The sequence below is a fragment of the Somniosus microcephalus genome, chromosome 12, assembly GCF_052327205.1.
Source record: "Somniosus microcephalus isolate GS21.2 chromosome 12, FLI_Smic_1.0, whole genome shotgun sequence".
Taxonomy (NCBI): domain Eukaryota; kingdom Metazoa; phylum Chordata; class Chondrichthyes; order Squaliformes; family Somniosidae; genus Somniosus; species Somniosus microcephalus.
Window position 1 is genome coordinate 192,191,045 of NC_140998.1, and position 72,089 is coordinate 192,263,133.

At 46.3% G+C, this 72,089-nt stretch overlaps 1 pseudogene across 1 annotated transcript; it reads left to right on the forward strand.

Annotated features, from left to right (window-relative positions):
- The first annotated feature begins 1,712 nt into the window (after positions 1–1,712).
- On the forward strand, positions 1,713–40,163 carry LOC147109811 (histone-lysine N-methyltransferase PRDM9-like; annotated as a pseudogene). Its single transcript, XR_015080155.1, has 12 exons — positions 1,713–1,723; positions 3,109–3,143; positions 5,216–5,374; positions 10,983–11,105; positions 11,442–11,512; positions 17,440–17,617; positions 17,874–18,008; positions 19,075–19,346; positions 26,500–26,567; positions 28,544–28,734; positions 31,972–31,974; positions 38,454–40,163. The product of XR_015080155.1 is annotated as a histone-lysine N-methyltransferase PRDM9-like (transcript).
- The last annotated feature ends 31,926 nt before the right edge of the window (positions 40,164–72,089 follow it).

The following is a 72,089-nucleotide window of genomic DNA, read 5'->3' on the forward strand; positions in this document are numbered from 1 at the left end:
CAAACACGAGGCTCCGTGGGGTCTTATTCCCGCCCTTTGTCTTTGGGCCTTGGTTCAAAGGGCGCGCGTGAGGCGGGCTGTCTCATCACGCCGGCGCTCGCGCCCTGCTCAACACTCAGCCGCAGCGCTCTGATTGGCCGTAGCGCCGCCCACGTGTCGCCCTTCTGCCGGCCCCGCCCCCGGGGGAGGCGGGGCTATAAATAGAGGCGGCGGCGCCGGGCAACGGGGAGAAAGCGGGAGGCTGCAGGAGGTGTGTGGCAGGGCGGGGAAAGCACATTCTCACTCATTGCACACTTTAGGGCAAATGCTGAGGGATTGCAGCTAAAAAAAAATCGGATCACAAATTATTTCTGTAGGAGGAAAGGAACAAAAATATCCTGAGGGGAAACCAGGAGCTGGCAGTGTTACTTTTAGTCAGAAAGAGACTCAGGGCGTGTTAGTCTGAGGGAAAGTCAGAAGAAAAGACCGCTTCAGATATTAGTGCCACATAAACTAAACACTGCTGCTGACAGGAAAGTCTTTCACTCAGATTCGACTTCATTTTAGCCCCGTGAGGTGACAGAAAAAAGGAAGAAATAATCGTCCCGGGGGCAAAACCATTGAAAAGACTGAGGGATCGAGAAGGGCACAAAAATTGGAGGGAAAAGTTGAGTAAATAAGGTGGCCAACCTCAGGAAGGGATGGGCAAAACTCAGAGTGACAGGGAAGATACTGAAGAGGGCAAGGCCATGTCTGAGAAGAGCAAATCGGAGGTGAGATGAGGGCAGATTTCAAATGGAAACCAGAAAGAAAATGCTGGAGAAATGTATTGTTTGCAACTTGAGATGGGGAAGATTCAGCTGCTCAGTCCCAAAAGATACCAATCACATTAATACTGTCAGTAGGGAGTGGCTGAGTTCCCCAGTGTTTAGATTGGATCACTAACATTAGTATTGAGCAGTGAGACCATTTGGCCCATCGAACTTATCCTTCCAGTAGAAACTTAAGATTCCCTTATCACAATATCTAACTGCTTAAATTAATTCATTTTTGTTTTTTGCCTTTACTACTCTCCCCAGGCGACCATTTCAGGTACTGATAATTCCTGCTGTGACCTTCGTTCTGAACTTCTCTTTTACCAGGTTTATCCTAGTCTTCTAGTTACAATTTAACTGAAAGTACTGCTGTGGATTTGTCTTTCCTGTTCCATTTAGTACCTTAGGTCTGATCAGAGACTGAGCAAATCTTCCGAAACACGAGGAGTGATCTGATCGAGGTGTTTCAAAAGAAGGTCCACCACCAGCTCCTCAAGGCTACTGGGGATGGACATTAAAGATGGTTTTGTCAGCATTGACCACATCCTGTGTAATAATTATAAAGGGAATTGACAAGATAGATGATTTCCAAAAGTAATTTTACTGATCGTGAAATCTGTAAGAAAGGGACATAAATTTAAAACTAAAACTAAGCTATTGAAAAGTTAATCCAGGAAAATATTCTTAAAGCAAAATGTTATGGGAATGTGAAATGCACTACCACAGGAGGCCATTGATGCAGATTTAATTCACGTATTTAAAAGGTGATAGATTCTTGGGTTGTCAGGATATTAAGTGAATGGTGATAGTGGCAAAACATGAATGAGGTTAAAGGGTTGGATCGAACATACTTAACAACATGCTCAGTGGACTATTCCTGTTCCTGTATTCCTTGAAGTTACGAGAGTGATCTCGACCATGACGTTCAGGTGAGTGTGAATAATGTCGCACTGAGCTGAGAGGAATCTGAGGCATTCACTATGGGTGTCCTTAAATTGCTCAAAAACAAGTACCAAAATCCTGCTGTAGGTTATTTGGTTACAATTGGCTGTGGAATGTGCGTGTGCGCTTAAAGAAAGAGAGGAAGAATAATTTTTAAAAGTGGTGGTGAGTGGAAGCATTTTTAGCCATTTTGTTTTGCCTCTGGCGCATGTTAACACCACAATTGGTTGTAGAAGGCCTTGTGAGACAACCCTTCAAGACATTTCAACATCATGATGCCATAATAATGATTACTCTGCTCCTAATAAAGATTGCCTGTGCCCTTGGAAAAAATGTCATTGTCTTCACTGGACAAAAAGGATGCCAGTGGATTTGTTAATTATGTCTTCAAGAACCAGGCTCAAAGAATGATAGAATTGTACAAAGACTTTGACCCCAGCAGATCGTCCATCAAGACAGTGCCCTTAAATAGACAATCACTCTTTTGGTCTCATCCTGAGGAGGTCATATCTGCAAATCTTGACTGTAAATGACTCTCCCCAGTGCCATAGATATTCAAGGCTGTGCCTTTGCTTGCCCCCAGAGAGCTCCACTTTGGTCAGTTTGACAATGTTGGGCCATTGGATCCCAGCAGAAGCTTGTGACTTGGGAACACATCCCATTCAACTCTCAGGTCCTACTGAGTGGTTTCTTCTACTGAATGGTGACCTCTGCACTGTTGGTGAAGTGCAAGATCCTCACAAGCTTACTTCCTTTCTGTGTCTTGTATTGCCATTTCATGGGCACCTTTTGTTAGTCTGCTCTTTACAACTCCTGAGGGGCATCTGTGCTTTCATGATCCAGAGTCTGGGGAGGGGATTGAGTGCTCTCATAGTACATTCTGAATGACGGGAGCTGATTTTGGTGGGTGTGGGAGTTATTCTATCGACACCTTTATTTATGAGCGTGCAGCAAGCACTGTTAACCTGGTTCCTACTCTGATCTCATTTCAAACATCTCTGAGGCAGCATTCGCTATGACAATACTGGTGGCCAAGATACAGTCTTCTGTCAACTGTGATAATTGAGGAGGTTTGCTCCATCAAGAAGCAAATGGTCTCTACTCAGTTGCACACCCTCCCTGCCAAAAAAAAATCCCAGAACGTTTCAGCCCAATCTTAGATCTTAAACTTATGAAAAAGTTTATTACAGAGCAAGTTTACAATGCAGGCTGGGCACAGTTGACCTAAACGATACTTATTTTGAATAACATTTAGCTTTGCCACTTACAAATCCCTCGGGTTTAGTTTCGAGAGTCCTAGATACCAGCACACAATGGTGTTTTTTGACCTTTATTTAGCTATGCTTATGTGAAATGCCTGTCTATCTTGTAGTCCTTATAAAGCTGTAACTAGCACCATGTCAACAGGTGAACAAGTTCCTGGAATTTCAGATTCTCTATTAATTGAGACATCGTCGAACTAATACAGAGCCCTAATGATTGCAGCTGCCTTGTATCAGACAGCCCCAGGAAAGTTCTAGTCTCCATAACTACGCAATTACTTAGATACTGATGTAGCTTTTGTGTGAAGAGACTCAGATTACACCAGGGCTTCCTTTGTGTTCTTGGACTGAAGATGTTCTGTTTGTCATTCTAAGTACTTTATTATTTGTGACATCATATGTGACTGTGACAAAAGTATACTATCTCACCTCGTCCTTCTCGACCTGTCTCCAGCCTTTGACACGGTTGACCATGGCATCCTCCTCCAGCGCCTCTCCACCGTCATCCAGCTGGGTGGGTCTGCACTCGCCTAGTTCCATTCTTATCTATCTAATCATAGCCAGAGAAGCACCTGCAGTGGCTTTGCTTCCCGCTGCCACACTTACCTCTGGTGGCCCCCCAAAGATCTATCCTTGGCCCCCTCCTATTTCTCATCGACAAGCTGCCCCTCGGCAACATCATCCGAAAACATAGTGTCAGTTTCCAAATGTACACTGACGACACCCAGCTCTACCTCACCACCACCTCTCTCGACCCCACCACAGCCTTTGAATTGTCAGACTGCTCGTCCAATATCCAGTACTGGATGAGCAGAATTTTCCTCCCACTAAATAATGGAAAGACCAAAGCCGTTGCCTTCAGTCCATGAAACAAACTCCATTCCCTAGCTACTGACTCCATCCCTCTCCCTGGCAATTGTCTGAGGCTGAATCAGACTGTTCGCAATCTTGGTTTCATTTTTGACCCCAAGATGACCATCTGACCACATATCTGCACCATCACTAAGGCCGCCTATTTCCACCTCTGGAACATCGCCCGACTCTACCCCTGCCTCAGCTCATCTGCTGCTGAAACCCTCATCCATGCCTTTGTTATCTCGAATTGATTATTCAACGTACGCCTGGCCAGCCTTGCACTTTCCACTCTCATCAAAGTTGAGGTCATCCAAAACTCTGCTGCCTGTGTCCTAACTTGGACCAAGTCCCGGTGACCCATCACCCCTGTGTTCGCTGATCTACATTAGCTCCCTGTTAAGCAATGCTATGACTTAATAAATTCTCATGCTTATTTTCAAATCCCTACATGGCCTCACCCCTCCCTATCTCTGTATTCTCCTCCAGCCCCACAAACTTCCGAGACATCTACACTCCTCTAATTCTGGCCATCCCCAATTTTAATTGCTCCACCGTTGGTGGCTGTGCATTCAGCTACCAAAGTTTTAAGCTCTTGATTTCCCTCCCTAAACCCCTCCGCTTCTCTACCTCTCTTTCCACCTTTAAGAAGCTCCTTAAAACCTACCTCTTTGACCAAGCTCTGCCCTCATATCTGCTTATGTGGCTTGGTGTCAAATTTTGATTAACAATGCTCCTGTGAAGCACCTTGGGATGTTTTACTGCATTAAATGAGCTGTATAAATACAATTTTGTTGTTGTGATACCTCTTCAGCAGAACTTGTGTTGTCCATGGTCTCTTCATCCATCTCCATTGGGCCAGCTGGTAGAGGTGGGCTGGTGGCCTCTGCTCTGGAATTGAAGATGATTGGAGCATCAAAACCTCTAAAGGTTTCTGCTGTAGTCACTTCCTTCTCAAATATAGCTGGTGACAGATGCTTCCCTTTCGAAGATGACTACTGAAGATTCATCCTGGCATATGAGCTGGTTACTACTCTGTTCCCTCAGAGCCTTGCATGAATGAAGTGTATAATATCGTTCTCTACCAGGCAGGCTTTTTGGGTAAAATGAACTGATAATTGGGCTTGTCCAGCTTTATTTTTAGTGTACCATAGTACAAAGATCATATGGACAACAACCACACCATCATGACATTGACGTGTTTTGTAGGGAGGCTGCCCTTTATCTGATATTCTACCAGCGATTAGTGCCAGCACACTCTAGTGATGTGCAGGATATTCTTGTAAAGAATGGCAGATCTGACTGGGCAGCTAATCCCACATTTGTAAACTTTAGTTTGTGGAGATTACAGATTTTGATGCCTAGATGTATCAGGAATCACATTCATTTTATGTTTTCAGATTATAGACAAGTTTAAAGAAATTGCCGTTCATTTTTCCAAAGATGAATGGGCAGAGCTGAGTGAATGGGAAAAGATCCGTTATAAGAATGTGAAGCGGAACTATGAAGCCATGCTTGCAATAGGTTTGTACTGAATCCATTTTTTTTCTTCCTTTCTACATTTCTCCCTTCCTCTCCTGAACACTTTCATATGTACTGGCATACGTTCCTTCCAATATTGCTGAAACAAAAAATCCTGTCTGAGAGTTGGTGGACAGCAAAGCTGATCCTGAACCTGCCTTCATCTGACTAGCACACATGTATTTTTCATCAGAAAAACTGGATAGTGACCAAGAGTGAAACTCCTGACTGATATTTTCACCCCTTCCTAACCTGAAGTGAGGCCACTTTTAACATTTCTGTTGTCACTGTGGCTGAGATGAGCTAACTGCACAGGTCAGGCATCAAACCTGGGCCTTTCTGACCCTGTTCCATTATTAAATGGTACATTTTACCAAATAAGCTATTTGGAGAGCCTGATAGTATTCAGCTTCTGGGATTCCTTCCAGTCCCACTAACCCTCCCAGGCAAGCAATGAATGTCGCTAAAATGGCGATTGAGTGCCATTCTATGCACCAGTCATTGCTGTTTTGAACCAGGCGATAGAATACGTACACTTTTCCCTTTCATTTTCCCTTCCCTGAGAGAACAGTTTCCAAACCAACCCTGCAACAGAATCTCCATTAACTGATAGATATTGGAGATTTCACACTGCAATCAAAAGCAATGATTTATCTCAATGAGATGATGGTGTTCATGGATAGCACAAAGCCATATTCAGTGGCCCCCGGTTACCCCTTATTACCATGAGTTTAAACTTTAGAACTAGTTGCTAGACACAGCCTGGCAACATATTTGTGTGGAAATTGCCCTGAATGGAGAATGTGCCCACAACTCAATGCTCCTATTCATAAAGAGAGGGATTGCCTTGGTTAGGGTTACGGTTGCATAGTGGTTCTGTTACTGGACTAGTAATCCAGAGGCCTGGACTAATGACCCAGCGACATGAATTCAAATCACACGATGGCAGCTGGAGAATTTAAATTCAGTTAATTAAATAAATCTGGAATAAAAAGCTGGTGTCAGTAATGGTGACCATGAAACTACCGGATTGTCACAAAAACCTATCTGGTTCACTAATGTCCTTTAGGGAAGGAAATCTGCCATCCTTACCCGGTCTGGCCTATATGTGACTGCAGACCCACAACAATGTGGTTGACTCTTAACTGCCCTCTGAAATGACAGCTCACCACCACCTTCTGAAGGGCCATTCGGGATGGGCTCAACATGCGGGCCTTGCCAGCGACGCCCACATCCCGTGAATCAATTAAAAAAAGGTTGCTATATGTAGTGGCATCATAAGGACATTGATGTTCAATGCATTATCGCTGGAGTTAGCAAAAGCAGAGTTATTGTGTGAAACCAGTAGCAGTGGAGAGAAGTGTACTGTTCTGTTTTACTTTATGTAGAAATGAGTGAAACTGGAAGGAAAATAAGGATTGCATTTTTGTTCCCTTTAAAAAAAATGTGACTGGTCTCCATCCAGCGTGGCTTTTCCCCCATTCTTTGTGCTAAACCATTAAATTATTATCATTAAATACTAAACCAAGAATAAAATCAATAAATATTGGAATAAAGGACATGAACTCTGCATCTCAGATGCCATCACTGCCCTGCCTTTCCCTTGGTCCTGTGAGTGACCATCAGCTGTCACAAATGTAAAGCTCCTTCCTTCGGACTCTCCAATGGGTGCAATAGGGATCAGTGACATACTACTAAAGAAGAACTGTGAAAAGAAGGCTCTTAGAGGTCCAGGGTCTGAGTGCTGTGCTCCCAGCACCCCAGCATAACATAAAAGCTCCTTTTCATCTGATCAGTCCGAGTTGGATTTAAATCCAGATGCCATCACAGATATACCGCTTTGGATACTGTTGGGGGGGATGGCTTATCAGAGGAAGGCAGCAGCAGCCAACTTCCTGGCAACAGGGGTGGTTCTGCTGCACAGGACGGGAGGAAAAAGAAGGGTAGAGCTATAGTGATAGGTGATTCTATTGTAAGGGGAATAGATAGGCGTTTCTGCGGCCGCAAACGAGACTCCAGGATGGTGTGTTGCCTCCCTGTTGCAAGGGTCAAGGATGTCTCAGAGCTGCTGCAGAACATTTTGGAAGGGGAGGGTGAACAGCCAGTTGTCGTGGTGCATATAGGTACCAACGATATAGGTAAAAAATGGGATGCGGTCCTAAAAGCTGAATATAGGGAGTTAGGAGGTAAATTAAAAAATAGGACCTCAAACGTAGTAATCTCAGGATTTCTACCAGTGCCACGTGCTAGTCAGAGTAGAAATAGAAGGATATTTCAGATGAATACGTGGCTAGAGGAATGGTGCAAGGTGGAGGGATTCAAATTCCTGGGACATTGGAACCGGTTCTGGGGGAGTTGGGACCAGTACAAACCTGATGGTCTGCACCTGAGAAGGACCGGGACCAATGCCCTTGGGGGAGTGTTTGCTAGTGCTCTGGGGGAGGGTTTAAACTAAAATGGCAGGGGGTTGGGAACCTGAGCAGGGAGACAGAGGAAAGGGAAACAAGGATAGAAGCAAAAGACAGGAAGGAGAATAACAAAGGTGGCAGTCAGTAAATAATCATTCTAAAAGGTCTAAGAACATTAAAAAAACAAGCCTGAAGGCTTTGTGTCTTAATGCAAGGAGCATTCGTAATAAGGTGGATGAATTAGCTGCGCAAATAGAGGTAAACAAATATGATATGATTGGGATTACGGAAACATGGCTCCAGGGTGGCCAAGGCTGGGAACTCAACATACAGGGGTATTCAATATTCAGGAAAGATAGGCAAAAAGGAAAAGGAGGTGGGGTGGCATTGCTGGTTAAAGAAGGGATTAACACAATTGTAAGGAAAGATATTGGCTCCGATGATGTGGAATCTGTATGGGTAGAACTGAGAAATACCAAGGGGCAGAAAACATTAGTGGGAGTGGTATATAGACCCCCAAACAGTAATGTGGTGGTTGGGGATGGCATTAAAAGGGAAATTAAAGATGCGTGCAATAAGGGCACAGCAGTTATCATGGGTGACTTTAATCTACATATAGATTGGGCTAACCAAATTAGTAACAATACTGTGGAGGAGGAATTCCTGGAGTGTATAAGGGATGGTTTCCTGGCCCAATATGTCGAGGAACCAACTGGAGATCAGACCATCTTAGACTGGGTATTATGTAATGAGAAAGGATTAATTAGCAATCTTGTTGTGCGAGGCCCCTTGGGTCGGAGCGATCATAATATGATAGAATTCTTCATTAAGAAGGAGAGTGAAGTAGTTGACTCAGAGACTAGGGTCCTGAATTTAAATAAAGGAAACTATGATGGTATGAGGCGAGAGTTGGGTAGGATTGATTGGGGAATGTCACTCAAAGGGTTGACGTTGGATAAGCAATGGCAAACATTCAAAGATCGCATGAATGAACTACAGAATCTGTTCATCCCAGTTTGGCATAAAAATAAAACAAAAATGGTGACTCAACCATGGCTAACACTAAGATCCAAGGAGAGGACATATAAATTGGCCAGAAAAAGCAGTAAACCTGAGGATTGGGAGCAGTTTAGGATTCAGCAAAGGAGGACAAAGGGATTAATTAAGAGGGGGAAAATAGAGTATGAGAGTAAGCTTGCAGGGAACATAAAAACTGACTGTAAAAGCTTTTATAGATATGTGAAGAGAAAAAGATTGGTGAAGTCAAGCTTAGGTCCCTTGCAGTCAGAATCAGGGGAATTTATCATGGGGAACAAAGAAATGGCAGACCAATTAAATACATACTTTGGTTCTGTCTTCACAAAGGAGGACACAAATAACCTCCCAGAGATGTCGGGGAACATAGGGTCTAATGAGAGGGAGGAACTGAAAGAAATCAGTATTGGTAGGGAAATGGTGTTAGAGAAATTGACGGGATTGAAGGCCGATAAATTCCCAGGGCCTGATAATCTACATCCTAGGGTACTTAAGGAAGTGGCCCTAGAAATAGTAGATGCATTGCTGGTCATCTTCCAAAATTCGATAGACTCAGGAACTGTACCCATGGATTGGAGGGTAGCTAATGTTACCCCACTGTTCAAAAAAGGTGGTAGAGAGAAAGTGGGGAATTATAGACCGGTAAGCCTGACATCGGTAGTGGGGAAAATGCTAGAGTCCATTTTAAAAGATGTAATAGCAGAGCACTTGGAAAACAGTGACAGGATCGGACAAAGTCAACATGGATTTACAAAAGGTAAATCGTGCTTGACTAATCTACTGGAATTTTTTGAGGATGTAACTGGTAAAATTGATAAGGGAGAACCAGTGGATGTGGTGTATTTGGACTTTCAGAAGGCTTTCGATAAGGTCCTGCATAAGAGATTAGCGTGTAAAGTTAAGGCACGTGGGACTGGGGGCAAGGTATTGACTTGGATAGAGAACTGGTTGGCAGACAGAAAGCAAAGAGTTGGAATAAACGGGTCTTTTTCCGAGTGGCGGGCAGTGACTAGTGGGGTACCGCAAGGATCGGTCCTAGGACCCCAGCTATTCATAATATATATTAAAGATCTAGACGAGGGAATCGGATGTAATATCTCCAAGTTTGCAGATGACACAAAGCTAGGTGGGAGTGTGTACTGAAAGGAGGATGCCGAGAAACTCCAGTATGATTTGGACAGGTTGGATGATTGGGCAGAAGCATGGCAGATGCAATATAACGTGGATAAATGTGAGGTTATCCACTTTGGTGTCAAAAACAGGAAGGCAGATTATTATCTGAATGGCAATAGAGTGGGAGAAGGGGAAGTGCAATGAGACCTGGGTGTCCTTGTGCACCAGTCGCTGAAGGTAAGCATGCAGGTGCAGCAGGCGGTTAAGAAGGCAAATGGTATTTTGGCCTTCGTAGCGAGAGGGTTTGAGTACAGGATCAAGGATGTATTGTTGCAGTTGTACAGGGCCTTGGTGAGACCACACCTTGAGTATTGTGTGCAGTTTTGGTCGCTTTATCTGAGGAAGGATGTTCTTGCCATGGAGGGAGTTCAGCGAAGATTCACCAGGCTGATACCTAGGATGGCAGGAATGACGTATGAGGAGAGATTGGGTCGATTGGGTTTATACTCGCTGGAGTTTAGAAGAATGAGAGGGGATCTCATTGAAACTTATAAAATACTAACAGGACTAGATAGACTGGATGCAGGAAGGATGTTCCTGATGGCCGGGGAGTCCAGAACCAGGGGTCACAGTCTAAGGATAAGGGGTAGGCCATTTAGGACTGAGATGAGGAGGAATTTCTTCACCCAGAGAGTGGTGAACCTGTGGAATTCTCTACCACAGAAGGCAGTAGAGGCCAATTCATTAAATATATTCAAGAAGGAGTTAGATATATTTTTTAAGGCTAAAGGGATCAAGGGATATGTAGAGAAAGCAGGGACAGGGTACTGAATTTGGATGATCAGCCATGATCTCATTAAATGGCGGAGCAGGCTCGAGGGGCCGAATGGCCTACTCCTGCTCCTATCTTCTATGTTTCTATAAAAGGAAAGCCTCTGTACTGCTCTTACCTGATATTATTCTAAAGTGGTTAGATTCAACAGATGCCTTACATCAGTAAATTAAATACAAGCAATTACCAACTGTAGATGATTGGAATATTTTAATTTTCACAGGATTGAATGTACCAAAGCCAGCATTCATGTCAAGACGTAGCAGGGGGTGCCAACCTCGTGTGTATGAATCGAGTGACTCGGATGAGGATTGGACGCCTAAACCTCTTGTGAAAAACCCACCACGTAAATTGAATGTGTTTTCTTCGTTAAAATATTAAAAGTGTTTATTTTTTAAACCTGATTGCAACCAGTTTGGCCAGGAGCTCGTACAAATTTGTTGTCAGGAGGCAGTTACTTTTAGGTTTTGCCTAACTGGAAAGATAAGTAAATTGACTTATATTTTTCCTGGCTGAAATATATACTTAATGCAAGTTTTCTTTTTCTAATTTTTATCTGCATAATGTGTTGATTCTTCTTTGGGCTGGAATACACTAGATATTTTTAGAATTACCATGCTGTTAACATAAATAACCTAAATTCTGAGATTATCCAAATCACTGACATTACTTTTTTTTTAAGAGGTGAGAATCTTTAAGCCTCCCTTTAGGAATGAAGATACCAAGAAGACTAAGAAAGAGAGCACCAGAAAGGTAATTCAGTGTGAACAGAAATTCTTATCAGACTAATGTGTCAAGGTGGAAACAAACTGCTAGAAATTCACAGCAGGCCTGTCAGCATCTGAAAGATGTATTGATACAGGGTCCTCCTCAAACATTAACCAGTCTTTCTCCTTCAGACATGAATTGACCTGCTACACACTTCCAGCATTTTCTGTCTTTATCTCTCATTTCCAGCAATTAATTTTCTTTTTAATTCTGTTGGATGAGTGCCCAATCTGCAGCCGATGACCTTGGCAACTTGACTCTATTGGTAATTATATTTCTTACTTTCTTACTTGTCCTATTTGAATTTCATGACTTGGAGATTTGGAAATGAACTATCCTTAACACTGCTTGTGGATAAATCCTCCATCAGCATCTCAAAATATGTGAACAGCAGCAGCTTGAAATATTGGCAAATTAATTGGAACATGGATTAAACTTTATATGTTAGTCACGAGGCTCCATAGTATGGATCTAACTGGTTCACAAGGACAAACTTCTTTGGTCCCTGCTGCAGCACTAAGATCTCAAGGTTCCTAGTTGTAGCCAGGATCCTTGCTCTTGATTATTATGTTTTGAGCTCTGCTGGAAAAGTACTTGTGCGTAGTGATGCCTCCTGATACTTGAGTTCCCTGTCAATACTTGCCGTTTAGACACTTGGACAAGGCACTGGAGGACAATTAGCACCTATAGAACTGTACTTCAGTTTCTTCAGGCGAGCAGGGAGAAAACAGGAAAAGCAAATATGGTTGCTGATAGGTATTTATTCATACAGTTAATTCCTTATCTCTGATTTTGTTTTTGTATTCTAAATTCCTGTGTACAGCCTTCACAAAAACACTTGGTGGAGTGGATGTGCTAAAGTTTGGAAAGATAATTCCATTTTCTACAGAATGAAGATCTTTGTTACATAGAAACATAGAAGATAGGAGCAGGAGTAGGCCATTTGGTCCCTCGAGCCTGCTCCGCCATTCAATGAGATCATGGCTGATCATCCAAATTCAGTACCCTGTCCCTGCTTTCTCCATATATCCCTTGATCCCTTTAGCCTTAAGAAATATATCCAACTCCTTCTTGAATATATTTAATGAATTGGCCTCAACTGCCTTCTGTGGTAAAGAATTCCACAGGTTCACCACTCTCTGGGTGAAGAAATTCCTCCTCATCTCTGTCCTACCTGTTAACAAGCAGTTAAGTGGCTGTAATCCTCTTCCCGCCGCTAGGAGTCGGGTCCCTGCGCAAATCGGGGACCTGAGCACCGGGAAGATTGATTGGAGGCGGGTTGGAAGCGGGTTCAGGACCTGCTTCCAATATTTTTGATTTTGCCAGCAGTTCCCCCTCCAAACCCGCCTCCTCGAGGCTGGTAAAATCGAGCCCCTTGTTTCTGAATTCAAGGGTTCTTGTCAGACTACTTGCTCCCAGTCATGGGTGCTCTAGTTGTCATCCCCCTTGGCCTGCAACATGTCAGGGACTTGGAGCAGAGGCAGCAAAGAAGAGGACAAGCTGCTCACAGAGGGAGGGCTCTCAGCAGGTGGCCTTACCCACCTAGGGTCTTCCGAGAGCAATTCTCTTACCTCAACCTGAGCCAGGAGCAGTGTCTGAGGCATCTGCGATTTATGAAGGAGGTGTTCACAGAAGTCTGCCACCTCTTGCAGCCAGACCTGCAGCCTCACTCCAGGGCAAGGACAGCGCCAGCAGTGGCTGTGCAGGTGACCGTGACTTTCTGAGCGTCAGGATCCTGCCAGGCTGGAGCAGGCGACATCTGTAACATCTCACAGTTCACTGTCCACTGCTGCACAAGTGAGGTGACAGGAGCTCTTTACACCAGGAAAGAGGACTTCATTGTCTTCTCCCTGACCAGAGAGAAGCAAATGGAGCATGCACTTGACTTTGCCATGATAGCGATTTCCCCATGGCGCAGGGTGCATTGCGGGCACCATATATAAATGCTTAGGAATATAGCAGTAAGCCATTGAGCCCCTCGAGCCTGTTCCACCATTCAATGAGATCATGGCTGATCTGTGACATAACTCCGTATACCCACCTTTGGCCCATATCCCTTAATACCTTTAATTAACCAAAAGCTATCAATCTCTGATTTAAAATTAACAATTGATCTAGCACCAATTGCCGTTTGTGGAAGAGAGTTCCAGACTTCTCTAACCCTTTGTGCGTAGGAGTGTTTCCTAATTTCACTCCTGAAAGGCCTGGCTCTAATTTTTGGACTATACCCCCTAGTTCTACAATTCCCAACCAACAGAAATAGTTTCTCTCTATCTACCCTATCTGTTCCCCTTAATACCTTGAAAACTTCGATCAGATCACCCCTTAACCTTCTAAATTCTAGGGAATACAATTTGTGTAATCTCTCCTCGTAACTTAACCCTTGAAGTCCGGCTATCATTCTGGTAAACCTATGCTGCCCTCCTTCCAAGGCCAATATATCCTTCCTAAGATGTGGTGCCCAGAACTGCTCACAGTACTCCAGGTGTGGTCTAACCAGGGTTTTGTATCGCTGCAGCATGACTTCTACCCCCTGTACTCTAGCCCTCTAGATATAAAGGCCAGCATTCCATAAGTCTTTTTCATTATTTTCTGTACCTGTTCATGACATTTTAATGATGTTTGTACCTGGACCCCCAAGTCTCTTTGGACCGCCACTGTTTTTAGCTTTTCATCATTTAGAAAGTATCCTGTTCTACCCTTTTTAGGTCCAAAGAGGATAACCTCTCACTTGTCTACATTGAAATCCATTTGCCACAGTTTTGGCCGTTAACTTAATCTGTATAATGCTGAGTTATACCACAACCGCAGAGGTTACCACTCGCTAAATGTGCAGTTGGTGTGTGACCATGCTCAGCATATCATGATGGTGAATGCCCAGTATCCTGGCAGCAGTCATGATGCTTTTGTTCTGCGCCAGTCCGCTACTCCCTCAGTCTTTGAGACACCAAGACAAACCAGTGGGTGGCTACTGGGCGACCAGGGCTATCTCTTGACCACCTGGCTCGTGACTCCACTCCGCAACCCAACCACCCGTTTTTGGGGGCGACCGAATTTCGAGCCCTACCTGTCTTTTAGGGATTGTAGGGGGTTTTGTTCCAGGGGCTTATTGTAGGTCAGCCAGTTATGTTTTCCTGAGCTGCCCTGCCCGCTGTGCGGTAGCGAATCACTTTCCCCTTCCTGATTCTGAGCTCAGGACTTATCGAGTGGTAACAAGGACAAACGAACAGACCAGTGGATTGGTGCAAGGAAAACCAATGTTTATTAATTAGAAAAGCTAACACTACAAGAAAACAGTATTATACAGAAGATAAAATAAATCGCTATGGATGCAATACAGTTTTACACTTAACGGGAGAAGAAACAGACACAACGAGGGAAAAATTCTAAAATCACAATTTTGTAATACCCCTTTAACTCCCACCCTTACACCTAGCTAGGTTGTCTTGTGACGGCCAGAAAGATAATGCTCACCGGTGAAACAGATGAAAAGGCCTGGCCCTTGTGCCCCGCTGCTGCCGTCGAAATGTGCTTGCGATGCTTTCTACATGGTTTTCCTTCTTGGTTGCTAGCAGACAAACAGGACACTGGGCCGAGGTGAAGAGAGAGAGAGAGAGGTGCTGGGCCGCCCCAGTTATATCCTCTCGGCAGTGGGTCATTATCGCGCCTCATCAGTCTGTTCCATTGTCCGATTTGGGCTCGAAAACGTAAGACAAGAGGACCTTGATTTTGGCCCATTTACGTTGATGGCACCGATCAGGACCACAACTGCCTTTCCATTGTTTTCTGAATGTCCTTAATTGTTCTGAATGTTCCTCAATTGTTCTGAATGTTCCTCAAGCAACTGGGACTATCTCCGCCCGAACTTAGATTGTGTAGGCAAACAATTGATAACCTGCCTCAGGGCGTGAATACAACTGAGCTTGCCTCACTGCATTGTTCAAATTAAACATGCAGTCTGTGAAGCTATCAGAAAATCCATATGGATGCCGCAGGCCCTTTGGCCATGTGTCTGACCGCAGCCATTTTGAGAGGCCCTGGATTTTTAAAACACAGTCACTCCAAGGTTTCTTTAACAACTCCAATTAATCTTCGGGGGGGGAACATATGAAATTTTGCGAATCCCTTCAGGATTGTGGGTGGTTTGTGAAGACCAAAGGTGAAGTAGTAAAGCTATGCATCTAATCTCTCCTATTTTCCTGAATGCACTGATTCATGCTTCCTAAGTCTAGGCTGACTTAATGTGCAGCCCTGTTGGCATTTCCTAAATGGCTGTTCTTCATGTGTTAGACTCATCATTGTTGGAGAAGATCTGTCCCTTTTTTTGTATACACGCAGAGACCCTTTCCACAACTGATGATTAGTTAGTATTTAGTGGGAATCCTGGCTAATTTTATTCCCTCCCTTGCAAAAGGGTGCTGAGGTAAATTGTAATTAGACTTGGTTATACAGGGCACAATTTGCAGATGACACAGAACTTGGAAGTATACTGAACAGTAAGGAGGCTAGTGATAGACTTCAAGACGATAGACAGCCTGGTGGAATGGGCGGACACGTGGCAGATGAAATTTAATGCAGAAAAGTGTGAAGTGATACATTTTGGAAGGAAGAACAAGGAGAGGCAATATAATGTAAAGGGTACCATTCTAAAGGGGGTGCATGAACAGAGACCTGGGGGTATATGTACACAAATCGTTGAAGGTGGCAGGGCAGGTTGAGAACGTGGTTAAAAAAGCATACGGGATCCTGGGCTTCATAAATAGAGGCATAGAGAACAAAAGCAAGGAAGTTATGATGAACCTTTATAAAACACTGGTTCGGCCTTGATGTGCCTTCAATAACCACAAAACTAGAAGTTATAGACTTTAACAAGTTGGCTTTTAATCACTAAGATCAGAGCTAACATCTCAACACACTGACTGGCTCGCAGGAATGAGTCATGCAGGTTAGTCAGGAAAGAGGAAGTGAAACTATACACCGTGTGGGGGAGGGTAATATACATGAGTGCAAAACGAATACAGGCAAGAACGAATACAGGCAAGAACAAACAGATTTCATTACAGGCCTCAACTGGAGTATTGAGTCCAATTCTGGGCACCGCACTTTAGGAAGGATGCGAAAGCCTTAGAGAATGGTTCCAGGGATGAAGGGCTTCAGTTATGTGGATAGACTGGAGAAGCTGGGGTTGTTCTTCTTAGAGCAGAAATGGTTGAGATGAGATTTGATAGAAGAGTTCAAAATCATGAGGGGTTTAAACAGAGTAGATAGAGAGAAACATAGAAACATAGAAGATAGAAACTGTTCCCATTGGTGGAAGGGTCGAGAATCAGAGGACACAGATGTAAGGTGATTGGCAAAAGAACCAAAGGCGACATGAGGAAAACTGTTTTACGCAGCGAGTGGTTAGGATCTGGAATTCACTGCCTGAAAGGGTGGTGGAGGCAGATTCATTGTGGCTTTCAATAGGGAATAGGATAAGTACCTGATGGAAATAAATGTGCAGGGCTATGGGGAAAGGGCAGGGAGTGGGACTAGCTGAAGTGCTCTTGCAGAGAGCCAGCATGGGCTCGACAGGCCAAATCGCCTACCTCTGTGCTGTAACCATTCTATGATTCTATTAAGTTTACCACATTTGCTGAGATCAGCAAACTTAACACAGGAGTACAGTATCAAACATGGGAACTTTCTGATATGTGTGGCCCAGTGCTACACTGGGGAGCAACTGCATTTATCTAACGGGTAGTTGGGTAGGTTTGTTTATTAAATATTCGAAAACAACTAACGAACAGGAAAAATAGACAAACACTTTGACTTGTACACAATCTCTTTAGTAATACAGGCAGTCTTGAGGCAGCTATTCTTTAATTCAGGAGCGGTGAGATACTGTTTTACCGTCACATTCTGCATTTCAGAACCAAAAAGCCCCATCACAGATGGCATCCCATTCAGGAGAGGATAAAGCTGAAGTTTCCAGGAGCTTCACTCAGGACAATGCCTCAGCGATGGAAGAGACAGCTCCAGTTAAAAAGATCAAAAGAGAAACGAGCACCTTGCTTTGTGAAAATTAATCTTGTAGTGAATCCAATAAAGGTATTTGTCCTGGAATAAAGGATTTCAGTAAAGTATTACTATTTTGAACAATTATTTTTTTTAATGAGGAAGAGATGCTCTATGTTGATAATGTGACCACTACCGTAGTCATTCAAATCAGATTAACACAATGTCTTGCATTATTATGTAAATGTCTACAGCATCTTCTGTGCAACCAGAAACAAACCTTACATGCAAGAATATTAAAATTAATTGGTTCAATTTTTCTTCATGATATTTTTGATTTATTCCATAGTTGTCTATACTGGAAAGATCTTGGGGTCAGCAAATGAAACAACCAAAACGACTGAAAGCAGAAGATACAGTTTCAGAAATAGAGAGAGAAAAGTTTATACGGAAGAAAGGGAACTTTGTGACGATGATTACCTGTGTATGTGCAAATTAACCTATCCATTTCCTCAGGGCAGGAATAATTTATTGGGCGTTTTGGTGTGATGACACATGGCCTTGGTAGGCCAGGGGATTGGTGGAGCAATACAGCATGTCAGAGTGGTGGGACAGGAGTGCAGGCCTGTGTTTGCCCACAAACAGGCACCGATTGTTCTTTTTCACTGAGGAAAAACAATCACAAATATGATCCCCAAACTATTGATAATAATTCTGGAATCTTGTAATAAAATAGAATAGGACTTTCAGTAATTATAAACTAATGGCCCCTGATTACAGGGAATAGCAGCTCCTTGTCTAAGATATTGAAGCATCCTATGCCAGCCTGCAGCAGGACCTGGACAACATCCAGGCTTGGGCTGACAAGCGGCAGCTAGCATTCAAACTTATGAACAGGAAACAATGACCATCTCCGAAGAATTGACGGTGCAGCCAGAATTAAGTTAGGAGTCAGCATGGTTTGGGAAGGGGTGTGGGGAGAAGATGATGGCCTAACTGAAAGGGCAAATTTGAGAAGTGACACTGTCCCCTAGTGTGATTTGCCTGATAGTTTAGAGGGACTTATGTTACTGGATATGCAGGTTGAACTTCATTCAAAGAATGAGGAAGCTATAGGAGGTAATTCAGCCTCCTTGTGCAAAATTCCCTTGCTGCCCACGCCTAATCTTATCTGGTGCGGCACAGCCTGGAGATACTGTTGACAGTTTTTGCAATGCTGTTGTTAATTGTGGTCAGTACTCCCTTCTTGGAGTAAAGAACCGAACATGTCGCCCAGAACAAGCCCTTGTATACAACAGAGTGGGGGAAGATCTGACTGGCACTGGGTGTCATTTTCATAGAGGGAAGATGCCCCAAGTGTTTTCCCCAGCTGATAGACCATGGAAATATTGTACTTGTGTGTGGAGACTGAATTGCAATCAAACAATGAGGAAAATCAAATCTACGACAGATAATCTATCCTTTCTCAGTACTAGCACCTTTCACCTTCATGAACACTGACTAATGAATTGAGATCCTGATCCATCTTTAATTTGTATTTTATGTGTTAGTTTGTGAAGACTGCGAGACATTTTTTATTGAAGAATGCCCTGTGCATGGTCCTCCAGTGTTCATAAAGGACACGGTGGTGGAATTCAGTCAGCCAGACAGAGCACGTTTAACCCTTCCGGAGGGTCTCAGCATAACGACTTCAAAAATTCGAAAAGCTGGTCTTGGTGTATGGAATGAAGGGCAGGTTATTCCCAAAGGCATTCACTTTGGACCCTATGAAGGAGTAGTATCAAATGAAGAAGCAGAGGCTGTCAGTGGGTATTCATGGGCGGTAAGTGACTACTGTCGTTATCAAGTTCCTTATTTTGTAAAAAAGTTCAGGACTTATTGGAATTTATTTTCTATAAATTATCCAAGGTTCCCATTCCTGGTTGCTACTCAGTGAGTCCTACTGGTAGACAGCGAGTGAAGACAGAATTAATCTTTGCTGTGAGGCCTCTTGTGTTCACTTAGCCTGTCAACACATGGAAATGTTCACAAATGAAGAATGGATTACTGGGTGTGTTTATTGTAGGGCTGGGAGCAGCCACGGAACTACCCGAACATGACTCACCACCATCAGGAAGCAAGAAAGCAAACATGCTCCTATCTGACTGAAACCCACCAAACACCACCACAGAGGAAACAATTGCAATTCACCCCACTGAGACGAAAGGTGTATCAAAGTTCACAGCACCTTCCCCACAGCTGATAGTGTCAGTGCTGAGAGAAAAATCCTCTCACCCCACTGAGGCCATAGCAGACTCCCAACTATTTATAAAAACTCTGCCACCTGCCCCGCCCCCAGCTGAGGCAGCATGTTCACACTCTGAAACAAAATCCCTCACTAGAATTCCTCCCCACCCCCCTGCCAGCTGAGGCAATTATTGAACTCCGTGACCGCGAATTCTGAAGTTTCAGCACTGGCTAGTCAGGCTGGTTTTGCTGAGAAATGGTGGCTGCCTTGCTTTCGGTGGGTCCTGCGGTGGCTGCCATTTTGCGAGGTCGGTAGTGCTGCCGTTGCCTGCGCATGCCCCAGATAGTTAGATGAGACAATTCGTCACATCAATGGGCTGGATTTTCTCAATGGAGACAAGTTGGAGGCGGGACTGTTGCTTGTGTCAATGTCCCATCTCTACCCTCGTCTGACCAACCAGAAGGATTTTCCCCTGATTGACCTTGTTAAGCCCGCCCTGCTGGCTCAGCAGGCCAATTAGGGAGGAAGTCACTGACAGAGCACGTCAACGTCAGACGTGCTATCTGTCAAGACTTCTTGAAAGAAAAAATATCAGCGTTTGACAGCTCTGTGAAGCTGTCAAACACTGACATTCTCTGTAGTTTGATGAGTACTTATGTCCAGGACTCATCAAACCTTTCAATTTGTGGATTTCACATGGCTGTTTGTTCGGAGGATCCAACAGCCAGTTTGTGAAATCGACACGGAGAATGTCGGGTCTCCCAATCCAGAGAGGATGAAGGCTGTAGGAAGAAAACAAGGTAAGTGACCATTTTTTTACACTTGTCACTCACCTTACATACTTACCACTCCACACTTGCACCCATCACTCACCTCTACATCTTACTTCCAGGTACCTCCGACCGCCGAAGACCTCCTCCATGTCACCTCCAACCTGGCGTGGTTCTCCGAGGTCGGGAAGCCTTCAGCTGTGAAGGTAAAATGGCACTAATCCTTTTTTCTGCCTGTTAACAGGCAGTTAAAAGTATTTAATGCCTTTCCCGCCTCCAGGAGACGGGACCTGAAGCAGCACATCTTCCCGCCTCCTGGCATTTCTGCTACTTTACCGGCTGTCCTGCCTCCATGCCTGCCTCCTCGGGGCTTGGAAAATCCAGCCCAATGAGAGTCGAATGCTGGTTTGACACAATATCTGCCATTTTTGACATGCTACTCCATTTTGCATCCTCTCCCTATCACAACCAGCTGACTATACGTTCAGCAGCAGGAAGGACCTCCCAGGTCTGCTATTTAAAGGTATCATCAACAACTTACAGCTGACTTGCTTTTTGATCTGTCCTGGCTCTGGCACAATTTGTGCGGCTGTTTGGAGCTTTCTATAGTTATTTAATGTTGAGGTGACAGGGACCTTGCTACTCATTTAAAGGCTTCTGCTCACACCACTTGCTCCAAGTCATGGGGTCTCTACTTGCAGTCCCCCTCGTGCTCGAGTATGACGGAGATGGAGCGGAGGTCTTCCAAGAGCACTTCTTCTAACTGTGCTTAAGCCAGGAGCAGTGTATTAGGAGGCTCCGCTTCACCAAGGAGGCAGTCACAGAACTCTGCCTCCTCCTGCAGCTGAACATGCAGTCTTAGAGCTCAGCGGCTCTCCCAGTGGCCCTGAAGTCACCGTGGCCCTAAATTTTTTCGCCAGTCTGGACCAGGAGACTTAGCTAACATCTCCCAGTTTGCTGTCCATCGCTGCAACCAGGAAGTCACAAAGCTGTCTACTCCAGGAGAAGGGACTTCATTGTCTTCTCTCCAAACAGAGAGAAGTAGGAGGAGCGTGCATGTGGCTTTGCCAGGCTAGCGGGCTTCCTCATGGTGCAGTGTGGCATCGACTGCACACTTGTGGCTTTGCGGGCACCACATACCAATCCTGAGATACTCTGTAACTGCAAGGGCTACAACTCACTTAATGTGCACTTGTGGGACCATGTCCAGCACATCATGATGGTGAATGCCCGGTATCGTGGCAGCAGCCATGATGCCTTCATCCTGCACCAGACCGCTTTGCCAGCAGTCTTTGAACCACCACGTCAAACCCGAGGGTGGCTGCTTAGGGACAAGGGCTATCCACTCTGCTCCTGGCTGATGAGTTCCCTCCACAACCATACCAATCATGGCCAACACTCATATAACGACAGCCATGCTGCTATGAGGAGTCTCATCGAGCAGACCATTGAGGTTCTCAAGCAACAGTTCCACTGCCTTGACCGCTCAGGAGGAGCCCTCCAGTACAGGCCGGAGCGGGTTTCCCATTTCGCGGTGGTCTGCTGCATGCTCCACAACTTGTCCACATGAGGGCACAGCCCATGCCACCACGGGTCCATCAAGCCTGTCCCATACAATTGCGATGCCTTGTGTATCACAATATATACACTCCATCCCACCCAAAACCATAAATTACCAAGGCTAATTTGGGAAAGAAAAATCTGGGAAATTCCTTTCCAACCTAACTAGGTGATTGAAACTAGTCCAGGAGGTCACTCTGGTCCTGAATTCCCTGCAGTATCTACCGTCTGTAAGAGGTGATCTCTGCCCCAGCCAGAAACAAGTCCAGCTCTCACTTGAAAGAATTCAGCGAGTCCGTGTCCACCACACGAGACGGCAGCCTGTTCCTGAGGTCCACTATTCTATGGGAAAAGAACCTCGTCCTGACATCTAACCTAGATCTAGCCTTATACAACTTAAATTTGTGACCCCTAGTCCTTCCTAACCTATTTAATTTAAACAAACTATCAGCTGGAACACAATCATTCCCTTCACCCCTTCATTATCTTCTGAACCTCAATCAAATTCCCCTTAAGTCTACGCTTCCCTAAAGTGTAGAGTCCCAACTCTTTTAGCCTATCTTGATAACAAAGATGCTATCCTGATAAATAAGAGAGGAGGAGGAGGAGGAAGTGAGCAGGCAGGCAGCACATCCCCGATCCAGATGGGCTGTCCATGAGCACCTCAAGAGACTCTGGTTGCAGTGAGTGAAACCCCAGATCCCCGTTGCTCACCACTTCCCCATCTTACCATCCCTCTGTCACAGAACATCACAGCGTCCTCCTGGGCACAAAGCTGAAATGAGAGCCAGCACAAAACACACATTTCAAACATAATTTATAAATTTATCAAATTCAAATCAAAAGAACAAAGTCAACTAATCACCCTTGTGCATTACCTTAGTGTCTGTCTTAAGTGTGCCTTTTCCTACTCTAGTGCTCCTACAAAGTGCTCCCCCAGTGGCTGCAGCAGCTGGTGGAAAGCTGCTGACTTTCAGTGGGGAGACTACAGATGGGCCTGCAGGACGACCTTGAGCAGCTCTGGCCCTAGAAAGCCCGGCTATAGACTGCGCCACTTTGGTATGGGCGGCAGAAGTCTGGGCTGGCTGGTGCAAGTGCACTGGCAGGGTGGCAGTGGTGGGAGTACGAATGCTGTCTTCTTGCGAGAGGACAGCAGGTTCTTGCTCCACGGGGCCACTGCCACTCCCTCGGGATGGGGCCTCAGCACTATTAGCCACCTGTTGGAGCACAGATTGCTGGACTGCTGTGACAATCTGCAAGCACTTTTCCACACTCGTAAACCCAGCCACAATGGCATCAGTCTGAGCTTGCGGGGCAACAAGTTGAGACTGCAGGAGAGCAGTCTGCGCTTCCACTGCAGCAGTGAGACGTTGGGTCGCTTCTGTTGTGCTACAATGGAAATGTGAGTTCGCCCATCACACCCAGCATCACGGTTGGGTCAACAAGTTATCTAATTGAGTTGCCCATTATTTCCACCCTGGAAATCATGGGCTCCAAACCCAACACAAAAACCCATAATATTGGAGCCGGACTCCTCCATGCTGCTTGACACTGACCAGAGGCTCTCTGGCAGGCTTGCCATTACACCAAGCATTTCTGTGTGCATGCCCATCACCCTTCTTCTGAAGGCTACCCCATCGAGAATATCATCTGAGTCCTGTGCAGCAGAACTCGTGCATAATCTCATCCTGCGGGGAGCTGGCACCCGAGCTACACTTTCCCCCTGGCTTGGCTGCAGCCCACTCATGCCTGGTGATTCACCACGTGCAGATCCTGCCTCTATACTACCACCTAAAGTACGGGCAGTGCCATTTGCTGAGCTGGTGTCTGCGAGTGTCAGTTCCAGTGCTGCTGTGTCTTCTTCTCCTCCATCACTCTCCTCCTCCAGAACTTCAGAGACAGGCTGGGCTACTGACAGTGCTTGGGTATCTGAAAGGAGAAATGTACAAGGGTTGGGTTGTGTTGAAGTAGGAGGGAAATCCAGATATCCATGCATACACCATCAGCAGCATGCAAGTGAAAAGAGATTGTGGGATGAGGGATAGTGGGCTGTGAGAAGAAGGATTAGGTATAAGCATACCGTCATCATCAGCAATGTTTTTCACTTCCGCGCTCACCACGGACTCTGTCACTGCCCCAACAATTATTGCGAGCTCTACTTCCTTCAAGTCCATGAGGTTCTCAATTCTGACTTACCCTTCTTCTTACTTCTTAGGCGGAACCGAGGATGACTTGCTTCCACATTAAACATGAGTTCTCAGGTGACTGATGAGTCCAATGCAGGACCTACAGTCTCTGTCACAGGTGGGGCAGACGGTGTTTGCAGGGACGGGTGGCTGGGGTGCTTGGGTTGACGTGCACTCCTTGTGCTGCCTGCGCTTGATTGCCGCTTCCTCCCGGCGAAGAGACTCTAGGTGTTCAGTGCCTTCCCGGATGCTTCTCCTCCATTTTGTGTGGTCTTGGGCCAGGGATTCCCAGGTGTTGGTGGGGACGTTGCACTTTTTCAAGGAAGCTTTGAGGGTGTCCTTGAAGCATTTCCTCTGCCCACCTGGGGCCCTCTTGCCGTGTCAGAGCTCCGAGCAGAGTGCTTGTTTTGGGAGTCTCGTATCGGGCATGTGGAAGATGTGACCTGTCCATTGGAGCTGATCGAGCGTGGTCAAAGCTTCGAGGCTGGGAATGTTGGCCTGAGCGAGAACACTGATGTTGGTGCGCCTATCCTGCCAATGGATTTGCAGGATCTTGCGGAGGCAGCATTGGTGTTACCTCTCCAGTGCTTTGAGGTGCCTGCTGTAAATGGTCCATGTCTCTGAGGCATACAGGAGGGCGGGTATCACTGCTGCTCTGTAGACCATGAGCTTGGTGCCGGGTTTGAGGTCCTGGTCTTCAAACACTCTCTTCCTGAGGCGACCGAAGGCTGCACTGGCACACTGAAGGCGGTGCTGGACTTCGTCATCGCCGTTTGCCATTGTTGACAGTACTGCCAACCGATGAACCTTCACCCATCTGCTGGTGCTGCCGGAGGTTGTGCGCCAACTTGGCCTGCAAGAGATCAGGAAGTGTCAGTGAGTGTGGTACAATATGTTTGGGTGATGTGCCTGCCATGGTTGAATAGCTGGCAATTTGTGCAAGGTGTGAGATGTGGGTGTAAGTCTTGCAGCAGTGGTAAGTGTGTGAGGTATGAGTGGTGCTGGCTAGAGATTGTTGGTGGGGGTGTGGTGCATTGAACAGTGTGTGCGATTAATGGCACAGATGGTGGGATATGGTATTTGAAGATGCATTTACTCACCGTGACCAGTCGTGTGAGGTCACTAAACATTTTGCAGCACTGGATCCAACACTCATCATACTGACGGCTTCAGCAGTCTCCACCCACAGCCTTCTTGTGTCCGCGGGCCTCCTGCCCCCTGTTGGTAGAGGACCTGAGGATGTCATAGAACCTCCAGGATCAAGGCCCCCAGTGCCACATCAGAAAATCTCCTTGCCCTTTTTCTTGGCTATTGGGCCATGGTTTTCTCCACAATGACAATGAGGTGTTTGTGCAAAAAAGCACTTCCCCTGTATTAGAGCCTTGAACAAACTTTATTGGCCACTAGACTCCACCCAATATTGGCCCCTGAATCAGCACTAAGACAATCAGCAGCACATTTCAGTGCTACAATCATTATAATGAGCAGGCAGCATGAATTTTATGTGCTGCCTGCACTACTTTGAACGGGCGTGGGCACATCGTGCTGCCCGCACCTGTTTTTGGGCCTTATCCAATTTCTAGGCCTCTGTCTATTGATTCCCCACTCCTGTTTTTGAGGAATAGAGTCTGTTGGAAATGGATGGCCTTGTAGCTGTTATCATTTTAATCCAATGGCTTTGTACTGGAGCCAAGGTCAACTAAGAATGAGCCTACGTTCCAGTCCCTTGTACTTTGTTCATCTTCTGATTAATTTAGTCCTGCTGCTCTAATTCAGGTATTATCCTATTAAAGCAGTTCCAGGAGATTCCCAGAGCCTGCTGTCATTGTATTTATGGACAGAGGTGAGTCAGGTGTCACCTCAACCAACTCTCATCATTCCTAGTTTCAGAATGCATTGAACAGCAGTTGCCAAATCCTTGGCGCTCTGACAATGCAGTAATTCAGGGACCTTTCCCGACTTTACAAAGCTTCCTGAAACTGTTCAGCACCATTATACTATTTTTTGAGCTCCTATGCTACATCATTTCAGTCCCAGCCATCATGCTGATCTGGGCACTCGGATGAAAAGGTATAATCACAGGACACAGGTAAGAGGAAGGTCAATTTTTACTCAAAGAATTGGGAGGCTATGTACTAGAATCTTGCAATACGTGTTAAGCCTAATATAAAGATAAAGTTGCTTTTAAAATTTTTATTAATTCAGTCTTTTTATCAAAACACCTTTCTGCAGATTAGCAAATCCAACAGGGATTTTGAATACATTGATGCGAAGGATGAATCTACATCAAATTGGATGAGGTGAGGGAAGACTGATACCATATAGTGAGGATCACAAGATAGTAACGGATGAAGAAGATCATTTGTCCCATTTCATTTGATCCATCCAGTACAATATCCCACCCAACAGCCAGTCAGCCTCATTCTGGGTGGCTGTGGCCGAGAAAACGAGCCAAAATTCTCAATCAGCTCGAGGCGTTAATTTCAGCAGGAACTCCGGGAAACCCATATTTCTGGATCGCTGCACCTCCCCCACCCCCTGTCAGACACTCCCTCCTTGGAAATATTGGGGCCATTGGGGGAACAATTCAGTTGTTTGCGCCTCCCGTTAGTGCCTTAAGAGGGCGCTAATGGGGCGCAAAGCAACTAGCGCCCGGGTGCGACGATGTTTGCGCCGCTCGCTAAATTAAGCAGACATTTTGCAGCAGCGCTAAACACTACCGCCACGATCTCCTGCGCCGGCAGATAGTGACGTCAGTCGAGTGCGCAACGCCACGTTAGTGCCCTGGACTGGATATTGAGTGGCGCCCCCTGCTTTACCACCTGCCGCTAGCAACGACAGGTTGAGGGGAGCGTTATGCTGTCAGAAGGGGACTAGGGGAGCGCTATTTAAAGGCGACCGCTTGCTGCCTTTTTTTGTCTGACATTTTTGCACCACGCATTCTGAGAGAGAGAGAGAGAGACTTCTGGGGAGATTCAACGCTGTGTGAAGGAGTTTTGAGTACTGAGCAGCACTTTGCAGGTTTATTTTGATTTGCCCTTCCTTGCTTCGCCAGCACTCTGAGGTAGCGCCTCGCTCCTCGGCCTTTGCGCCTTAAGACAGGTGTGAAGTGCCTGATTTAGCGCTCCAATCACCTCCAGGGGCGATGAAAGCCAAGTTTGCTGTCGGAGGCGATGATTAGCACCAGGCGCTAAACTTTGCTCACGGCCAATAATGGCGCCCCAAACGGGGCGATACTGAATTTTTTCCCATTATCTTTCGTATCTACACTGAGGGCTAGATTTTCGGGGAGCCGTCAGGCGGGGTTTCAGGCATGTGTGGGGGGGGGGGAAATCCCAAATTTGGGGGCCCCGACACCAACCCGCCCAATACCCAGCCCCATGTAAGTTTCAGGGGCGGCGGGTACCCGCCCAGCACTGGGACCCGCCGAAACCAGGCGGGAAGGGATTAGTGCCAATTAACTGCCTATTAACAGGTAGTTAACAGGCATTTTTTAGCCTAATCCCTATTTTGAGGGGTTTCGTGTGGGTTTCCTGACGGCTCCAAATCACGCCAGGTTAGTGAGGCGGGCCGTCGGGTTGAAGTAGTTGGAGGGGTCGCGATATCGGCGCTCAGGTAAGTGATGGGTGCATGAGTGCGAAGGTAAGTGTGTTTGGTGTGTCTAAAGTGTGTAAAGAACTTTTACCTGTACTTATCTTAACAGCCTTTCTTCCTGTAGCCATCGGGAGTCCATCACTCAGCCGGAACTGAAAGCTGAACGGCTGCGATCTGTCAAAAGTGACAGTCTTCAGCTTTGAGTGCTGGTGACAGTTTTAACTGAGTCTGCATAGAAGGACTCCGCTTAGAACTCAGAGTGTCAGTGTTTCACAGCTTCAAACAGCTGTAAAACACTGATATTTCATCTGTCAAGAACTCCTGACAGATGAAATTTCAGTCTGTTACGTCACCTGTTGCCGGGTGGCCCTTAATTGGCCTGCTGAGCCCGCTGGGCGGGCTCAACAAGGTCAATCAAGGGAAAATTGCGTCGATTGGCCGGACGTCGAAGTAGGCGGGTCAAAAACCCGAAAGGGGAAGTCCCGCCTTCTTCCCAACAGGTTCGGCAAAATCTACCCTTGAGTGTCCTCTCCTGACAGTATGTTTGAATTTGAAATTTGCCCATGGCTGGGGACATGTTCTCTCATTCTAACTCACTATACTAATATGCTTTACATTCTGTATTCATTTCACAATTTTAACTTATTTTTGGCCACTTAAATATTTGTATGTTATGTTCCAGGTTTGTTAACTGTGCCAGAAAGGAGGAGGAGCAGAAGCTTGTAGCCTTTCAGCACTGCGGCAAAATTTATTACAGGACCTGCAAGACTGTTCCTCCTCGGTGCGAGCTGCTGGTCTGGTATGGTGATGAATATGCCAAGGAACTCGGTATCAAATGGACCACAATGTCGGTGGCAAAACAAGAACCAAAATGTAAGGATTCTGACCAAAATTGGGAACTGTAGCCAAAGTATCATTTGTTTTCTGTTACAGTCTCAAAGGTGTTTGATAAAGTGCGATGTAATAGACTTGTTAGCAAAATTGAAGCCCATGGGACCATGGGATCAAAGGGGGAATGTTAGCGTTGATTCAAAATTGGCCATGAGACAGAAAGCAAAGAGTAGTGCTGAATGGTTGTTTATGAGACTGGAGGGAAGTATACAGTGGTATCCCCCAGGGGTCAGTATTAGGACCCCTGCTCTTTATGATCTGGACTTTGACAATTGGGGGCATAATTTCAATGTTTGCAGATGGCACGAAGCTTGGAAACGTAATAAACAGTGAAAAGGATAGTAGAAGTTTTCAGGAAGATGTAGATAGACTAATGAAATGGGAAGTCACATGGCAGATGAAATTTAATGCAGAACAGTGTGAAGTGATGCATTTTGGAAGGAAAACTGAGGAGAGGCAACAGACACCTTGGGATTCACATACTCAAATCTTTGAAGGTGGCAGGGCATATTGTTAAGTCTATTAATAAATTATTTGGGACCCTAGGCTTTAGCAATAGAGGCATGGAGTACCAACGCAAGGAAATTATGGTAAACCTTTATAAATCACTGTTTAGGCCTCAGCTAGCGTATTGTGCCCAAATCTGTGCACTACACTTTAGAAGGAATGTCAAAGCCTTAGAGAGGTTGCAAAGGAGATTTACCAGAATCATACCAGGGATGGGAGGCTTCAGTTATCTCATAGTAAAGGATCCTCTGGGAAAGAGTGATCATAATATGATAGAATATCACATTGGGCTTGAGAGTGAAATACTTATGTCTGAACTAGTGTCTTAAACTTAAATAAAGCCAATTATATAGGTATGAGTGGTGTGTTGGCTATGGTAGATTGGGAAATTAGATTAGAAGAACTGATGGTAGATAAGCAGTGGCAAACATTTAAAAACATATTCCAATATTATCAGTGAATATACATTCCGTTGAGAATTAAAAGAGGCTTATAATGTTGCAAAGAATAGTAATAAGCTTTAGAGACCATCAAAGAATGACTAAAACATTGATAAAAAGGGACAAAATAGAATAGGAGAGTAAAGTAGCAAGAACTATAAGAACAGATTGTAAGAGTATCTACAAGTATGTAGAACAGAAGAGAGTAGCAAAAGTAAGCATTGATCTCTTAGGAGCTGAGACAGGAGAAATTATAATGGGGAATAAGGAAATGGCAGAGACCGTAAACAAATATTTTGTATCTGTTTTCACAGTAGAAGACACAAAAAACATACCAAAAATAGTGGGGCACCAAGGGGCAAATGAAAGGAAGGGAAATGATTAAGAACAGTAGAGAAAAAGTACTTGAGAAAATAATGGGACTAAAAGCCACCACATCCCCTGGACCCCTACATCCTCGGGTTCTACAAGAGATAACTGCAGAGATAGTGGGTGCATTGGTTGTGATTTTCCAAAATTCCCTAGATTCTAGAACAGTCCCAGCGGATTGGAAGGTAGCAAATGTAACACCGCTATTCAAGAAAGGAGGGAGAGAGAAAACATCGAACTACCGTCCAATTAGCTTGACATTAATTGTCGAGAAAATGCTGGAATCCATTATTAAGGAAGTGGTAACAGGGCATTTAGAAAATTGTAATATCATTAGGCAGAGTCAACATGGTTTTATGAAAGAGCAATCGAGTTTAACAAATTTATTAGAGTTTTTTGAGGATGTAACTCGCAGGGTAGATAGTAAATTTGGATTTCCAAAAGGCATTCGATAAGGTGCTACATAAAAGGTTGTTATGCAAGATAAGGGCTCATGGGGTTGAGGGTAATTTATCAGCATGGATAGAGGATTGGTTGACGGACAGAAAACAGAGAGTAGGGATAAACGCATCATTTTCGGGTTGGCGGGCTGTAACTAGTGGGGTGCCGCAAGGATCAATATTTGGGCCTCAGTTATTCACAATTTATATTAATAACTTAGATGAAGGGACCGAGTGTAATGTATCCAAGTTTGCTGACGTTACAAAACTAGGTGGGAAAGTAAGCTGTGAGGAGGGCACAAAGAGCCTGCAAAGGGGTATAGACAGGTTAAGTGAATGGGCAATAAGGTGGCAGATGGAGTATAATGTGAGGAAATCTGAGGTTATTCAGTTTGGTAGGAAGAATAGAAAAACAGAATATATTTTAAATGGTGAGGAACTATTAAATGTTGGTGTTCAGAAAGATTTAGGTGTCCTCATACAGGAAGCAGAGTTAGCAAGCAGGTACAGCAAGCCATTAGGATGGCAAATGGCAAGACGGTCTTTATTGCAAGAGGGCTGTAGTACAAGATTAAGGAAGTCTCGCTACAATTGTGCAGGACTTTGGTGAGACCACACCTGGAGTACTGTGCACAGTTTTGGTCACCTTATCTGAGGAAGGATATACTTGCCTTAGAGGCGGTGCAACAAAGGTTCACTGGATTGATTCCTGGGATGAGCGGGTTATCCTATGAGGAGAGATTGAGTAGATTGTGCCCATACACTGGAGTTTAGAAGAATGAGGGGTGATCTCATTGAAACATATAAGATTCTGAGGGCGATTGTAGGGTAGACTGAGAGGCTGTTTCCCCTGGCTGGACAGTCGAGAACGAGGGGGCATAGTCTCAGGATAAGGGGTCGGCCATTTAAGACTGAGATGAGGAGGAATTTCTTCACTCAGGGAGTTGTGAATCTTTAGAATTCTCTGCCCCAAAGGGCTATGGATGCTGAGTCATTGAGTATATTCAATGCTGAGATAGATAGACTTTTGGAATCTAGGGGAATCAAGGGATATGGAGATCGGGCGGAAAGTGGAGTTGAGGTCGAAGATCAGTCATGATCTTATTGAATGGTGGAGAAGGCTCGAGGGGCCGTATGGCCGACTCCTGCTCCTAATTCTTATTGTTCTTATATAATATAACATAAAAACAGAAAATGCTGGCAATACTCAGCAGGTCAGACAGCATCTGTGGAGAGAGAAACAGAGTTAACGTTTCAGGTCGATGACCCTTCGTCAGAACTCTTATGTTCTTATGTTATGTATAGAGACTAAAGAAGCTGGGGTTGTTCTCCTTATAATACTCCTGTGAAGTGCCTTGTGACGTTTTACTACATTAAAGGCACTATATAAATGTAAGTTGTTGTTGTTATTTATAAAGATACAGTGAGCTTCATTGCACTGTTGGGGCCTCTGCAACTCCCAGCCAGTTCCCCTGCTCTTTTATTCAACACTTGCTGTTTAATTTTCTGTCCTGTTTTAAGAAAACTGATTTTCACACTGGTTTATAAAAGTTATTGAAAGAGTATTGATATCTACCTTGTTCCTTGGAGGATTTCAAAGACTGAATGTATGAACCTTGAAATCTTTGGTAGTATTTGTAAAGTCTGTGGGTTGTGCAGTTAATAAATACACAGACTTCAGAAGTAACAAACAAACAGGTCTTTACTATTTGGAGGTCCGGGCGAATCTGCCCCAGCAATCATGCCACAACACTTATATACTGGTGTGGTCACTATCGGTATTACAGTATACAGAAGCCAAACAAATAGTGCCACACCTAAAGTAGTTCCCTTAAAGGTGAACGGTTACATTCAATAGTTCCCTTAAAGATAGACGGGTACATACACTACAATCCTCCCTTTTTAGCTTATTACTTACAGAGTCCCCATTAAACATACATATCTTCAAATTCCTATAAAACAAATTACAGATATAATCTCGGTGGAGTCAATGTCATATAAAACAATTTACAAATATAATCTCGGTGGAAACAGTTCACAGGTTCAGTCTCTGCGGAAACAGTTCATAGATTCAGTCTCTGATCTTGACTCATTCCGAACAACATTTCTTTGGTGTAGCCGGTTCACCTGGCTAGCGTGACTCCTCCATAGCTTTTTTCTTGACGTAACAGCTTGAACTTTCGTCCTGTTGAACCAGCAGTGCGGACTTTTACAACCAACTGGCTGTCTTGACATTTTCCAGTTTTTCAACTAATTTAGCTCCTTTCGTAATGTCCCGCCTGGACTGGTAGAAGTGCTAATATTTTAGACAGTTATTATCTTCTGCTTCTTCTTTTTCTTTTCTGCCTTTTTGAAACTCTCGGAGCTCCTTTCTCGGCTGCCAGCTGTAGTGCCACCAACTCTCTATGTTCCTTAGACCTTAAGTGCTTCATCCGGATTTCAGCACTTTGAGAGTTTTCATCACAAGCTGGGCAGACCACATCCTCGTAATATTCAGTGTCACTCAACAGGTCATGGTAATATTCAGGTTCGTCCTGAGTTAGGCCAGCGAGAGAGACTTCTTCTTCCTCCTCACCCGTCTGGACGTTAGCTGACGGTGGTTCCTTCCCTAAACATCTTTCTTGAAAAGCCTTCTTCATGCATTCATATTCATCCCGCTCTTCCTGGGTTATCTGCCATTCCTTCACGACGGACCTCATTTGTGAGTTCAATACCTTCCTTCCCATCGGTAATTGCGTTATCAGGCTATTTAACCCTTCTACTGAAATAACGGTTTCCACATTCTTCTGTTCACCTTGACGTGATTCAATGTACTTTTGGCATCCTTGTAAAATTTGTGTTGCCACCTCAGCTATCTCTGTGACTTTTGAGAGCTCCGAACTCGTTCCCCCTGAAGATTGAAGCTCGTGTTCAGATTGTTCCCCTTGCCGAGTCTTGTCCTTCAGCATATGAAGGAGTTGGCCGACCGTTAACTCTTCCCTGGGAACACGGTGGATCAGAGTCTTCTCCATTTCATCCACCTCTTTCTCCAATACTTCCACCTTACGTTCCTCTTGAACTTTGGCTTTCAGCGCTCGGCAAAGTTGCGCCCTGATGCTCTCTAGTTCATGTTCAGGGACCATTCTTACAGTGTCCTGTTCTTCCACTGAAAGGATTCCCAGTTGAATCTGTTCTTCAAGTTGTTGAACCTCGGTCATTGCCGCCTCATACTTGTCTTGGGTGTCCTTCAATGTTTTTATAAGTTCTTGGACATCCTGTCTTTCATGCTCTGCCATGATTTTCACCTCCAATTGCTCATCTATGGATGGAGCTTCTATCGATGAGTCTGTCTTGGCCTTGAGTTCATCAAGAATTTCCTGCAGCCTTTGGACTTCTTGCTCATGTTCAACCTTTAGTTGTTCATATGCTTCTACTGAAACTAGCTTTTCGGAGGCTGCCGAGTTAACCCCCTCCAGAATTGTAGCCTGGGCCTGTTCATACTGTTCTTTCAACTTCTCACACTCTGCTTGTAAGGAGTCGTAGAGAAGAACTGGAATAAAATCCTGGCTCCCTGAAGATTCCTCTTCCTTTGGTTCATTCTGTAAATATTCTAGTTCCTGAACAGCCTCAGGGGAATGTGATTGGTATTTGACCACGATGGCTCTATGGTCGCTCTCTGCTTGAGCTAGCTGTCTCTGTAGTCTTTCCAGGTTCCCCCATTCGGTGTCCCAGAACTTTTCCATATTTTTCATCTCCTGTACGAGACGGTCACTCAACTGTTCTAATTGTTGTCGTACTTTGACATAAGTTTGCGTCCGAGCTCGGTGTTCTTCCGTCATGGATGAATCCTTTGCTTGAACAGGCTCAGAATTCTCTGTCAACCTGGAGTTCTGCTCTGCAGCTTTATTCTTCTTGGTCACATAAGTCCTTCTGCATGTCTTCGTTTTCTTTCCCATCGTCGGCAAGTCCCTTTTAGCCTTGTCTTCCATTTCCGACTTGGTCTTATCATCATCCATTCCAGAATCTGAGCTAATAGCTTGCACCGAGTCCTCCCTCATTATGGCTTTTAGGTAATGCCATTCCATGTCTATTTTCTTAATCCACTCCCGTCCTAGAAGTGGTGGTCCTCCCTCAGATAATACGTACAAGTTCATTCTTGGGTGTTCTTTACCCCTATCTCTCACCTTGACTCTTATTTTCCCCACGGGGTATACGTTATGCCCCGTGTATGTCTGTAATACGAACTTGGTATTTCTTAAAGGTATGCGAGAGAATAGCCGGTGGTAGTCCCTTTGGTTGATGACTGATAGAGCTGATCCAGTGTCCAGCTCCATTCTTACTTGGACTCCAGCTATTTTTAGTATGGCCCAGATGGCCTGTAGATCCGTTTCTTTACCCACATTGTGGATTCTCAGACTACCCAGCTCCTGGTTGTTTGGGTCTGAGTCTGAATTCTGTTCGTCTGAACTCTTCTCAGCCACCTTGTGTACCTTGTTGTACTTTTCTGGTGGTGGCTTCCTTTGATTATTGGTCTTTTTCCCGGACCGGCATACCTTCGCGATGTGACCCAGTTTGCCACACTTCCTACACTCTTGGTTCTTAAACCAGCATTGATTCTGGTCATGCGTTGTCTTCCCACAACGGTAGCATTTTGTTGTGCTTGAAGTAATTTGGTCCACCCCGAGTGCCGCCGCCTTTAGTTGCATTTCCGCCGTTCCTTTTGCTGTGGCTTCGTGCGATGCAGCTATAAGGACAGCCCTGTCCAGTGTGAGGTCGTTCTCTTCCAGTAGTCGCTTCTGCGTCCCTTCTTTGGACAATCCGCATACGAACTTGTCCCGCAGCGCTTCTGTCAGATTCCCTCCGAACTGGCAGTATTTCGCTAGCCTACGCAGTTCGACCAAGTATTCCGCATTGCTTTCGTCTTTCTTCTGCGTTCTTGCGTAGAATTTGAATCGTTCAGCCAGCATCAGCGGTGTGGGGTTCAAGTGGTCCTTCAGCACAGCCACAATCTCTTCGAAGGTCTGATCCGCTGGTTTATTTGGTGCTATTAGATGCTTCAAGAGCCCGTATGTTTTTGCCCCCATCGAGTTTAGCAATGTTATCGCCTTGTCGTCTTCCTCTATTTTGTTGGCTTCACAATAGATCTCTATGCGTTCCACGTACGTGGCCCAGTCTTCTATTTCAGAATTAAAGTCGTTAATATTCCCTCGCTTAGGCATCTTTCTTCCCTTGGGAGCAGCACCAGTATTTCTTTAAGTATTCTTATTTATTTGTTTGTTTCTAAGATGGTGGTTTTCCCACGAAATCGGCGGTTTCCCGCTCTTTCCTTCTCTCCCCGCCCACTTCAATGGCGGTATGTCAATCAAGATGGCGGTTTTCCCGCGAAAATGGCGGTTCCCCGCTCTTCCTTTCTCGCCCCGCCCACTTCAATGGCGGTTTCCCGCTTCTGGCGTCTTCTCCGCCTAATGGCGGCTTCCCGCGTTTCTTCCCGGTGGAAGGGGTACGCTTCCCCCACAGCGGACAGGTTCAGCCGCTGGCTGGCTACCGCACAGCTCCCCTTACTCGGCTATGTCTTTTCCTCCTGCCCGCACGGCTCTACCGGCGCTGGGTACACCCCGTTAACGGAGGACAGTTCAGCCGCTGGACTGGCTCTCGCGCAGTCTCTCTCTCCGTACCCGGCTCTGTCGCTCTCTCACCCGCACGTTCGGTGCTACCGGCCCTGGGTACCCCGTTGGTGGAGAACAGCTCAGCCGCTGGACTGGCTCTCGCGCAGTCTCTCACCCCGTTTTCGGCTGTGTCTCTCACCCACTCCCGCACGTTCGGTTTTGCCGGCTCTGAGTACCCCGTTGGTGGAGAACAGCTCAGCCGCTGGACTGGCTCCTCGCAGGCTCTCACCCGCACGGTTCCCGTTCGCCTCCCCAGCCCTCTCGCAGACCGGTGTTTCCCTCCCCGGCTGCGGCTGGGTTTCTCTTCCCGCGCCTACTCGCAGGCTCAGCGCTTCGTGGCTGCGGTCGCTGCCCGGATTTTTCCCGCCGATCGCTGTCCGGCTGTCACCCGACGCCGTTGGACCCGACTTTTGGCCGGCACAGCTCCCCCTCGACCGAGGTCGAGTGCTCTGCCCTTATCCTCCGGATACTTCCACACCTTCCCCTATTCACAGTCTCTTCGGCCGCCTTGTTTCTTGCTGGTCGGCTCACTCCGCACCGTGGCAGAAGGGTAGTCAGTGCCTGTTGCTGATACGCTTTTGTTGTTAGTCTTCCTGCTTTCTGATGTTGCAGCCTCGTGTTTTCTTTTGGTAGCACGACGAGGGCGGTTGTCTCTCTTCGACGCTCTTCGTTGCTTTTGGTAGTCTTGCCGCAGGGTACGATCGGACTCGTCGCCACTGTAAAGTCTGTGGGTTGTGCAGTTAATAAATACACAGACTTCAGAAGTAACAAACAAACAGGTCTTTACTATCGGAGGTTAGGGCGAATCTGCCCCAGCAATCATGCCACAACACTTATATACTGGTGTGGTCACTATCGGTATTACAGTACACAGAAGCCAAACAAATAGTGCCACACCTAAAGTAGTTCCCTTAAAGGTGAACGGTTACATTCAATAGTTCCCTTAAAGATAGATGGGTACATACACTACAGTATTCTTTAAAGGATGTGTTTATTTGCAACACCTAAAGCTCTGATTGGTTCCTTTGGATCACAAGTCCTGATTGCTGATTGGTCCCTTTGGAGGACAAGACACACCCAGCAGTTTCTCTGGAATGTGTAATTAGATCCTCCCAGCCTCCGTAATCAGTGACTTTGCAAAGTGTAATTCGAGCCATTCTGACTGCGTACTCCAGACAGAACAGAGCTCACTTGGAACAGACAGGGATCACCCTCGTGGGTTAAGACCATCTCCCACCCCCCAAACAACTTCCTGACCTCCTCCCCGCCCAACATCCTGACCCCCTCCCCACCCCACCCAACTTCCTGACCTCCTCCCCGCCCCACCCAACTTCCTGACCCCCCTCCCCACCCCACCCAACTTCATGACCTCCTCCTTACCCGACCCAACTTCCTGACCTCCACCCCTCCCTCTCTCTCTCCCCTCCCTCGCTCTCTCCCCCTCCAATCTCTGCTTTCTTTCGGCCTCCCCCCTCTCTCGATGCCTGCTCCCTCTCTGCCTTTCTCTCTGCCCGAATCTCTCTCCCTCTCTCTCCACGCCCCCAGCTTCCTCTGCCCCACTCTCTCTCTCTCTCTCCCACTCTCTCTCTCTCTCTCTGCCCCACTCTCTCTCTCTCCCACTCTCTCTCTCTGCCCCACTCTCTCTCTCTCTCTCTGCCCCACTCTCTCTCTCTCTCTCTGCCCCACTCTCTCTCTCTCTCTGCCCCACTCTCTCGCTCTCTGCCCCACTCTCTCTCTCTCTGCCCCACTCTCTCTCTCTCTCTCTGCCCCACTCTCTCTCTCTCCCACTCTCTCTCTCTCTGTCCCACTCTCTCTCTCTCTCTGCCCCACTCTCTCTCTCTCTGCCTCACTCTCTCTCTCTGTCCCACTCTCTCTCTCTGCCTCGCTGTCTCTCTCTGCCCCACTCTCTCTCTCTCTCTGTCTCTGCCCCTCTCTCTCTCTGGGACTGGGGTGTGGGGTCTGGGACTGGGGGCGGGGCTGTGACTGTGGGCTGGGGGCGGGGCTGTGACTGGACTGGGGGCGGGGCTGTTACTGTGGACTGGGGGCAGGACTGTGGCAGGACTGGGGGGCGGGGCTGTGTCTGGGGGCTGTGAGCAGGGCTGGGACTGCCCTTTAAATCTCCACACACTATTGATGATTCCCCCCTCACCACTTCATTCACTGGAGGAGGCTCTAAATTCACTATATTAACATCTAAAGAGCCCTGCGTTTACACTGAAATAACCACAAATTGTACTACCAAAAGATACTTCTAGATGATTCATTGCACTGACAATTTCTCTTTCTTCCTTCTCCAACAGGGCAACAAGTGCACCGAGATGAGTGCCATCCTTGCCCACATTGCAATGTTGCTTTCACCACTGCAGATTTTCTTCAGAAACACATCAGAAGACATCCAGAATCCAGTGGACAAATTTCAGCAGGGCAATCTCCTCCTTCCAGCATAAAGTATCTTGCACAACGCAAAAATGGGCAGGGATCGTTCACACAAACTGTCCACAGGAGAGAATGTATAAAATCAGGAGATTTTCACCTAGACCAGCAGATCCACACAGGAGAGAGGCCACATAAATGTAGTGAATGTGGAAAGAGTTTCACACGGGCAGGGGACCTCCATAATCACGAGCGGATCCACACAGGAGAGAGGCCGTATAAATGTGCTGAATGTGGAGAGAGTTTCGCACAGGCAGGGCACCTCCATAATCACCAGCGGATCCACACAGGAGAGAGGCCATATAAATGTAGTGAATGTGGAAAGAGTTTCACACAGGCAGGGAGCCTCCACAAACACCAGCGGATCCACACAGGAGAGAGGCCGTATAAATGTGCTGAATGTGGAGAGAGTTTCACACGGGCAGGGCACCTCCATAGTCACCAGCGGATCCACACAGGAGAGAGGCCGCATAAATGTGCTGAATGTGGAGAGAGTTTCACAGAGTCAGGGGCCCTCCATAGACACCAGCGGATCCACACAGGAGAGAGGCCGTATAAATGTGCTGAATGTGGAAAGAGTTTCACACAGACAGGGGACCTCCACAAACACCAGCGGATCCACACAGGAGAGAGGCCGTATAAATGTGCTGAATGTGGAGAGAGTTTTGTTTACATCTATCAGTTGAAAGCTCACACGTGCTTTTAAACCTGCCGTCATTGTGGGGAATTCTTCAAGGATTCAACAGCTTTCAAAATTCACCTGAGAAAATGTTCCGAAACATAATGAAGAGAACGGTAACCAATTTATAATTTGACTAAGTTTAAATATTTCTTTCTATTTGAATGGCCTTCAATAACCACTAGTTATCTCAAATATTACTCATATTTATAATTCTTACCTTTCACTCTTTATGATAATATTTGTGTGTGGATTAAGATGGAATATAAGGGTAAATTCCACAATTCCTCGCTCCCAGTGAGGATTGGAGATTTGGGGCTCTGTTGCTGTAGCCTAATGTCTGATCCTCTCGTTCTGAAATTGTATCTTCTGACTGGGATTTCAAAATGTTCCCTCTGATATAAACTGCAGCATCTGCAGAATGTGTTTAATCTCCGTGAGTCTTTGTCCCACCGAGCTGTCACAGCCCCTTTATTCTGATGGTGAGAGATCGTTGGGATCGATGCTGTCTTTATGCAGTCTGATTAAATCTGTGTTGGTAAAGGTGCCTATCACAAAATATACTGTGTTAATAAATATAGTGACTGAAAAATTGTTGCCCATGAGATTTCGTGAACAGATGTTCAGTAAAATGTTGTTATTGTAGTTTTCAAAGTTTAAGAAAGTGTCGGCAAGAGTTTAAGCAGAAGCTGAATTTGAAAATTGTAAAGTTGGTTGAAATGTGTAATTTATTTGACACAGGCTCGACAGGCCGAAATGTGATTTAATTTGTATTATTGTGTATTGTATTTAAAATATTTCCATGCAAACTGGTTGATGTGTCTACATTGTCCAAGTAAAATCTATGTTGGTGTACAGAGTTATTCAAACATTATTAAACAAGCAAATTGTGATCTGATTCATTGTCATTGAGCAGTTTATTTAATGCTAATATATTTTAGCCTCCAGCCGGTTATAGATAGCGGTCGAGGGCACAAAATTGTGAAAGATCAATTGTTTTACAAGATGGCTCCTGGGCTGGCAGCTCCCGAGGGAGCTCCTTGGCCATCCGTTGCCATCCTTTGCTCTTTCTCCCCCAGTCTCCTCTCTTCTGCTGTTTAAGTTCCCCATGCTCTAATAGTGGGTGCAACAAAAACACATGATCTGGTCATTATCACATTGCTGTTTGTGGGAGCTTGCTGTGCACAAATTGGCTGCTGCGTTTCCCACATTACAACAGTGACTACACTTCAAAAGTACTTCATTGGCTGAAAAGCGCTTTGAGACGTCCGGTGGACGTGAAAGGCGCTATATAAATGCAAGTCTTTCTTTTTATTCTGAAAATGACTGAATTGCCTCTGATCCGAGGGGAGTCAGGCGGAAGGTTTGTTGGCGGGGCGAGGTGCGCCGGCCGGTGGGTTTAGCGCGGGGACACGGGGCCGGAGGGAAGATGGCGGCGCCCATGTGAGGGGGAAAAGCGGCTTCTTGTTGTTTAAAAGAGGAAGAAAACCGGGTTTAAAAAACCCGCCGGAGACGCGGAGAAAGAGCCGCCCTGGGAGTGGGCACCTGCTAGTCGCCGATAAGGCCCCGGAGTTGGGGTAAGTGGGGCCGGAGAGGCGCCGGGAGCGGGAATGAGTGGGCGGGCTGGGCCCTGGAGACTAGGCCCAGGTCCCCTTCCTCTCCCCTCCCCCAGCCTCAGGCCCAGGACCCACATTCAGCCCAGTTCAACCTGAGCAGCACTTTCACATTCCACTCAAACTTCTCATTCACTTCAACCTCTTACACTTAGTCACACTTAAAAACATTAGCTCATTTTAACCCCTCTTTAATTTTATTGTAATCTATTTGATTTAAAAAAACATGATCTTAATTTCTTAAATATAAATTTATTTTCTATTTTTTTAAATCTAACCTTATTCAAAGAAAGAAAGGCTTGCATTTATATAGCGCTTATCCCTCAACCAACATCACTAGAAAACAGATTATCTGGTCATCATCACATTGCAGTTTGTGGGAGCTTGCTGTGTACAAATTGGCTGCCGCGTTTCCTACATTACAACAGTGACCACACTTCAAAATACTTCATTGGCGTAAAGCACTTTGGGATGTCTGGTGGTAGTGAAAGGTGCTATATAAATGCAAGTCTTTCTTTTAAATGTACTGGGTCCAGTCCGTGTGGTGAAGGTGCTCCCACAGTGCTGTTAGGAAGGGAGTTCCAGGATTTTGACCCAGCGACGATGGAGGATCGGCCGATGTATCTCCAAGTCAGGATGGTGTGTGACTTCGAGGGAAACTTGGAGGTGATGGTGTTCCAATGTGCCTGCTGCCCTTGCCCTTCTGGGCGGAAGGAGCCGTGTCCCGGAGCAGAGACGCACCCAGGGCCCAGTGCAGGAGTGTCCTGCAGGATCCCTGCAGGAGTGTCCAGGGACTGACCAGGGATGGGACGCTATTGTTCCATAGACAAGAAAGAGATTCGCATTTATATAGCGCCTTTCACATCCTCGGGACATCCCAAAGCTCTTCACAGCCAATGATGTACTTTTTGAAGTGTGGTCACTGTTGTAATGTAGACAACACAGCAGCCAGTTTGCGCACAGCAAGCTCCCACAAACAGTGATGTGATGGGAACACCACCACCTCCAAGTTTCCCTCCAAGTCACACACCATCCTGACTTGTAGATATATTGCCGTTCCTTCATCGTCGCTGGGTCAAAATCCTGGAACTCCCTCCCTAACAGCACTGTGGGAGGAGTACCTTCACCACACGGACTGCAGCGGTTCAAGAAGGCGGCTCACCACCACCTTCTCAAGGGGCAACTAGGGATGGGCAATAAATGCCGGCCTTACCAGCGACGCTCACATCCCATAAATCCATGAATAGATTAAAAATAAGACCAGACCATCTGTTTTTAGTGATTATTGGTTGAGTGATAAATATTAACCCAGGACACCTGGGATAACTTCACCTGCTCTTGTTCCAATAGAGGCTGCAGAGTCTTTTACGTCCACCTGAGGGGGCAGACGGGGCCTCAGTTTAACGTCTCATCCGAAAGACGGCAGCTCCGACAGTGCGGCACTCCCTCAGCACTGCCCCTCCGACAGTGCGGCACTCCCTCAGTACTGTCCCTCTGACAGTGTGGCACTCCCTCAGTACTGCCCCACCGACAGTGCGGCGCTCCCTCAGTACTGCCCCTCCGACAGTGCGGCGCTCCCTCAGTACTGCCCCTCCGACAGTGCGGCGCTCCCTCAGTACTGCCCCTCCGACAGTACGCGTTCCCTCAGTACTGCCCCTCCGACAGTGCGGCGCTCCCTCAGCACTGCCCCTCCAACAGTGCGGCGCTCCCTCAGTACTGCCCCTCCGACAGTGCGGCGCTCCCTCAGTACTGCCCCTCCGACAGTGCGGCGCTCCCTCATTACTGCCCCTCCGACAGTGCGGCGCTCCCTCAGCACTGCCCCTCCGACAGTGCGGCGCTCCCTCAGTATTGCCCCTCCGACAGTGCGGCGCTCCCTCAGTACTGCCCCTCCGACAGTGCGGCGCTCCCTCAGCACTGCCCCTCCGACAGTGCGGCGCTCCGACAGTGCAGAGCTCCCTCAGTACTGCCCCTCCGACAGTGCGGCGCTCCCTCAGTACTGCCGCTCCAACAGTGCAGCGCTCCCTCAGCACTGGCCCTCCGACAGTGCGGTACTCCCTCAGTACTGCCCCTCCGACAGTGCAGCGCTCCCTCATTACTGCCCCTCCGACAGTGCAGCGCTCCCTCAGCACTGCCCCTCCGACAGTGCGGTGCTCCCTCAGTACTGCCCCTCCGACAGTGCAGAGCTCCCTCAGTACTGCCCCTCCGACAGTGCGGCGCTCCCTCAGTACTGCCCCTCCGACAGTGCGGCGCTCCCTCAGTACTGCCCCTCCGACAGTGCGGCGCTCCCTCAGTACTGCCCCTCCGACAGTGCGGCGCTCCCTCAGTACTGCCCCTCCGACAGTGCGGCGCTCCCTCAGCACTGCCCCTCCGACAGTGCGGCGCTCCCTCAGTACTGCCCCTCCGACAGTGCGGCGCTCCCTCAGTATTGCGCTGGGAGTGTCGGCCTGGATTATGTACTGAAGTTTGTGGAGTGAGACTCGAATTTTTCCTGCCTCAGCCTCTAAGTGAGCAACGTTTACTTTTGCTACTCTCTTCCTTCCTACATACTTGTAGATGCTCTTTCAATCTGTTTTTATATTTCTTGCTACTTTACTCTCATATTCTATTTTCTCCCTTTTTATCAATTTTTGGTCATCTTTTGCTGGTTTCTAAATCTCTCCCAATCCTCAGACATACTACGATTCTTCACAAGATTATAAGCCTCTTCTTTTAATGTAATAATCTCCTTAACATCTTCAGTTGGCCTCGGATGGACCACTTTTCCTGTGGCGTGTTTAACTCTCCATGGAATGTACATTCGTTGAGAATATACCTCGAACTCCCTCGCTAACGGCACTGTGGGAGCACCTTCACCACACGGACTGCAGCGGTTCAAGAAGGCCCACCACCACCTTCTCAAGGGGCAACTAGGGATGGGCAATAAATGCTGGCCTTGGCAGCGACGCCCACATCCCATGAATGAATAAATAATACATTAAAATGGTGGGTTGGCAATGTGTCAGCCAGTGGCTCAGTAAGTAGCACCCTCGCCTCTGAGTCAGAAGGTTGTGGGAAGTCCCACTCCAGAGACTTGAGCACAAAAATCTAGGCGGACACTCCAGTGCAGTGACAGGGTCGGACAAAGTCAACATGGATTTACAAAAGGTAAATCGTGTTTGAATAATTTACTGGAATTTTTTGAGGATGTAACTGGTAGAATAGGTAAGGGAGCTGTGGGTCAGTGATCAGTGTGGGACGGGGTTGATTCGGAGGAAAGCAGAGTAACAGCAGCCTGGGCACACGGCAGGAAGGAACAAGATAAACGGGGTGTTCGAAGGGAGGAAGTGATTACCTTCTCAGCGTAAAACGAGAGACACCAGCAGAGGGAGATAGAGAGAGGTGTGACTGAGTACAGTGAGTGATACAGAGAGACACCAGCAGAGGGAGATAGAGAGAGGTGTGACTGAGTACAGTGAGTGATACAGAGAGACACCAACAGAGGGAGATAGAGAGAGGTGTGACTGAGTACAGTGAGTGATACAGAGAGACACCAGCAGAGGGAGATAGAGAGAGGTGTGACTGAGTACAGTGAGTGATACAGAGAGACACCAGCAGAGGGAGATAGTGAGAGGTGTGATTGTGAGTGATACAGAGAGACACCAGCAGAGGGAGATAGAGAGAGGTGTGACTGAGTACAGTGAGTGATACAGAGAGACACCAGCAGAGGGAGATAGTGAGAGGTGTGACTGAGTACAGTGAGTGATACAGAGAGACACCAACAGAGGGAGATAGTGAGAGGTGTGACTGAGTACAGTGATACAGAGAGACACCAACAGAGGGAGATAGTGAGAGGTGTGACTGAGTACAGTGAGTGATACAGAGAGACACCAACAGAGGGAGAGGCCATAAAAGATAACCAAAACCCGCTAGACGCCATAATAACAGAAAAAGAACTTCTTGAAAAACTCAAGGACCTGCGACCAGGAAAAGCTTGCGGGACAGACGGCATACTAAACGAGATGATTAAACACGCAGACGACAAACTGAAACTGGCTATCCTAAAACTCTTCAACTTGGTTCTGAGTGTCGGTTATTTCCCTGACATCTGGAACAAAGGACTCATAACGCCCATATACAAAAGTGGGGACAAAATCGACCCAAACAACTATCGAGGCATCTGTGTAAACAGTAACCTGGGGAAGGTATTCTGTAGCATCATAAACAAAAGACTTATAAACTTCCTTGAAGAGCACAATGTCTTGAGTAAAAGCCAAATTGGATTCCTGCCAAACTATAGAACATCCGATCATATCTTCACCCTACAGACCCTAATTGACAAACACGTTCACCATAACGAAAGCAAAATCTACGCATGCTTTGTAGATTTCCAGAAGGCTTTCGACTCCACCTGGCATGACGGTTTATTCCTGAAACTTATCGAAAGCGGGGTAGGAGGGAAAACATATGATGTAATTAAATCAATGTATACAAAAAATAAATGTGCAGTTAAAATTGGAGACAAACAAACAAAATACTTCCCACAGGGGCGGGGGGTGACGCAGGGCTCGCCAATCTCACCGACACTCTTTAATATTTACATTAATGGATTGGCAAAACTACTTGAACAATCTACAGCACCCGGCCTCACCCTATATGAATCCAAGGTTAAATTCCTCCTCTATGCCGATGACCTGGTTCTGCTGTCACCAACTAAGGAGGGTCTACAGCAGAACCTGGACCTGCTGGAGTCGTACTGCCAGACTTGGGCCCTGACAATAAATCCCCAAAAAACCAAAGTCCTTGTGTTCCAGCAAAGATCCAAACAACATGGACCCACAATAAATTTCACAGTAGGAACAACCAAAATTGAACAAACCACTCACTAAACATACTTGGGCTTAAAAATCAGTTCTACGGGGAACTTCAAACTGGCTGTGAATGAACTGAAAGAGAAAGCAAGAAGGGCTTTCTATGCCATCAAAAAATCAATCCAAATAGAAATCCCAATTAGCATTTGGCTCAAAATTTTCAAATCAGTAATTGAACCAATTGCACTCTATGGCAGTGAGGTATGGGGACCGCTAACACAACAAGATTTTGCAAAATGGGACAAACACCCAATTGAGATCCTACATGCGGAATTCTGTAAAAGTATCCTCCGGACTCAAAGGAAAACAGTAAACAACGCATGCAGGGCAGAACTAGGCCAATACCCATTAATAATCACTATCCAAAAAAGAGCCACCAAATTTTGGAATCACCTACAAATGAGCAACCCCCAATGCTATCACTACGACGCCCTGAAATGCCAAGAGCTGACCATAAAGAAGAATACCCTCAGTCAACTAGTCCTGGGACTCAATAAAGTAACTAATAACAATACTAACAATAACCAGTCCCAGGACAGTGACAGGGTAACACAAAGAATTCGACCCAACACAATCGTCGCTAAGCAAAAGGAAAAATATCTGTCATATTGGGCAGAAACAACAAAAACCCAAAGCAAACTCAATTGCTACTTGGCCCTAAACAGACAATACAACATAGCTGATTACCTGACCATGGTAAAGGATAACAAACTGAGAAGAACCTTGACAAGGTACAGACTTAGCGAACATAGCCTAGCGATCGAAAAAGGCAGACACAGGCAGACCAGGCTGCCAAGAGAAGACAGGATATGCTCTCACTGCAGTCAGGGAGTAGTTGAGACAGAGATGCACTTCCTCACAGCCTGTGGAAAATATCAGGGCATCAGAGAGAATTTCTACCAAAAATTCTCACAAATATGCCCTGAATTCAGAAATCTGACTGACAACCAAAAACTCCCATTCCTACTGGGGGAGGAGAGAAGCTGTGTAACACTGGCGGCACACTATGTTACAGCTTGCCATGAACAGAGGGACAACCAGTAAACTAAGACAAGAGTATATATAAACAAGGCGAATGTATATTTATAAACTCAGTGATATACCTGTTTATACACTGTGTGAATGGAACCGCGTTTATGTGTTCAACCATAAATGTATTTTGATGCTTTGGCAACATAAGATGTACCTTATCATGCCAATAAAGCGATTTGTATTGTATTGTATAGTGAGAGGTGTGACTGAGTACAGTGATGCAGAGAGACACCAACAGAGGGAGATAGTGAGAGTGTCTGAGAGAGCCAGACAGAGTGAATACACACGCTGAAGATGGGCTGCTGAATTTTTAGTGTTTTTAGTGTTTAAAGTGGGGAAAAAAAGGTTCATTTCAAGTTTAAAAAGGTTTTAAAGTTAAATTTAGTTCTAGTTAAGTTAGTTTAGTTTTGTTTAGTTAAGTTTAAGTTTAGTTTAGTCTAGATTAAGTAAGGAAGGAAAAGACCGCCAAAGAGACCACCAAAGGAAAAAAAAACCAGAGGAAATTAGAAAAAAAAAGCCAAAGCAATAAAGAAATAAGGGAAGAAATATACAAACCAAAGAACAGCGGCCGCACGGGGCCACAGCAGCAGCAGAAGCGAGGTGACTCGGCCACATCGGGAACCGAGGTGAGGTGACTCGACGAAGGCCGCACGGCGACGCAGCGGCAGCCGGAGCGAGGTGACTCGGGGAGGCCGCTTCGGGAAATGAGGCGAGGCGAATCGGGGAGGCCGCACGGAGACGCAGCGGCAGCCGGAGCGAGGTGACTCGGGGAGCCCGAGCGGCAAAAGAGACACGGCCCGATCGGCGGCCGCAGTCCAGCACCCGAGCGACGGCCGCAGTCCAGCACCCGAGCGACGGCCGCAGTCCAGCACCCGAGCGACGGCCGCAGTCCAGCACCCGAGCGACGGCCGCAGTCCAGCACCCGAGCGACGGCCGCAGTCCAGCACCCGAGCGACGGCCGCAGTCCAGCACCCGAGCGACGGCCGCAGTCCAGCACCCGAGCGACGGCCGCAGTCCAGCACCCGAGCGACGGCCGCAGTCCAGCACCCGAACGGCGAACGAGGCACAGCCCGAGCGGCGGCTGGGATAGAAAGCCCGGAAAAGGCCCGAGGAGCCAGGCCCAGAGACATCGGAGGAGAAGGGGAGCAACCAGAAGGCTCCCAGAAGCAATCCAAGACTGTGAGTACAGGGCCCAGGGAGGGAGACTGAAGCCAGGGAAAGGCCCGAGGAGCCAGGCTGAGACAGAGGCCCAGAGACCTCTGAGGGGGAGGGGAACAGCCCGAAAGCACCGGGAAACAGCGGCTCACAGACTCAGACCTGAGAAGGGTGAACTCAGGAGCCGAGGCTCAGGGACCACGGGGTCGGAGAGGGGGACCGGGAAAGTTCGCGAACTGGGAGAGGGAAACACCAAACCCGGGCCCCAGAAAAGCTTATTCTAAGATCAACAATACTTTACCAAAAATGAGCGAATCAGAAGATCCACAACAGCCCCGCTTCCAGATTCCCCCCAACACCGCAAAAAAAGCTATAAAAGCGATCAAGCATGATCAGATGAGAGAAAAGCCAGAAACTCTTTTTGCTGACTGTTACAACAATGGGACAAAAAGTAACCTCATTTTCTACTCACATCAGCCAGCGGCTTGGATCACAGCAATAAAATCACACTATACCAATGTTAAGCTAGAAAATACCGCAAATGGGTCCATAATGAAAATTAACACACCAGGAGACAGTTCAACCACGACGGTCAACGCGTACAATACCGGAACAATATTAGTGCAAGGCAACCTCGACAGATTTGCAACGACCTTCAGGACACTGAAAAGATTAACTAAGGGGGGAAGGAACAGCCCCAGAGTGGCCCGCACTCCCCCCAACATTGACAACTTACCAGGAGAAAATCTGCCTGGTCAGGAGGTGAACGAGCCACACAGTTCAAACCAGACACTAACCCTGGGGAACCACAGCCACACGATACAACTGACAAACCCCAGCATAACTACCAGGGAGGAAGCCACACATAGTCCCCCTAACATTCCCAGCTCACCAAGAGAAGAGCAGCATAGCCAGGAAGTGAGTGAGCCTTCCAGGGCCGACCAGCCTAGCCAGGAAGTGAGTGAGCCTTCCAGGGCCGACCAGACACATACCCCGGGATCACACAGACAGATACAACCAAAAGATAAATTTAATCAATTAGAGATAGAGATGGTTAAACTTAGAGAGGAGGTCCTCAAATTGAATGACAAACAAAAGCAGGAGAGGGAGAGACACAAGAGAGAGCTGAATAGACTTGATAACCAGGTGAATCTACTTAGGAATCAGGTGAAAGAGCTGCAGGAAAAAGAAGAGAGCCATAGAGGAGAGATAACACCATTAGACCAGCAACCAGAGGCTAGAGATAAGACAAGACAGAGCCGGACGGAACAGCTGCACTCCCACACGGAACAAAAGCAACAGACACACAATACAAGGGGTGCCACACAGACCGACCAGCATACTGATTCGCAATCTTCCCCCACCACCGTGAAACCACAAGCGAGCCGCTCACAAGAGATACGCACACACCAGACACCCCAGCCCAGCACACACACTATGAGTCCAAGCGAAAGCCACCAGACAGTAAACACAAACAAGGCTGACGTCGTAATACTCATAGACTCAAATGGGAAATTTCTATGGGAGAAAAAGCTTTTCCCTAGAAGTAAAGTAGAAAAGATCTGGTGCCCAACAACAAACAGAGCCATGGGATGGCTGACCAAAGCCAGATTAGGCTCCCCCCAACACATAATAATACACACGGGCACAAATGACCTAAAGGCCCAACAGAAAGAGGTAGCAACATCGCTCAGAGCAATGATTAGGAAGGCAAGCAGTACATTTCCAAACACTAGAATCACTGTTTCCACAATATTGCCGAGAACAGACTTCAACAACAACACAATTCATGAGATAAATGCCAGCATAGCAAGAGACTGCGAATCAAATCACAACGTACACCTGGCCCAACACCCCACCCTCGATGAGGAATGTCTTTACGACCACGTCCACATCCAAAGGCAAAGAATATCGATCTTTGCTAAAGCCCTGAAGGACGTCGCTTTTAACCGGGTCCATACCCAGACTCCAAGAGGAACCCCCCCGACCACCAGAGATCAGCGGGGTACATATCAGGAACACTACAAAGACCACCAACACACCAACCGAGACCAGAGAGGATCCCCATGCAAAACAACAATATCAGACCTGCACCACTCCTGTCCCACAGGGGAATAGGACCGCTCCCAGCCAGACAGAGGGAGAGATGCACAGGACGTACGCAATACCTCAGACAGAAACAATCCATTAAGAGACAATAAGCAGATGTGCAGCAGCATCTACTTCCGCCTTATGGATCAAGGACTAATTAATAGAAAGAACTGTAACCAAATTGTATTAACTTTTATAGACAACTGAAGTGATCTTTTTTTTCCCCACACTTAGACACGACAAACACGTACCACTCTTTAACCTATCATAGTAAAAGATCAAACTTAACATGAAATCCTTATATATTTCGACCTGGAATATCCAAGGTCTACGCTCTTCAGTGCGAGACGTGAAGAGTAGGACCCCAGAGTTCATAGATGAAACTAAAGACCTAGATATTATCATTTTACAGGAAACTTGGTATAAAGGAAAAGGACACACTGGCTGTCCCCAAGGGTACACTGAGCTGGTGGTCCCCTCCAATAAATTACCAAGTGTAACCCAAGGCAGAGATTCCGGAGGCATACTGATCTGGTTTAAAACAGAACTTAAGAATTACATCAAATTTATAAAAAAGGGCGAAAACCATATGTGGCTCAAACTTGAGAGGGAGATTATCTCAAACACCCAAGATGTTTACATTTGCGCACTTTATATCCCCCCAATCGATTCCCCGTACTTTAAAGAGGACACCTTCTCCAACATGGAGGGGGAAATTATCCAATACCAGGCCCAGGGGAACGTGTTGATCTGTGGGGACCTCAATTCAAGAACGGGCGAAGAACCAGACTTCACCAATAATCAGGGAAACAATTACGTTTTTGGGAATAACCACTTTGACATCCCTTCCCTTCCATACAGGCATAACTGCGACAAGCAGTCAAATACCAATGGAAAACAGCTACTACAGCTCTGTCGAAACCTGGGTCTGTACATTGTCAATGGTAGGTTCATAGGAGACCTCCTAGGAAGATCGACCTATTGCTCACCTCTTGGCTGCAGCACAGTAGACGATATGATTACAGACTTAGACCCATCCTCTTTCAGAGCATTCACAGTCAAACCACAAACAACACTGTCAGATCACAGTCAAATTACTATGTTCCTCAAAAAGACAGAAACAAACAACATAGAAACACAACCCAGTAAACTGTACAACACCAAAAAATCGTACAGATGGGCCAAAAACGACACGGAAAAATACCAGAAAACAATTAGCAATGCATCAACTCAAGCTCTCTTAGACACCTTTCTGGATAACATATACACTCACAATAAAGAAGGCGTAATCCGGGCAGTTATTAAACTAAACAATATTTTTGATAATTTGGCAACAAATGCAAACTTGAAAGCTCGCAAGAACAAACCCAAAACAAAAAACTATGAAAAATGGTTTGACCGAGATTGCCATAACATGAGGAAAAAACTTAGAAAAATATCAAACCAAAAACACAGACATCCAGAAAACAAGGAATTATGCCTTACTTATTGTCAGACACTAACACAATACAGAAACACACTCAGAACCAAAAAAGAGCAATATATTAAGAATACACTCAGCTCCATGGAGGAATCCATTGATTCCAATTGTTTCTGGGAAAACTTGAAAACACTACACAAAAAACAACACGACGATTTGGCCATTCAAAATGGGGACACATGGGTAAACCACTTTGAAAAATTATACCAGAAAAACACACTAAGACCAGAGCAACACCAAATATGCCAAAAACTGGAAAAGCTAGAAATGGCCATAAAAGATAACCAAAACCCGCTAGACGCCATAATAACAGAAAAAGAGCTTCTTGAAAAACTCAAGGACCTGCGACCAGGAAAAGCCTGTGGGACAGACGGCATACTAAACGAGATGATTAAACACACAGACAACAAAATGAAACTGGCTATCCTAAAACTCTTCAACTTGGTTCTGAGTGTCGGTTATTTCCCTGATATCTGGAACAAAGGACTCATAACGCCCATATACAAAAGTGGGGACAAAATCGACCCAAACAACTATCGAGGCGTCTGTGTAAACAGTAACCTGGGGAAGGTATTCTGTAGCATCATAAACAAAAAACTTATAAACTTCCTTGAGGAGCACAATGTCTTGAGTAAAAGCCAAATTGGATTCCTGCCAAACTATAGAACATCTGATCATATCTTCACCCTACAGACCCTAATTGACAAACACGTTCACCATAACAAAAGCAAAATCTACGCATGCTTTGTAGATTTCCAGAAGGCTTTCGACTCCATCTGGCATGACGGTTTATTCCTGAAACTTATTGAAAGCGGGGAAGGAGGGAAAACATATGATGTAATTAAATCAATGTATACAAACAACAAATGTGCAGTTAAAATTGGAGACAAACAAACAAAATACTTCCCACAGGGGCGGGGGGTGACGCAGGGCTCGCCAATCTCACCGACACTCTTTAATATTTACATAAATGGATTGGCAAAACTACTTGAACAATCTACAGCACCCGGCCTCACCCTATATGAATCCAAGGTTAAATTCCTCCTCTATGCAGACGACCTGGTTCTGCTGTCACCAACTAAAGAGGGTCTACAGCAGAACCTGGACCTGCTGGAGTTGTACTGCCAGACTTGGGCCCTGACAATAAATCCCCAAAAAACCAAAGTCCTTGTGTTCCAGCAAAGATCCAAACATCAGGGACCCAAAATAAATTTCACAGTAGGAACAACCAAAATTGAACAAACCACTAACTACACATACTTGGGCTTAAAAATCAGTTCTACGGGAAACTTCAAACTGGCTGTGAATGAACTGAAAGAGAAAGCAAGAAGGGCTTTCTATGCCATCAAAAAATCAATCCAAATAGAAATCCCAATTAGCATTTGGCTCAAAATTTTCAAATCAGTAATTGAACCAATTGCACTCTATGGCAGTGAGGTATGGGGACCGCTAACTCAACAAGAATTTGCAAAATGGGACAAACACCCAATTGAGATCCTACATGCAGAATTCTGTAAAAGTATCCTCCGGACTCAAAGGAAAACAGTAAACAATGCATGCAGGGCGGAACTAGGCCAATATCCATTAATAATCACTATCCAAAAAAGAGCCACCAAATTTTGGAATCACCTACAAATGAGCAACCCCCAATGCTATCACTACGACGCCCTGAAATGCCAAGAGCTGACCATAAAGAAGAATACCCTCAGTCAACTAGTCCTGGGACTCAGTGAAGTAACTTCTAACACTACTAACAATAACCAGCCACAGGACAGTGACAGCGTAACACAAAGAATTCGACCCAACACAATCGTCGCTAAGCAAAAGGAAAAATATCTGACATATTGGGCAGAAACAACAAAAACCCAAAGCAAACTCAATTGCTACTTGGCCCTAAACAGACAATACAACATAGCTGATTACCTGACCATGGTAAAGGATAACAAACTGAGAAGAACCTTGACAAGGTACAGACTTAGCGAACATAGCCTAGCGATCGAAAAAGGCAGACACAGGCAGACCAGGCTGTCAAGAGAAGACAGGATATGCTCTCACTGCAGTCAGGGAGTAGTGGAGACAGAGATGCACTTCCTCACAGCCTGTGGAAAATGTCAGGACATCAGGGAGAATTTCTACCAAAAATTCTCACAAATATGCCCTGAATTCAGAAATCTGAATGACAACCAAAAACTCCCATTCCTACTGGGAGAGGAGAGAAGCTGTGTAACACTGGCGGCACACTATGTTACAGCTTGCCATGAACAGAGGGACAACCAGTAAACTAAGAAATGAATATATATAAACAATGCGAATGTATATTTATACACTCAGGGATATACCTGTTTATACACTGTATGAATAGAACTGCGTTTATGTGCTCAACCATAAATGTATTTTGATGCTTTGGCAACATAAGATGTAACTTATCATGCCAATAAAGCGATTTGAATTGTGAATTGTGAATTGAGAGGTGTGACTGAGTACAGTGATACAGAGAGACACCAACAGAGGGAGATAGAGAGAGGTGTGACTGAGTACAGTGAGTGATACAGAGAGGCACCAACAGAGGGCGATAGTGAGAGGTGTAACTGAGTACAGTGAGTGATAGAGAGAGACACCAGCAGAGGGAGATAGTGAGAGGTGTGACTGAGTACAGTGAGTGATACAGAGAGACACCAGCAGAGGGAGATAGTGAGAGGTGTGACTGAGTCCAGTGAGTCATACAGAGAGACACCAACAGAGGGAGATAGAGGTGTGACTGAGTACAGTGAGTGATACAGAGAGACACCAGCAGAGGGAGATAGTGAGAGGTGTGACTGAGTACAGTGAGTCATACAGAGAGACACCAACAGAGGGAGATAGAGGTGTGACTGAGTACAGTGAGTGATACAGAGAGACACCAGCAGAGGGAGATAGTGAGCGGTGTGACTGAGTACAGTGAGTGATACAGAGAGACACCAGCAGAGGGAGATAGTGAGAGGTGTGACTGAGTACAGTGAGTGATACAGAGGGACACCAACAGAGGGAGATAGAGAGAGGTGTGACTAGAATTAAAATGGGGGGATGGAGCTGCAGAATCCAGGACGGGAGTGAAACGTTCCCTGTTATCCTTTGTGTACTGGGTTCAGGGCGTGGAGAAGTGGTGCAGGGCATGGAAAAGTGGAGAAGGGGTTCAGGGGTGGGGAAGGGTTTGGGAATGGAGAAGGGGTTCAGGGGTGGGAAAGGGTTCAGGGGGTGAGGAAGAGATTCAGGGGGTGGGGAAGGGGTTCGGGAGTGGGGAAGGGGTTCAAGGAATGGGGAAGAGATTCAGAGGGTGGGAAGGGGGTGCGGAAGGGTTCAGGAGTGGAGAAGGTGTTCAGGGGTGGGGAAGTTGATCCATGGGGTGGGGAAATGAATTCAAGGGGTGGTGAAGTGGTTCAGGGGTTCAGTAATGTGGTTGACTCTGAACTGCACTCTGAAATGGCCGAGCAAGTCACTCAGTTGTAATCTTATTGTACAAAAAGATACAATAAGAATGAAATAAACAGACAGACCACCCGGCATCGACCCTGGCATCAGGTTAGGACACAACAAAGGCACACCCAGCCCAGTCGATCCTACAAAGTCCTCCTCATTAATATCTGGGGACTTGTGCTAAAATTGGGAGAGCTGTCCCACAGGCTAGTCAAGCAACAGCCTGACGTAGTCATACTCACAGAATCATACCTTTCAGCCAACGTCCCAAACTCCTCCATCACCACACGGACTGCAGCGGTTCAAGAAGGAGGCTCACCACCACCTTCTCGAGGGCAACTAGGGATGGGCAATAAATGCTGGCCTTGCCAGCGATGCCCAGATCCCAGGAATTAATAAAAGAAAAATTAAAGCTATCCAGAGATAGTTCTCGTGGCCCTATTAAAAAAAAACTGCCAGTTTTGCCCCAGAATCCTGGATGGAAGACTTGTGGTTGTGGGAGATCCCTCTCATTCATCTGGTACTTGCCACAGTGGCCTTTGAAACTTTCAATTGGATGCCTGGCTCTTGAACACGCAGCGACTGGTGGTAGAGATATCGGCAGCAAAGGAAATTTGTATCTAGCATGGCTGTACTGGGCTTTATGGAGCTGTTTTGCCCACTACATCCTTGTTGCAGTTTGATCTAATTGTAGGTGATGTGCCTTGTCCTGCAATCTTGGTCTGGTGAAACACGACTGTCACCAAGTTTCCTCAGAATATGGGTTTCATGGTGAGGCAGCAGGGCAGCATGCGATCTCAATAAAGGAGAGTGTCGTCAAATGCACATCCGTTATTTGCATTTTCCCAAGCATGTTGGTAATGACACTTTGAATCACATGAGCTCCTGTGAGGTTTATTTTATTTTTTCAAGACAGCAACTTCTGTGAGCAGGACTCAGTGAGTTCCACGCCTTAATGGCAGATTTCTATCATCTTCTATGTCGTGTGGATAGGGAATGCCTTAGGCTTCACTGCCTTGTTTTGTTTAAGATTGTATTTGGTTCTCACTTGTCTGAGATTACGGCATGAAGGTTCCATCTGGACATCGCTGCAGGAGTTATTCAGGATGCAGGATCCTTGGCCCAGATGTTTCGCCAACAACCTCGCTTCTGTCATAAGGTCTTGAGTGGGGCCATTGTTTTGTTGTATTCATTCACGGGATGTGGGCATCACTGGCAAGGCCCGCATTAATTGCCCTTGAGTGGCTTGCTGGGACATTAAGAGTCAACCACATTACTGAGGGTCTGGACTCACATACAGGCCAGACCGGGTAAGGGCGGCAGATTTTCTTCCCTAAAGGACATTAGTGAACAAGCTGAGTTTTTACGACAATCCGGTAGCTTCATGGTCACAATTACTGATTGTAGAGTCCGCGCCTTAATAACACACGGACTGGACTGCAGGAGAACGATAATAATAGATGTTTACTGCACAGAGAGTCTGCTGAACTGAAAGTACAGAAGCCTGCTACTGCTTTATATACAGGTGTGGTCACTGCTGGTACTACAGCATAAAAGCAGTTCTCTCTTAAAGGTACATACACAACAATTCTTCCCCTTTTAGATAACCAGTACATAACATTCATTTAACAATTGAATAATAACTAATTACAATTACAATTTTCTTTGTACTATATACATCAGCTGAAAGTAAACATTTATAAATTCAGTCTTTGAGGAGGCTTCCTGATCCTGTCTGGATAGTGCCTTTCTCGAGTATACTGTTCTTGCGGCGGAGTTGATTCTGGCTCATTGTCATTGGTTGGTTCGTCAGCTTCCAATACCACTGATTCTGAGATAGACTTCGGTTTCATCACCAGGTGCGCATGCTCGTGGTATGGGTTTGACTTGTTCCTGTGACTCTAGAATCTGGTCAGCATGGCGTCTCACGATGCTCTCTCCAACGTCCACTGTGTACATTAGTGGTTCCTGCCGTGTGCATATCGTTCCTGGCTGCCATTTTTCTGTTCGGTAGTCGCGGGCCAAAACTGGTTGCCCTATCTTGAAGCTCCTGGTTGGCCTTTCATTGACGTGCTGGAATTGCTTATTCTCAACATCTCGTCTTATGTTTGGTTTGAGCAAGTCCAGGCGACATCATAACCCACGGTTAAAGAACATCATGGCTGGAGATTGGTTGGTGACTGCATGTGTCGCATTTCGGTAAGCGAACAAGAAATTATCCACCTTGTGTTGCAGTGGTATGTTGTCGTTATACATCGCCTTTACTGCTTTTTTAAAGGTTTAAACAAACCTCTCGGCCAATCCATTTGTGGCTGGATGATATGGGGCGGATGTGTAATGTTTCACCCCATTATTCCTCAAAAACCTCCGGAAATCCTCGGACACAAACTGTGGTCCATTGTCGGAGCAAATCTGTTCTGGCAAGCCATTCCTGGTGAAGATGATCCGTAGGACTGCAATAGTTTTCTCCGTGGTGGTGGAGGACATTTTGATGACCTCTGGCCATTTCGAATGTGCATCCACGGCGATTAAAAACATTGAGTCCATAAATGGACCAGCAAAATCAATGTGTACCTGTTGCCATGGAGATGAGGGCCACTCCCATGGGTGTAGCGGGGCCTGTGGTGGAGCGTTTTGGACTTTCTGGCATCCTGTGCATCTCTTGGTCATTTCCTCGATTTCTTTATTGATTCCCGGCCACCACACAAACGCCCTGGCTAGGCTCTTCATTTTTACCCCTCCCAGATGACCCTCATGAAGCTCATTGAGCACTCTATCTCTCAACTTGGGTGGAATTACCACTCGGGATCCGCACATCAAGGTCCCACGGCACACTGACAGCTGTTCTCTCCTTGGCGAGAATGCTGGCAACAGTGAGTCACCATGTGCTGGCCATCCCTTCACCATCAAATCATAGATCCGAGAGAGTGTCGGGTCATTTAGGGTTTCCTTCTCTATACTTGAGTTTGTAACAGGTAGACATTCGACTATGGTCGAATGGAATATCTCAACAGGGTCCACTGCAGGTGCTTCCTCCACCGTAGGCAGCGGAAGGCGCGACAGCCCATCAGCGTTTCCATGCTGTTTCGTGCCCTTATACTCTATGTCGTATTGATGTGCTCCTAGAAAAAGGGACCATCTTTGCAGCCGTTGCGCCGTCATCACCGGAACGCCCTTCTTTGGGTTAAAAATGGAGACAAGAGGCTGGTGATCAGTCAGTAAGGTGAATTTCTGCCCGTGCAGGTAGTGATTGAACTTCTTCACCCCCCACACCAGGCTGAGGGCCTCCCTGTCAATCTGGGCGTAGTTACGCTCGGCTGATGTTAACGAGCGTGACGCAAAGGCTATTGGCCTCTCTGAACCGTCAAGGAATTTGTGCAACAGCACCGCTCCAATGCCGTAGGGAAACGCATCACATGCCAACCGAATCAGTAGTGATGGATTGTAGTGAGCCAATACTTCTTTTGAAGTAATTAGGCATTTACATTTCTGAAAGGCATGCCTACACTCATCACTCCACTTCCATGCTACTCCAGTTTGCAGCAGGGCGTTCAGCGGGTGCAGAATTGTAGACAAATTTGGCAAGAACTTATGGTAGTAGTTCACCAACCTGAGGAACGACCTCAGTTGTGACACATTTTCTGGCGCTGGAGCCTTGACTACTGCCTCAATCTTGTCTGGGGACTTATGCAACCCCTCTTCATCAATCACGTGGCCACAATACGAGATGTGTTTCCTGAAAAACTCGCATTTGGGGCGGTTGGCTCGTAGTCCATATTCTTGTAATCTCGTGAGCACCTGCTCCAGGTTGGCAAGGTGTTCACTGTCATTTCCGCCCATAACCAGGATGTCGTCCAAATAACACTGGGTCCCCGAGATCCCTTGCAGGACTTGTTCCATCGCCCTCTGCCAAATAGCCGGAGCTGATGCTACCCCAAATACCAGTCGATTGTACTGGTAAAGACCTCTGTGAGTGTTTATCGTGAGGTATTTTCTGGATGATTCATCTACCTCCATTTGTAGATAAGCTTGGGCCAGATCAATCTTCGTAAAGCATTTCCCCCCAGTTGGTGAGGTGAAAATATCCTCTATCCGCGGAAGTGGATATTGTACCGTGTGAAGGACTGGGTTCACAGTAACCTTAAAGTCCCCACAGATGTGAATCTTCTTCGGTTCCCCAGGCGTGCTGCTCAATGATTTCTTCATTACAGGGACGATGGGTGTGTCCCACTCGCTCCAGTCCACCTTGGACAGCACACCCGAACACTCCAGACTCTCCAGCTCTGCTTCAATGGCTGGGCGGATCGCATACGGTACCGGTCTGGCCTTAAAAAAATTTGGGTTTACGTTATCTTCAATTTTTATCATTGCCGTTACGCCTTTTAGAGTCCCAAGTCCTTGCTGGAACACCTCTTTCGCATCAGTTAGAATTTTTGACCATCGTCCAGGTGTGGCGTCGTCAACTTTTTTGTCAGCCACAGTTAGTGCCTGAATGGAATGCCAATCCAATTGTATTTTTCGGATCCATTCACGTCCCAATAATGGTGGTCCTCCATCTTGTAGTATATATAGATACAGTTCCTGTGTATCCTTGCCGTTGTATTTAACGGGCACCCTTATTTTTCCTCTGGGGTAGACTTTTTTGCCCCGTATAAGTCTTCAAGAGAATGGATATATCCTTCAAAGGAATGTGTGAGAATAGCCGCTCGTAGTCTCGTCGACTCATGACTGTTAGGGCTGATCCTGTGTCCAATTCCAACTTTACTTGGGACCCTGCTATCACGAGGGTGACCCAAATGGTTTGGTGATCGTCCTTTGCGATCACGTTGTGTAGCTTTAGACAACTTAGTCCCCTGCTCCCGGAGTCATTGTCACTACTCTGGTCTTCTGAACTACCGTCCGTCATCTTTTCTACTTTCTTGTACTTTTCCTTAGTAGTTCTTTTAGTGTTGGTTTTCGTTCCCGACCTGCAGACTCGTGCTATGTGTCCCATTTTTCCACATTGCCTGCATACTTTGTCCTTAGCCCAGCAATCCTTCTGGTCATGGGTTGTTCTGCCGCAGCAATAGCACTTTTCTGCTCCATATGCCATTTCATTAGTGCTATATTCTTGCAGTTTCTGTTGTATTTCCGCAGCTCCCCGTGATGCTGCTTCGTAGGATACTGCAACGCTGAAAGCTTTTTCTAGCGTAAGGTCCTTTTCCGAAAGTAGTCGTTTCTGGGTTCCTTCACTCTGGAGCCCGCAGACAAACTTATCCCTTAAGGTATCTGCCAGTCCTGTTCTGAACTGGCAGTGTGTCGATAACTTGCGTAGTTCCGTAAGATAGTCAGCATTACTCTCGTCTTTGTGCTGGTTTTGTTTATGGAACTTGAACCTTTCTGCTATCAGCAGCGGTGTAGGGTTTAGATGTTCCTGTAAGATACTGACAATCTCTTCAAAATTTTTCTCCATTGGTTTAGCTGGGGTAATTAAATTTCGCAATAGGCCGTACGTTCTCGCGCCCATCAAATTTAATAATATCGACGCCTTCTTTTCAGCGGCCACCTCATTTGCCCTGCAGTACACTTCAACTCTTTCCACATACGTGGTCCAGTCTTCTATTTCGTTATCGAAAACAGTGATGCTGCCACTCTTCGGCATCTTGGGTGGTTTAAAATGGCGCCTCCCGTGCTTTCCTTCTTCCCCAATGGATTAAAATGGTGCCTCCGCGCTTTTCCTTCTTCCCCAAAGGATTAAAATGGCGCCTCCTGCACTTTTCCTTCTTCCCCTTGCTGCCAATGCTGCTCCTCGCGTTCTAACAGGTAATGGCGGCGCCCCACGGCTTTCTGCGCGTCTCTTTTTCAACGCTGCCCGACTCTTCAGCACCGGCCGCGCCCTGTGCGCTCCACCCTCTCTCTCTCTGTCTTCCCGATGATGCTGCTCGGCCCCCTTACAGAGCCGCTCGCCCAAGCTCTAGCCCGCCGTAGTCTGGGGAGGGTCAGCGCACGACCTGCTACCAGTCCGATTTGCTGGGACACCTTGATTGGAGAACCAGGCCCAGCTCGCCACAGCTTCCCCTGCAACTCTCTGGACACCGATGGATCACTGGGCGGTTGCCCCCGGTCGACGCCCGTTGCTCTGGCTTCGACCTCCAAGAAGCTTCTTCCCAGGGATGGATCCCCGTGAGGTGATGCAGTACTGCAGGTGAGTTCAAACCTGCTCGTCGCCACTGTAGTGTCCGCGCCTTAATAACACACGGACTGCAGGAGAACGATAATAAAAGATGTTTACTGCACAGAGAGTCTGCTGAACTGAAAGTACAGAAGCCTGCTACTGCTTTATATACAGGTGTGGTCACTGCCGGTACTACAGCATAAAAGCAGTTCTCTCTTAAAGGTACATACACAACACTGATACTAGTTTTTTATTCCAGATTTCTTAACTTAGCTGCCGAGGTGGGATTTGAACTCTTGTCCCCTGTATTATTAGTCCAGGCCGACAGGATTACTGGTCCAGTAACATTACCAGTATAACACCGTTACCATTAGCTGACAATCTCCAAATGTTCAGCTCCATTCACATCTCCTAAGATATTGTTGCACCCTGTGCCAGCCGACAGCAGGAGCTCGGCAACATCCAGGCCTGGGCTGACAAGTGGCAGCTAACAGTCAAGCTTATCAATGCCAAGCAATGACCAACTCCACTGAGAAAGGACCAGCTACCTCCTGATATTCAACGGTACAGCCATTGCCAAGTTCGCCCGCCATCAGTATCCTGGGAGTTACCATTGCCCAGAAGCTTAACTGGACCTACATATCAACAATGCGGCTACAAGAGCAGGGCAGATGCCGGGTGCTCTGTGATGAGTGACTCATAGCCTGACTCCTCAAAGCCTCTCCACCTTCTACAAGGTGCAAGTCAGGTGGGATTTCAAAATGTTAACATAAGAACATAAGAAATAGGAGCAGGAGTAGGCCATATGGCCCCTCGGGCCTGCTCCGCCATTCAATAGGATCATGGCTGATCTGAATCTAGACTCACGTCCACTCCCCTGCCCTCTCCCCGTAACCCCTAATTCCCTTATCTGCTAGGAAAATGTCTATCTCCATTTTAAATTTATTTAATGTTGCAGCTTCCACAGCTCTCTGGGGTAGCAAATTCCATAGATTTACTACCCTCTGAGTGAAGAAGTTTCTCCTCATCTCAGTTTTGAAAGGGCAGCCCCTTATTCTAAGATTATGCCCCCTAGTTCTAATCTCACCCATCAGTGGAAACATCCTCACCGCATCCACCCGATCAAGCCCCCTCACAATCTTTTATGTTTCGATAAGATCGCCTCTCATTCTTCTGAACTCCAATGAGTAGAGTCCCAACCTACTCAACCTTTCCTCATACGTCAACCTCCTCATCTCTGGAATCAACCGAGTGAACCTTCTCTGAACCACCTCGAGAGCAAGTATATCTTTTCTTAAATATGGAAACCAAAACTGCACACAGTATTCCAGGTGTGGCCTCACCAGTACCCTGTATAACTGCAGCAAGACTTCCCTGTTTTTATACTCCATCCCTCTTGCAATAAAAGCCAAGATTCCATTGGCCTTCCTGATCACCTGCTGCACCTGCATACTAACTTTTTGTGTTTCATGCACCAGGACCCCCAGATCCCTTTGTACTGTAGCACTTTGCAGTTTCTCTCCATTTAGATAATAACTTGCTCTTTGATTTTTTTTCTGCCAAAGTGCATAACCTCACACTTTCGAACATTATATTGCATCTGCCAAATCTCTGCCCACTCACTTAGCCTGTCTATGTCCTTTTCAGGTTTTTTATGTCCTCCTCACTCACTGCTTTCCCTCCCATCTTTGTATCATTGGCAAACTTGGATATGTTGCACTCGGTCCCTTCCTCCAAATCGTTAATATAGATTGTAAAGAGTTGGGGTCCCAGCACTGACCCCTGCAGAACACCACTAGTTACTGATTGCCAGCCCGAGAATGAACCATTTATCCCAACTCTTTGTTTTCTGTTAGATAGCCAATCTTCCACCCATGCCAGTATATTACCCCCAATCCCGTGATTTTTTATCTTGATCAGTAATCTTTTGTGTGGAACCTTGTCAATTGCCTTTTGGAAGTCCAAATACACTACATCCACTGGTTCCCCTTTATCCACCCTGTATGTTACATCCTCAAAGAATTCGAGCAAATTTGTCAAACATTACTTCCCCTTCGTAAAACCATGCTGACTCTGTCCTATTAAATTATGTTTATCCAAATGCTTTGTTACTGTTTCCTTAATAATGGACTCCAACATTTTGCCAACCACAGATGTTAGGCTAACTGGTCTATAGTTTCCAGCTTTTTGTCTACTTCCCTTCTTAAATAAGGGTGTTACATTAGCAGTTTTCCAATCTGCCGGGACCTTTCCTGAGTCCAGGGAGTTCTGGAAAATGATCACCAATGCATCTACAATCCCTACCGCCACTTCTCTCAAGACCCTAGGATGTAGGCCATCATGTCCGGGGGATTTATCCACCTTAAGTCCCATTATTTTACTAAGTACCATCTCCTTAGTGATTTTAATCGTGTTTAGCTCCTCCCCCCCCCATTGCCCCCTGTTTGTCCAGTGTTGGGATATTTTTAGTGTCCTCTACTGTAAAGACTGATACAAAATATTTGTTCAGCGTCTTTGCCATCTCCATGTTCCCCACCACTAGTTTCCCAGTCCCATCCTCTAAGGGACCAACGTTCACTTTAGCCACCCTTTTTCTTTTTATATAGCTGTAGAAACTCTTGCTATCTGTTTTTATATTTTTTGCTAGTATACTTTCATAATCTATCTTCCCTTTCTTAATTAATCTTTTAGTTATTGTTTGCTGGCTTTTAAATGCTTCCCAATCTTCTATCCTCCCACTAGATTTGGCTAATTTATATGCCCTTGTTTTCAGTCGAATACTATCCTTTATTACTTTACTAAGCCACGGATGGCTGTCTTTTCTTTTACTCCCCTTTTTCCTCAGTGGAATATATTTATCTTGAAAGATGTGAAATATCTCCTTGAATGTAGACCACTGCTCTTGTACCGTCTTACACTTTAATCTGTTTTCCCTGTCCACTTTAGTCAATTCTACTCTCATACCTTCATAGTCTCCTTTATTTAAGCTTAGTACGCTGGTTTGAGATCCAACTCTCTCACCCTCAAACTGAATTTGGAATTCAACCATATTATGGTCACTCATTCCAAGGGGATCCTTTACTAGGACATTTTTTATTAATCCTGTCTCATTACATAGGACCAGATCTAAGATTGCCTGCCCCCTGGTTGGTTCAGTTACATACTGCTCAAGGAACCCATCCCTAATACACTCTATGAACTCTTCCTCAATGCTGCCATGCCCAATTTGATTAGTCCAGTCAATATGAAAGTTAAAATCCCCCATGATTATAGCTGTTCCCTTATTACAAGCCCCAACTATTTCCTGATTTATACTCTGACCAACAGAGTTGCAACTGTTAGCAGGCCTATAGACTACGCCCACTAATGACTTTTTCCCCTTATTATTCCTTATCTCCACCCAAACTGTTTCACTATCCTGATCCTTTGACCCAATATCATTTCTGACTATTGCAGTGATTCCATCCTTGATTAACATAGCAACCCCACCTCCCTTTCCTTCCCGTCTGTCCTTCCTAATTGTCAAATACCCCTGTATGTTTAGTTCCCATTCATGATTATCTTGCAGCCATGTTTCCGTAATGGCCACCAGATCATACCCATGCGTAGTTATTTGCACCGTCAACTCGTCAATTTTGTTACGAATGCTGCGTGCATTCAGATAAAGAACTTTCAAATATGTTTTCTGACAATTTATTCCTGCTTTTACCCCTTTTACTACTTTACCTTCATCATTATACATTCTGTCCCTTCCTGACACGCTCTGGTTTTTAATTCCCCCACTGCTACCTTGCTCTATTGCCTTCTCCACTGTCATTTTTATTTTTCGCTCTCTTAAAACCTCCCCCCACTAATTAGTTTAAAGCCCTCTCTACAGCCCTAGTTATTCGATTCACCAGGATTCTAGTCCCAGCACTGGCCAAGTGAAGTCCGTCCCAACAGAACATCTCTCTCCCGTCCCAGTACTGATGCCAGTGTCCCAGGAAGCAAAACCCATTTCTCCCACACCAGTCTTTGAGCCACGCATTTAACTCTCTAATTTTATTTACCCTAGCCAAATTTGCACGTGGCTCAGGTAGTAATCCAGAGATTATTACCCTTGTGGTTCTGCTTTTTAATTTGGCCCCTAGCTGCTCAAACTCCCTCAGCAGAACCTCCTTCCTTGTCCTATCTATGTCATTGGTACCAACGTGGACCACGACAACTGGATCCTCCCCCTCCCACTCCAAGTTTCTCTCCAGCCCAGAGGAGATGTCCTTAACCCTGGCACCGGGCAGGCAACACAGCCTTCGGGACTCTCGCTCTCGGCTGCAAAGAACACTAACGATACTATCCCCTACCACTACAACATTTCTTTTAACTCCCCCCACTTGACTGGCCCCCCACTCCACGGTGCTGTGGCCAGGTTGCTCATCCTCCCCGCAGTCCCTGTTCCCATCCTCACAGGGAGTAAGAGCCTCAAACCTGTTGGACAAGAGCAAGGTCTGCGGCTCCTCCAACACTACCTCCTGGATCCCCGTACCTGCCTCACTTCTAGTCACACCATCCTGACCCTGGCCACGGACTACATCTGAATTAATTAATCTAACTGGTGTGACTACCTCCTGATGCACAGAGTCCAGGTAACTCTCCCCCTCCCTGATGTGTCTCAGTGTTTGAAGCTCGGACTCCAGTTCTTCAACACGGAGCTGGAATTCCTCAAGCAGCCAACACTTACTGCAAATGTGATCACCGTGAGCATCAATGGTGTCCACCAGCTCCCACATATTGCAGCAGCAACACATCACCTGATCTCCCATTCTATGTAATTAATTAAATGTATTAATATTATTTTTAAAAACCCTCTGCCCCGATTCTAGATGATGAATATCGCACCTTAGAAACTATAAACCACAGAGTTTAAGCTTAAAAAAGAGAGAAATACCTACCAACCAATCACTTACCCGCTTTCTGGTGACGTCACACTTGGATTACTTTTTACCTCTCTCCTTCCCTCTGACTTCGGAGACTGGAGATTGGTAAAAGAGGACAAATGGATGATCCCACTGCAGATAAGTGGAGCATTAGTTACATTGAAACTGGACACTGGCAAAAGCAAACTTAATCAGTATGAGTGACATTAAAAACATGAAAGAAAAGCCCAAAATACAGAAAAAGTCAGTACTACTGAAGGACTATAATGGACAGAAAATAGATAGCTTAGGTGTATGCAGACTTAAAGTGACAGTCAAAGACAAAGTGCATCATCTCATGTTTTCTGTTGTGGCTGAAGGACTTGATTCACTATTGGGTGACAAAGCTTGTGAGGACTTAGAACTGGTCAAGAGAGTATACCGTATAAACTGTGCCATAAGCAGACCAGATGACTCGGTGGATTCTGTAGTAAATAATTTCCAGAATGTGTTCAAAGGTTTTGGAGTTCTACCATTCACTTACAAGATCCAGCTAAAGGAGGATGCTCAGCCAGTGGTACATGCTCCACGAAGAGTTCCAGCACCCCTGCGTGACCAGCTCAAGAATGAACTGGACAGAATGACCACACTAGGAGTCATCAGGAAAGTCAAAGAGCCAACAGACTGGGTTAACTCCATGGTATGTGTAAAGAAAAAGAACAATGATCTAAGAATATGCATGGATCCAAAGGACTTAAATGCAAACATAAAATGTGAACACTACCAGATTCCCAAGCGAGAAGAAATCACCAGTGAAATGTCAGGTGCCAGGTAATTTACAAAGCTCGATGCCTCACGAGGATTTTGGCAACTAAAACTGGATGAAGAGAGCACCAAATACTGTACCTTCAACACACCATTTGGCAGGTATTGTTTCCTCAGAATGCCTTTTGGGATAATATCTGCATCTGAAATCTTTCATAGAGTGATGGAACACGCAATTGAAGGTCTGGAAGGAGTTCGTGTCTATGTTGATGACATCATCATCTGGGGCTCTACACTGAAAGAACACAGTGAGAGACTGACTAAAGTGCTACAGAGCATACGCCGGAATGGACTGAAGCTCAACAAAGCCAAGTGTCAGTTTGGCATCCAGGAAGTCACTTTCCTAGGAGATAATCTATCTGGTAATGGAATAGAGCCAGATATGGAAAAAGTAAACGCCATACTCAAAATGCCCCGACCCACTGACAAAAAAGGAGTGCTACACATCATGGGGATGATAAACTTCATTGGAAAGTTCATTCCTAACTTGTCAGCCAAGACAGCCTGTCTGCGAGATCTGCTACGCAAAACAAATGAGTTCGCATGGACAGAAAGACATGAACAAGAGTGGATAAACCTCAAAACAGTGCTGACAACCACACCTGTACTCACCTTCTTTGACCCAACAAAAAGAATCAAAGTGTCAACGGATGCATCAACAGATGGCCTAGGTGCGGTCTTGCTACAAGCAGAGGGTGAAGATTGGAAGCCTGTTGCCTATGCCTCCAGGTCTATGACTGATACTGAGTGTCGATACGCCCAGATTGAAAAGGAATGTCTAGGCTTGGTAGATGGACTAGAAAAGTTTCATGGCTACATATATGGACTTCCCACCTTCACAGTTGAGACAGACCACAGCCCACTGGTTGCCATCATAAAAAAGAACCTGAATGAGATGTCTCCAAGGATTCAATGACTCATGATGAAGCTGCAAAGATATGACTTTGAACTGATCTACACACCAGGCAAATACATAGTGTTAGCAGATGCACTATCCCGAGCACCCACAATGAGTCATGTGAGCTCTACTGAAGAAGACGTGGATGTTCATGTGAGTATGGTCACTGCTGCGCTGCCCGTGTCAGACACAAAATCAAAGCAAATAGCAGAAGAAACAGTAAAAGATACAGTATTACAAACAGTAATAGAGAACATTCATCATGGTTGGCCAAAAGGTTCCTGTCCAAAATATTTTCACATAAGGTCAGAATTGAGTGTCGCAAGTGGACTATTACTAAAACAGAACAGAATAGTCATTCCACAGGCTCTACGTCAAGACATGCTCAAAAGAATTCATGAGGGACACCTCGGGATTGAAAAATGCAAAAGGAGAGCAAGAGACACTGTTTATTGGCCTGGCATAAATAAGGACATTGAGAACATGATAGGCAAATGTGAGACATGTCAGAAACACCAAAACAAACAAGCAAAGGAACCAATGATAGTAGCTGACATACCAACAGCACCATGGCAAAAGGTTGGTATGGACCTTTTTCATTTAAATGGTAAAGACTATCTAATAGTGATTGACTACTATTCTAACTATCCTGAGATGGCGCTGCTCTCAAGCACCACAGCAAGCAGTGTCATAATGCATGTGAAATCCATCTTCGCCAGACATGGAATTCCCAGGATTGCCGTTAGCAACAATGGTCCGTGCTTCAACTGTAAGGAGTGGCAACAGTTTGCAGCACATTATGACTTTCAACACATCACATCCAGTCCTTTGTATGCTCAGTCAAATGGTAAGGCAGAGAAAGGTGTTCAAGTTCTCAAGCAGCTACTGAAGAAAGCGACAGAAAACAAGTCTGATCCTTATCTCACCCTGCTGAGCTACTGAGCCTCACCTTTAGACTCTGGTTCTTCACCTGCTGAACTCCTAATGGGTCGCAAGTTGCGTACCATGCTACCCTGCTGTGCAAAAGAAAAGCAGAGTAAGGAACTGAGACAGAGACTTCAACTGTTAAAGCTGAAACAGAAATCATACTATGACAAGTCATCCAAAACTCTTAAACCATTGACAAGGGATGATGTTGTCAGGATTGAGGATCCAGATGCATGGAACAGGAAAGCTACAGTTCTTGAGGAAGTAGGACCAAAGTCATACACTGTTAGAACTGAGGAAGGACAGATTCTCAGGAGGAACCGCCGTTCCCTCCTAAAAACACAAGAGACTATCGAAGAGCAAATCGATGACAATGCCGCAACTGAATCTTGTCACTCACCACCAGAACAATCTAACACAAAAACACATATAGGCTCTCATGAAAACACATCAGACTTACCTGTGCTGAGAAGATCCACATGTGAAGTAAAAAAGCCTGATAGACTTAATCTTTGAGTACAAAGAAAACTACATTGAAAATGTATCGACTGTTGAAGATGTTTATGTTGTTATTGATTGATATTGATTGATACTGATTTTGTTTAACCTCAAAGAAGGGGGATGTAATGATCAGTAACCTGTCATTCTGGAATGGTACACTAGGTGGTGCTGTATGTATATAAGAGTGGGCTACCCACGATGCACTAGGCTACCCACAAGGCAGCAGTCAAGATGGAGGCCTCTACAGATACTGTACCTAGTCCACATGTGCTCAATAAAGTGTCTAGCAAAAGCTAGCTGTTCTTTATAAAAATGACTAGTTATTAATGAACATAACACAGATGATCAGCAAAATGCAGTTATGGTAGTTTTCAAAGTTTAAGAAAGCATCGACGAAAGTTTAAGCAGAAGCTGAATTTGAAAATTGAAAAGTTGTAAGTGTTGAAATGTGTAATTTATTTGACTCAGGCTCGACAGACCAAAATGTATTTTAATTTGTATTATTCAGTGTTGTATTTAAAATATTTCCATGCAAACTGATTGATGTGTGTCTACATTGTCCAAGTAAAATCTATGTTGATGTACAGTGTTATTCAAACATTATTAAACAAGCAAATTGTGTCTGATTCATTGTCATTGAGCAGTTTATTTAACATATTTTAGTCTTTAGCCAGTTATAGATAGCAGCCGAGGGCACAAAATTGTGCTTTGTAAGTCTGAGGCAGTGTTAAAGTGATGAGACGGTTGTGTAATACAACGGCCGGAAATGATATACCGTCCGAATAAATTCTGAAAGATCAGTGCAACTTAATGGCCTCCGATGTCATTTTAAACTCAAGTGAAATGTGAGCGATTTAGGTCGAGCATTTGATCACTGCCTTAAATTCACTAAATACAACCAAATAAAGTCAGTAATGAGCATCAGTGGCCAAGCCCGGGGTCCCAGAACACCACTCCCCAAATACAGACAGTGCTGAGTAAACGGAGGGTGGAAACATAAGATCCCAGAAGAATCGAATGTCACCGGTACAAAAGCGAAGCTCGAACCCGAGCTTGGAAATACCCGAACAGGACGGTGAGTTTTCGTGTCAAAGAAACACTGAACAAAACTCAAAGTAACAGCGACTGTTTCACTCAGGTCCAACTGGCGTCACCTCACTCCAAGTAACACTATTGGCGGGGAGTTTGAGGAAATGACTATCGTCTTATGAATTACATATAAATATTCTATATATATAAAGCGGCTCTTCTGTCTGTCTGTCTGTCTGTCTGTCCGCCTGGTCTCTATACGTTTGGAAGTTACAGAGCGTACCGACGCGCGCGTCGCCTCAAAAGAAAGCTTGCGATTCCGGACCGGTCATAGGCGTATTTACGTTTTGGCCAGACAAAAATCCCACCCGCGGTATCCCAAAAACGTTCAGCGTTCCGCTCATTAGCATCTCATTAGCGACCGTGTGACGTCGAGGTCTTCCTACAGTTGACTGTCGAGTGACTCGACGATTGACCAATCCTACGCTTCGGTGACCTGACCGGTCGACCAATCGGTGCGTGTGTGGGCGGGCCTTATCCTTCTGAACCGAGGTGAGTGGCCGCCATCTTGATTTTCCACGATTTTTTCCCCCACACTTTCTGTGTGTTAGGGAACTAAGGTAAATATTTCAATTATGTGTTAGGCAATTAATTAACAATTTATTTGAGTTTTATATTGTGTTTAGCAACCCCCCCTCCTCCTCACCCTCGCGCAGGGGGGACTCGGGGCCTGAAGCTGAAAAAATTTCCCTCTCTCTCTCTCTCTTTCTTCCCTCTCTCTCTCTCCTTCTCCTCTCTCTCCTTCTCCTCTTCCCTCTCTCCTCTTCCCTCTCTCTCCTTCTCCTCTTCCCTCTCTGTCTCTCTCTACTTCCCCCTCTCAGGTGTCGCGGACGGAGCGCGGGCGCGCCGCCCGAAGTTTCCCGCTCGCTAACGGCCTTGCCGGCTCAATCGGGCCACTTGCACTGACCGCGCATGCGCCGCCCGCACTCACCACGCATGCGCCGCCTGCACTCACCGTGCATGCGCCGCCCGCCCGCCCGCCCGCCCGCAGCGGCCGTCCATCGGCCGCGCGATACGCGGGGGACCTCAGCAACGGCACCGGACCTCAGGCGCTAGGCAGGGGGAGGGGCTGGAGAGAGGGACAGGTGGGAGGGGGGGAGTGGGAGACAGGGGAGGGGGGAGTGGGAGACAGGGGAGGGGGGGGAGTGGGAGACAGGGGAGGGGGGGAGTGGGAGACAGGGGAGGGGGGGAGAGGGAGACAGGGGAGGGGGGGAGAGGGAGACAGGGGAGGGGGGGAGTGGGAGACAGGGGAGGGGGGGAGTGGGAGACAGGGGAGGGGGGAGAGGGAGACAGGGGAGGGGGGGAGAGGGAGACAGGGGAGGGGGGAGACAGGGGAGGGGGGGAGAGGGAGACAGGGGAGGGGGGGAGAGGGAGACAGGGGAGGGGGGGAGAGGGAGACAGGGGAGGGGAGGGAGGGAGAGGGGGGAGAGGGAGACAGGGGAGGGGAGGGAGGGAGAGAGGGGAGGGGAGGGAGAGAGGGGAGGGAGGGATAGGACAGGGAGAGGACATGACAGGGAGAGGGGGGACACACAGGGGCAGGGAGACCAAACGCCCCAAAATTGCCCTTGCGCCCCAAAATTGTCCTCGCAACGCGGGGCTCCCCAGCTAGTATCTATATATATAAAGCGGCTCTTCTGTCTGTCCGTCCGCCTGGTCTCTATACGTTTGGAAGTTACAGAGCGTACCGACGCGCGCGTCGCCTCAAAAGAAAGCTTGCGATTCCGGACCGGTCATAGGCGTATTTACGTTTCGGCCGGACAAAAATCCCGCCCGCGGTATCCCAAAAACGTTCAGCGTTCCGCTCATTAGCATCTCATTAGTGACCGTGTGACGTCGAGGTCTTCCTACAGTTGAGTGTCGAGTGACT